This window comes from Nicotiana tabacum, chromosome 12 (genome assembly GCF_000715075.1).
Source record: "Nicotiana tabacum cultivar K326 chromosome 12, ASM71507v2, whole genome shotgun sequence".
Lineage (NCBI taxonomy): Eukaryota > Viridiplantae > Streptophyta > Magnoliopsida > Solanales > Solanaceae > Nicotiana > Nicotiana tabacum.
Window position 1 is genome coordinate 99945282 of NC_134091.1, and position 72089 is coordinate 100017370.

Consider the following 72089-nt stretch of genomic DNA (forward strand, 5'->3'; position numbering starts at 1 on the left):
TCTTGGCATAGCTATAAATAGTGAGCTAAGTTACCATTGTAAAGGACACGAATTTTCTCGCAAGAACGTATACTATATTCTATACGAAGCCTATACAATTTTACTTTCTTGCTTTTTGATCTCATCATTGCTGTGTTCGGAAACCGTATTCACGGAACCACCATCTTTGATATTTCATCTACATTCTAAGGCTAAGTATCGTGTATTTCTTCGATTATTATATTATTTCAGGATCAAATTAGTTCAATTGTCTAGAAATCACGTATAAATTCAATGGCACCATTTTACGGGTAAATAGAGGCCTTTCATCTCTCAAGTCTGACACGGGCGCATTCACATTTTTCACAGTTCGTGTGTGGTGGGATAACAATCGATGAAATTTGAATAATTCATGGGAGAGTATATTTTAAATTTTCTTTAGAGGCAAAGAGAATACATAAAACAAATTTCAACGTACCTAAGTTTTAATAGATAAAATTACTTGATATTTGTACGTGTTGGTGGTAAAAACTTATCTGTATTGGTTGTTTAAACCAAATTAATATATGCATTCCTTATATTTGCACACAGGGGCGTATCTAGCCTTATGATAATGGGTTCATTTGAACCCGATACTTATGGTACAGAACATAATTTATATGTAAAAATTTATTAATATTGCAACAAATTGTAACTATGAATCCATAACTTTAAAAATATAATGGGTGCAATGCTAAAAAAACTCAAATATTGAACCCATAGAGTTTAAATTTCGGATCCGCCTCTGTTTGCACACACACACATCAGTATCACTTAATAATGATTAACTTATATTCCCTCAATCCCAACAAGAATGATAACGTTCGAATTTCGAGAGTCAAACTTTTTAAAGTTGACCGCGAGTCTTTAAATATTTAAAATAAAATTTACATATTTAAAGACTATATAAAAAGTATTATAAGTTACAATAATTAACAAGTCAAAATATTTCAGAGGCATATGAAAAAGTTGCAATAAATAACTTATTTATCTCTCAAAATCTGAAATGTATATTTTGGGGGACAAAGGGAATATATAATTTTTACTTTTGTAAATCTCTTAATCATGATAAGTTGGTATAATTTGATATAACACTCGGTGAATGTATATTTTGTGTATCCACATAACCTAACAAATTAAGATAAATTTTATCTGTGTATTTTTTACGCCAACCAATAAATATAAGACGTGTATTTGCTATACACATAGTTATTTGAATTTTTTTTCATTCCTATACACTATTTGAAAACTTATTATGAAAAATATCCATATTTTTGTATTTACCCGACCTAAACACGTTTTAGCTACAAAATATATACATTTGTTTAAACTAGAATCCTTTCTACGATAGTCTTCCTTATTTAGACGCGGGATTTTGGGATCGCTTATTATTACGACTCAATTTTTCCCTCCGTTTGGTATCGTGATGGCACCTAATCTTAAGGACTAGGTAAGCCTAACATTAATTGAAACAACATTATTTAATTAACATCTAACAAAATAAATAGAAATCTCTTACAATTCTCAAAATCGATAGTACAAGTCATAAGCTCTACAGAGTGTTTGCTAGAAAACTTCTAAATACAACTGTCCAGAAATAAGAATAAACAGTGCAAAACCAAAACTTGAAGGTGACTCCGAACCCTGCGAACGTAGCGGCAGGTTAACATTGAGTCTCCACAGCAACAGTCCACACAGCTAGTTAACGAACAAATACCTAGATCTGCACAAAACAAATGTGCAGAAGAGTAGCATGAGCACACCATAGCGGTGCCCAGTAAGTATCAAGACTAACCTCGGTGAAGTAGTGACGAGGACTAGTCAAGACACCCACTGGTCTAATAAACCGAACAAGCATAAGTATAGGGATGACAGAACATGATATCTATCTAAGGACCCTGCGATATGGCTAATGACATAGCAATTGCAATAAGGAAGGAAAACAGCAAGTAACAGCAGAACACCAGAATAAGACACAGAAGAATGAACGGAAACACAACCCAAATACGAAAATCACAATACAGTAAAGGCAAGTAGTAACTCAGCAGCTGCAATAGTTTTCACATCAGGTCTCAGCCAACAATTCCAATAAATTAGTCAAATCCTTCAAGTGTAAACTTTCACCCGTAAGTTTTTAAATTGAGGTCTTTAGAATATAATCCTTTCCAATAAAAAATTATTTTTGAAATATACTTCCTTCAAATAAATATCTTTCAAACATAATTCTTTCAAGATGAAAACCTTTCAAATATAAACTTTTCAAATAGTTAGGCTTCAAACATAGTTCTTTCAAGATAAATACTTTTCAAGTATAACCCTTTCAAATAATATCCTTCAAACATAGTTCCTTCAAGATAAATACTTTTCAAGTATAACCCCTTCAAATAAATATTCTTCAAACATAGTTCTTCAAGATAAATACTTCTCAAATATAAACTTTTGAAGTAATATCCTTCAAGTATAAGTCACCCTGTGACACCTAAGCATGGAAGATTAGCATCTCCGAACACAGATATAACCACAGAGAAAATCTACCGGGATACCGTCCCGTTGTCCCGAATTAATTATGCAGTACGGGGGGGGGAGGGGAGGGGGGGATTTCCCGGAATACTTCTATAGTCCTAAAATAAATATGCAGTGCTGGGGGATCTCTCGGAATACGTTCGTAGTCCCAAAGTAAATATGCCAGATAGGGGGATCTTCCGGAATACGTCTGTAGTCCCAATTTAAATATGCAGTGCTGGGGGTTCTCCCGGAATACGTCCGTAGTCCCAATTTAAATATGCAGCGCAAACAACAGAGATAACAACTATAACACGACAGAAACCTCGTACATTACCACAACGAGTACAAAAGCGACAATGACAGAAAGGCAAAGTACGGCGAGCAATTCAACTCAAGAATTTAAATCATAAGAACGGTAGAACTCATTCACAAGGGATAACCACAGTAAAGAATGCTAGGAACAAGGAGAACAACTTAACAAGGGAAAACAAAACAAAAATATAGCAACGATTCCACAATATTCAAGTCAACAATAAGAAGCCAACACGAGTCAAGTAGTTCCAAATAATGGCAAGTCAACTAAGATATAGGTTATCTAAGCTCCTTTTGAGATTGATCAATTACGAGGAATATTCAACAATTCAAGTAAGGATAAGCAGCGGAAGATACTCATAACTCCAATTAAGATTAAACAATTATAGGACGAGAAAATAATGATTTCAATTAAAGATAAGCAGTTATGAAAAATATAGCACGGCGATAGAAGAAGTAAAATCTTTGGTTAAGTCTAATACGGGTCAAATACACAGTAAGAGTGAATCCTAAAGCAACTATCTCTAATCAAAGCATGTAGAGGTGAAACTAGCAAATAGGAATTCAAGCGTATCAAGAACAACATCATACACGGTGAATATAAGGACATAAGAACCCTAAAAGGCCAACTTTCCACAAATAAGTTCGAGCACGCACTCGTCACCTCGCGTACACAAACTATAATCAACATAGATGACTCAAATACTAAGGGGAAAATCCACCACACAAGGTTAGGCAAGATACTTACCTCGAGTCAAGCTCAATCAATCTGTAAGAATGCCCTTTCCATGAATATCTGGCTCTGAATGGCCCAAATCTAGCCAAAAAGCAATTACAATCATAATAGACTCATCTAATTAATTAAATCAATACTTTAATAAAAATTCCGAAATTCGCCCTAAAACGTCGACAAGGGACCTCGTCTCGGAATCGGGTAAAAGTCACAAAATCCGAAAGCCTATTCACTTACGAGTCTAACCATATCAAATTTACTAAAATTCGACACCAAATGGTCCTCCAAATCCACAATCCAACTCCCAAATCCCTAGCCTCCAACTTCCAATTTTCACCTTAAATACCTACTAACTAGGTGGGAAAATACATGGGGAAGCATGATTATTGATAAAAAATAAGCACAAGGGACTTACCTCAAGAAATCTCTCGAAATTGCTCTCACAAATCGCTCTAAACCGAGTTGCAAAGTCCAAAAATGACAAAAAATTGTGAAGCCCTTCAGTTTTAACTATTGCCCAGGTATTTCCACACCTACGGGTGCGCTTGTGTGGTAAAAAGTGCGCATCTGCGCAAATCACTTATCCCATCTGCCTTCGCACCTGCGATGACCCTAGCACGTCTGCGGGCATCGCAGATACGGAATTCACCTTGCACTTACGAACCCTGGCACTCCTCCATTTTTCCGCTTCTGCGTTTGCCTCTCCGCACGTGCGATCACGCACCTGCGGTCTCTCCACCGCAGGTGCGAAAATGACAGATGCCTGAAGACTTCAGCAGCAACTCAAATCCAACTTTTGATCCGTTAAGCACTCAAAACTCACCCGAGGCCCCCGGGACCTCAACCAAACATACCAACCAATCCTAAAACACCATACGAACTTAGACGAACCCAAAAATCATATCAACTAACGCTAAAATCACGAATCACCCTCCAATTCAAACTTAAAGAACTTGAAACTTCAAATTCCTACAACCGATGCCGAAACCTATCAAATCAACCCGGAATGATATCAAATTTTGCAGGAAAGTCCCAAATAACATAACGGAGTTTTTCCAACTCTCAGAATCTTATTCCGACCCTGATATCAAAAAGTCCACTTCCGGTCCAAATCTCCAAAAATAAAATTCGACTTTTGCCATTTCAAGCCTAAATCAGCTACAGACCTCAGATTCACATTCCAGACATGCTCCTAAGTCCAAAATCACCCAACGGAGCTAACGGAACCGACAGAACTCCATTCCGGAGTCGTCTTCACATAGTTCCGACTACGGTCAAAATCCTAAGACTTAAGCTTTCGTTTTAGGGACTAAGTGTCCCAAATTGCTCTGAATCATCCGGTAACTGAATTCAACCATGCACGCAAGACAATACACATAATACGAAGCTGCTCAGGTCCTTATGCCTCCGTACAGGACTTAAATTCTCAAAACGACCGGCCGGGTCGTTACATCCTTCCCCTTTAAACAAACGTTTGTCCTCGAACGTGCTAAGAATCGCCTCAAGGTCTTCAAATCACTGAAAGTACATATCCAACATACACCCGCGGGGGACCCCACGTCATCCCAATCCACATAAGCCTAACGACACCATCCCAACTGTAATTTATCCTTTCTATCAACACCAATAAGCCTCAGAGTCAAAATTCTCACCTTCCATTTATCTTCAAAAGATCCGATTCTAAATCCATAACCGGTATCAGTCTCAACCAGCTGTAACAACTCATTCCTACACCAACAAGGAGACCACACAACAAGATACACCATACATAGGCCCATAATAATATTTTTGATCATAATAGCTGCCCGTAATCAAAACCATTACCGGTAATTACCCTTATATCCGTTAGAACCCTATTCAAACCTCCACAACACTGACAACAATGCAAGAAACACGAAGACCTCTTAACTATACACCCGAATAAACAAGTCACAACTAACACCACCGGGCATACACCCCGCAAGCTAAAACTCAAGAAGCACAGAACAAAATTGACTGAATATGAAAAGAGAAACACATAAGGAAACTACCAAACAAGCCCGACATGCACAACTCTCTATCAATACTAACCTACAAAACAATATAACAAGGAAAGAATTAAAGCATATGAACAATCACAAGGGTCCCATCCTGATATAACTTTCACCGCGTTACTCATCCCGGTTCAAACATATCAAATCATATGGAATCGCGAGGGTATCACCCTCAACTCTGAATCACAAGTCGAATACACATCATACTAATGGAAATATTCCACTAATTCAATTCTGCCAATAAAATCACAACACTTACTAAACTCTCACCCCGGTAGAGTATCAAATCACAAATCGTAACCAACTTACTCAGGAATCACATCAAACCTGCCATAATGGACAACATGAATTCACTTCTAGTCTCGTAACTTTCAATAATGAATAGAAACAAATGATAGACACGGGCTACCACTCATAGAGTCTCCCAACAGGGGTAAATACCTAAACATAATACTAAGTCATGAACTCACCCATAGGTGGGACAACAAATAGGGAAACTCCCCCCGATAAGCAGAATCGAATCAAAATACGAATGGTGCCCCTCTATAACAAATCAAAAGTATACATGTATGACATCATCTGGCGCAGTGGCCTCAAACCTACTATATGAAACACATCAACGGGTCGGGCCTTCCCCTCTTGGGCGCCCTCTACTCGCCTGAATACTCCGTTGTGACACACCTGTCCGGAGTCTAGGACAATTTCTCACCCTGTGGTTGTTATCTCCACACTCGAAGCAACCTCTATGCTAACGTGGTTGTGGTAAATGTGCGATAGGGGTACTCTGAGACCCATGAGCACCTGAAACACTGTGCGAAACCTGAAGTGCAAACCGAACTGACTGACCCACAAAACCTCTACTATATCGTACCCTGCCTCCAAAATAAGGACCTGTAGATCTCTTCGATCTACTAGGCCTCCGCACCTCCCTATCCTCTCTCTCCTGATCTCGCATGTACTCTCTCGCATGGCCCCGCATGTCCTCTATATGGCGAGCGATCCCTACCACCTGCTGAAATGAAATATCTGACTCTAACTCCCAAGCCATGCTGAACCGAATATCATGCCTGAGTCCCTCAATGAATCTACGAACATGCTCCCTAACTGTGGCGACCAAAGCAGGTGCATGCCTGGCCAAATCACTGAATCTCACGGCATACTCTGACACTGACATAGTGCCCTGGCGCAGCTGCTCAAACTCCGCGCACCATGCATCTCGAAGGGACTAGGTACAAACTCTCTCAAGAACATCTCTGAAAACTGAACCCATATAAGTGAAGCTAACTCGGCTGGGTTAACCCATCTCATATACCCCGCTCCCACTAATAAGCCGCTCCCTTAAGCTGGAGCATAGTAAAAGCAACCCCACTCGTCTCAACAATATCCATAGTGCGAAGGTTGCTATGGCACTCCTCTAGAAAATCTTGTGCACTCTCTGAAGCCAAACTGCTGAATGTAGGAGGGTTATATCTCTTGAATCTTGCAAATCTAAGCTGCTCTTCCTCGGATGTTGCTGCTCTGACCATAAGCTAAACTGGAACCACAGCCTGTGTCACCATGATACTTGGAAACCTGACCAACGTGAACTCGCTGCTCTAGAGTATGGGCGGCAGGAGTTTGGGCTCCTCCCCTGGTCTGTGAAGTAACTGGTGCAACCGAAAATATCCCCGCCTTAGCCAATATACCAAACATGCTCAGGAACGGTGCTAAAGTCTCCTGAAGTACGGGGGTAATAGCAGGCGCCTCCGGTACTTGCCCCCAACTGGAACTACTAGCGGATCCCCAATTTCTTCTTTGGTAGGTTCCCTAGCTGCGACACGTGCTCCTCATCGGCCTCTGCATCTGACCATAGCGGAATCTATTCCGGGGGTAACATCATCAAAAACCACAGCTCATGTCCTCACCATTTGTGAGAGAATGGAATGGTAAATTTCAAACTTCAAGATCAATGAACTCGCATGATAGGAATGAAGGAAGTGAAATTGTCCTAATAGTTTCGTAGCCTCTCGAAGATAAGTACAGACGTATCTGTACCAATCCGAAAGACACTACTAAACTCGCTTATGACTCGTAGCACCTTTGAACCTAGAGCTCTAATACCAATTGTCACGACCCAATTTTTCTCTCCGTTTGTGTCACGCCCCAAAAACCAAGGAGTGCGACCGGTGCTCAACCGAGTGAACCCGACCGAGCAAGCCTATTAGATTCCTTCTACCCAAACTCATTCATGAATAAAAAGAATATATGTTTTCCTTAATTAAACAATAAAGTGGTCATGTCTACAATTACCAATTTCTTACCAATTGTTTCATCATTTTTAAAGTCTCAAATGGACAAGTAATACAACCACAACATAATATAGTTTGTCTTTCCCCAACACCAATACACAACCCACACTATGTCTACAGAGCCTCTATGGATAAAGAAGAGTAAAATGATAATGTCGGCAACAAGGCCCCGACTATACCTCAAACAGAATACACAAAGAACAAAAGATACATGACCCCGGGATAAAGTGGGGCTCACCAAGTCAGCTAGGAAGAAGGTGTACTGCTATCACTGATCAATGTCTCCTGCTGTGGAACCACCTGCATCCATTTAAATATGCAGCGCCCCCGGCAAAAGGGACGTTAGTACCGTCGAATAGTACTAGTATGAAAACTAAATACCAATTTAAGAATTTAGAAATACAAGATAATTATGATAAACCAGTGCGGCAATAGAATAATATAAATAACTGTCTCAACCATAGCAAGCTTATTAAAAGCTATCAACAACATTTATAGGATTTAAGATGAGATCCTATGTAACCATCTTCACACAAAGCGGCCCCGCCGCCTCACCCGATGAATGCAGGTGGAGGTGTACGTACAATACCATAACTCTAATCAAGCGGCCCTGCCGCCTCACCCGATGAATGTAGGTGGAGGTGTACGTACAATACCATAACTCTAATTAAGTGGCCCTGCCGCCTCACCCCAATGTATGTGGATGGATATATAACCACAGTACTAAGAACTTACACAAAGCGGCTATGCCGCCTCACCCCAATGTATGCGGGTGGTGGTGCCACAACAATACCAAAACTATACACAAAGCGGTTGTACCGCCTCACCCCAATGTAAGCGGGTGGAGGTGCAGTCCCACAATATCATAATTCTTACACAAAGCGGTCATGCCGCCTCACCCCAATATATATGCGGGTGGAGGTGTATCACAATCACGATCTCTCTACCATAATCCCCACACAAAGCGGTCATGCCGCCTCACCCCAATGTATGCGGGTGGAGGTGTATCACAATCACAATCTCTACATAACTTGGCATAATACCTTTCACATAAATCACGACTAGAAATTATAACATGTGGATACGTAATCCATAGTTTGGGACACACCCTCAATTTATAATACAATATGATAAGAGCATTTGAAATACGAGTTGAACGTATATCTTCATCACAAAGCTGATTGGAATACTCGATTTATAATCAACATCTCGGAACTCATAAGGATAATGAGAATTCCAACTGTTAAAGAAGAGTTTAGCCAACATACCTCACTTGAGCTTCCTTACACTCTAAATGTTCCGAAATTCTTAGCAACTTCAATCTATTTTCGAAATATAATAAATTAAACCAAAATTAGGAAGATGATTATGGTTCTAGCTCATTTGAGCATTTTATCAAACACTAGATGTGCATTAAGGTTTCAATATCCTTTTATGGAGGATTCCATCATCCCACAACTCAACCTTTATCATTTTTAGCTCAACAATCTTTCTACACCCCTTGATAACACATGCATGTACAATAACCAACCCTCTTGCCCAGAAATTATCTTGCTTATTATCCATTTCAACACAAAATTCGAAATTGAGGGTTAGGGTCTAGAATCTTACCTCTAGGATGAAGTCCTAGTGAGTTTCCCTTCTCAATCTTCCAAAATTTGGGCAAGAATTGAAGAACAATTATTGGAGAACACCTTCTAACTCTAGGGAACCCTCTCTCACTCTAAAATGTCAGATTATCTCTCACAAATGGCCCAAAACATGTATTTAACAAAGTAGGGTTGGGTTTTAAAAACCCAAAAATGAAGCTCCGGAACAGGTTCTACGGTCGCATATGCGACCGCATAATGGTTATGCGGATCGCATGTCGGTCGTATATTGGTGTCCAAAGTTGGCCAAAACTCTGACTGTGTATGCGGTCACTATGCGATCCGCATAACTGTTATACGACCGCAGAATTACATTTTTCTGCCAAAAACTTTCCTTTTCATTCTCGTACATTGTTCAACCCAAAAAGTCCGAGCCCCGTCTCGTAAGCTCGCCGCGAAGAATTTTTATAACCCTCAAACACGTAAGCCTAGTCCGGCACCATAAAACATTATTTTCTTTGCGAATTTTACCAGGATTTACACTTAAGTACTTTGAAATTTTCCAGGGTGTTACAGTTTAGTATCGTGATGGCACCTAGTCATAGGGACTAGGTAAGCCTAACATTAATTGAAACAATATTATTTAATTAACATCTAACAAAATAAATAGAAATCTCTTACAATTCCCAAAACCGGTAGTACAAGTCATAAGCTCTACAGAGTGTTTGCTAGAAAACTTCTAAATACTGTTGTCCAGAAATAAGAAGAAACAGTGAAAAACGAAAACTTGAAGGTGACTCTGAAGCCTGCGAATGCAGCGGCAGGTTTACCTTGAGTCTCCACAGCAACAGTTCACACAGCTAGCTAACGAACAAATACCTGGATCTGCACAAAACAAAATGTGCAGAAGAGTAGCATGAGCACACCACATCGGTGCCCAGTAAGTATCAAGACTAACCTTGGTGAAGTAGTGACGGGGACTAGTCAAGACACCCACTGGTCTAATAAACCGAACAAGCATAAGTATAGGGATGACAGAACATGACATCTATCTAAGGACCCCGCGATATGGCTAATGACATAGCAATTGCAATAAGGAAGGAAAACTAACAAGTAACAGCGGAACACCGGAATAAGACATAGAAGAATGAATGGAAGCAAAACCCAAATACGAAAATCACAATACAGTAAAGGCAAGTAGTAACTCAGAAAGCTGCAATAATTTTCACATCAGGTCTCAGCCAACAACCCCAATAAATTAGTCAAATCCTTCAAGTGTAAACTTTCACCCGTAAGTTTTTAAATTGAGGTCTTTAGAATATAATCCTTTTCAATAAGAAATTATTTTTGAAATATACTTCCTTCAAATAAATATCTTTCAAACATAGTTCTTTCAAGATGAAAACCTTTCAAATATAAACTTTTCAAATAGTTAGCTTTCAAACATAGTTCTTTCAAGATAAATACTTTTCAAGTATAACCCTTTCAAATAATATCCTTCAAACATAGTTCCTTCAAGATAAATACTTTTCAAGTATAACCCCTTCAAATAAATATTCTTCAAACATAGTTCTTCAAGATAAATACTTCTCAAATATAAACTTTTGAAGTAATATCCTTCAAGTATAAGTCACCATGTGACACCTAAGCATGGAAGATTAGCATCTCCGAACACAGATATAACCACAGAGAAAATCTACCGGGATACCGTCCCGTTGTCCCGAATTAATTATGCAGTACGGGGGGGGGAGGGGAGGGGGGGATTTCCCGGAATCGTCCGTAGTCCCAAAGTAAATATGCAGTGCTGGGGGATCTCCCAGAATACGTCCGTAGTCCTAATTTAAATATGCAAGACAGGGAGATCTTCCGGAATACATCCGTAGTCTCAATTTAAATATGCAGTGTTGGGGGATCTCCCGGAATACGTCCGTAGTCCCAATTTAAATATGCAGCGCAAACAACAGAGATAACAACTATAACATGACAGAAACCTCGTACATCACCACAACGAGTACAAAAGCAACAATGATAGAAAGGCAAAGTACGGCGAGCAAATCAACTCAAGAATTTAAATCACAAGAACGGTAGAACTCATTCACAAGGGATAGCCACAGTAAAGAATGCTTGGCACAAGGAGAACAATTTAACAAGGGAAAACAAAACAAAAATATAGCAACGATTCCACAATATTCAAGTCAACAATAAGAATCCAACATGAGTCAAGTAGTTCCAAATAATGGCAAGTCAACTAAGATATAAGTTATCTAAACTCCTTTTGAGGTTGAGCAATTACGAGGAATTTTCAACAATTCAAGTAAGGATAAGCAGCGGAAGATAATCATAACTCCAATTAAGTCTAAACAATTATAGGATGAGAAAATAATGATTTCAATAAAAGATAAGCAGTTATGAAAAATATAGCACGACGATAGAAGAGGTAAAATCTTTGGTTAAGTCGAATAAGGGTCAAATACACAGTAAGAGTGAATCCTAAAACAACTATCTCAAATCAAAGCATGTAGAGGTGAAACTAGCAAATAGGAATTCAAGCGTATCAAGAACAACATCATACACGGTGAATATAAGGATATAAGAACCCTAAAAGGCCAACTTTCCACAAATAAGTCCGAGCACGCACTCGTCACCTCGCGTACACAGACTATAATCAACATAGATGACTCAAATCCTAAGGGAAAAATTCCCCACACAAGGTTAGGCAAGATACTTACCTTGAGTCAAGCTCAATCAATCCGTAAGAATGCCTTTTCCATGAATATCCGGCTCTGAATGGCCCAAATCTAGCCAAAAGCAATTACATATCATAATTACAATCATAATAGACTCATCTAATTAGTTAAATCAATACTTTAACAAAAATTCTGAAATTCGCCCTAAAAAGTCAACACGGGCCCACGTCTCGAAATCGGGTAAAAGTCACAAAATTCGAAAGCCTATTCAGTCACGAGTCTAACCATATCAAATTTACTAAAATCCGACACCAAATGGTCCTCCAAATCCACAATCCAACTCCCAAATCCCTAGCCTCCAACTTTCAATTTCCACCTTAAATACACACTAACTAGGTGGAAACATACATAGGGAAGCATAATTATTGATAAAAAATAAGCACAAGGGACTTACCTCAAGAAATCTCTCAAAATTTCTCTCAAAAATCGCCCTAAACTGAGTTGCAAAGTTCAAAAATGACAAAAATCGCGAAGCCCTTCGGTTTTAACCACTACCCAGGTATTTCCGCACCTGCGGAGCTTGGGCTCGTACCTGCGGGTGCGCTTGTGTGGCAAAAAAGTGCACATCTGTGCAAATCACTTACCCCATCTGCCTTTGCACCTGCGATGACCCTAATGCATCTGCGGGCATCGCAGATGCCGAATTCACCTCGCACCTGCGACCCCTAGCACTCCTCCATTTTTCCGCTTTTGTGCTTGCCTCTCCGCACGTGCGATCACGCACCTGCGGTCTCTCCACCGTAGGTGCAAAAATGACAGATGCATGAAGACTTCAGCAGCAACTCAAATCCAACTTTTGATCCGTTAAGCACTCAAAACTCACCCGAGGCCCCCGGGACCTCAACCAAATATACCAACCCATCCTAAAACACCATACGAACTTAGACGAGCCCACAAATCACATCAACTAACGCTAAAATCACGGATCATTCTTCAATTCAAACTTAAAGAACTTGAAACTTTAAATTCCTACAACTGATGTCGAAACCTATCAAATCAACTCGGAATAACATCAAATTTTTGCAGGAAAGTCCCAAATAACATAACGGAGCTGTTCCAACTCTCGGAATCGCATTCTGACCCTGATATAAAAAATTCCACTTCCGATCCAAATCTCCAAAAAACAAATTCGACTTTCGCCATTTTAAGCCCAAATCAGCTACAGAAATCAAATTCACAGTCCAGACACGCTCCTAAGTCTAAAATCACCCAACTGAGTTAACGGAACCGACATAACTCCATTCCAGAGTTGTCTTCACATAGTTCCGACTACGGTCAAAAAATCCTAAGACTTAAGCTTCCATTTTAGAAATAAAGTGTCCCAAATTGCTTTGAATCATCCGGTAATTGAATTCAATCATGCACGTAGTCAATACACATAATACAAAGTTGCTCATGTCCTTATGCTGCTCATTGGGACTTAAATTCTCAAAACGATCGATCGGGTCGTTACACATATATTTCAATTAGAGACTTTACTAACGCAATCATCGCACCATAATCAAGACAATATATTTTTAGAATCCTTCTATTACGCAGATGTTTAGTGGTTATCTTCGCACCATAATCAAGGTAACATATCCGTAGTATCCTTCTATTCTCTGGTTTTCTCTGGTTTCCTCTGGTTTTCCATAAACAAAGTTTTTGAAGAAAATAATTGCAAAAAACTAGCTACAATTGAATTGAATTTCGCGACATAATATCAAAATTAGCGATTATGCTTCAGCTCAATGGTCGGTGGGATATCATTGGGAGATACAAAGATTTTGATGTTAACGGAATTGTATTCAATGATGATTCAAATTATAGTAAATTGAATTCCACAATTGCAGAACATCTAATGATCGATACCTCCACAAAAATTATCGAAATCAAATACACTGTCAATGAACGTTGTCCTCCAATGGAAATTCGGAGCGATATGGGAGTTCGAGTGTATATGGAGACAAAAAAAGGAAAACAAAAACTTAGGAATGTATCCTCTGTGTATAACAGTGCATGATTTTGATTTGGAATGCAGTATGTCGAATGCGAGCACAATTGCAGGTTTGCTCTATTTTTTCAGTGCTGATATTTTTTTAATTTCAAGTGTTCTACAATTTTACTACAAATTATCTACATTTTACTACATAACAAATGTAGTTCAACTGTTATGTCTCTACAAGCATTCTGTCAAATACTGAACATATGAATATACAGAGGTCTGAATTGCTATATTTTTAATTGAGTGCAAGTTCTTCTGATTATCGTAATACTAACGTGGTACAATTGTCAAGAAATTGTAACACAATTGGAGAAGTATCAGGAACAGTGAAGTTAATTGATATGCAAACATCTCCGGAAATTATGGAATATGAAAGTATCATCATAACAGAACATACGCCAAACGTAATTGAATTAGGCCAAGTTTACCAAGACAGACAAACAATTGTCAGTGCAATGAAGCATTATTCTATCATGAATAAGTTTTAATTTAGGGTGAAAAGGTCTAGTGCAAGAAGGTAGGAATATTTTATTTGTCAAATTCATGTTGTGTATAAGTTGTAATTTTTTTATATATAAATTATTTAAGACAAGTGTTTGTGCATAAACAGCCTCGTATTTTCTAGCTACAATTTGCATAACATTTTTTGAATTATCTTTATTCTGTAGCTACTGCCTCGTATGTGTTGGGGACAATTGTACATGACACTTCAAGTCCACCATCATAAATGAATCAGCATTGTTCAAGGTTCAAAAATTCAACAGCTTGTACACATGCTCTTTGATGGACAACACATACATACAACGCAAACCTACTGCCATGGTAGTTGGCAGCATGGTGATGCCAAAACATATGGATCCTAAGACAATATACACACCAAAAGACATACAAACTGACATGTTGTCGGATCATGGTGTGAACTTAACATACATACAACCTTGGAGAGCAAAGAAAAAGGTTTTGGAATTTTTGAGAGGTCATCCTGCTAATTCCTACAGTCACTTGCCGAGTTATTTGTATATTCTGGAGAAGACTTATCCGGGTTCAGTAGTGAAATTGCAGAAGATTGAAGGTGATTGTTTCTTGTATGCATTTGTTGCACTTAATACGTCCATCAAGACTTGGGAGCATTGTAGGCCAGTTGTAGTAGTTGATGGCATATAGGGGAATACTGCTAACAACTAGCACAATGGATGCAGCAGGTAATGTAGATTAATTGTAAAAATATTGTTATAAAGTTATTTTTGAAACTGTATTTTTTATATTCTCAAGTTTTATTACAGAAATAGAATTTCTTTTTGCCACTTATGTGATAGGTAGCATATTAACACTAGCATACGCCGTTGTTGATTCAGAAAATGACACATCATGGAGGTGGTTTTTTGAGCAATTCAAACATGCATATGGTGAAAACCCAAATATGTGTGTTGTTTCGGATCGAAATGAGAGTATCTTGAAGGCAACATCTACTTTTTATACTGGCATGCCACATTATGCTTGCATGTGGCATATTTGGACAAATGTAAGGTCAAAATTCAAGAAGGGTCATCTAAAGTTAAGTGAATTTTACTTTGCTACGGAACGATCATACACGCTTGATGAATTTAATGAAAGAATGTCAAAGATTGAAGAGATCGACACACGTGTTAAAGCATACCTATATGATATTGGCTATCACATATGGTCTCGGGTACATGCTACGGTGAACAGAACGTGGACGATGATATCAAACATTGTAGAGTCATTAAATGTGGTAACCAAAGATGCAAGAGAGTTGCCCCGTAGTAGAACTATTAGGGTACATGAGGACTCTTCTTGAACATTAGACTAATGAAAAGTTATAGAATGTAAAGGGTACGTTCACATACCTTGAGAAAAAATACAATAAAGAGTTGGAGGACAACAGGACATTATCGCAGAAGATGAGAGTAAGCTATAGCCAATAACATCACATCATTGATTCCATCAAACTAAATATATACTATTAATTGTAGAAATATTATTGTATAATTGTAGTTATTTTGTTTTGTATCTGTTGCTGACAACTTGTTGTGTGTTTTTAATGAAATTGTAGGTGAGGGATTCAAGAGATTACATTCATACTGTGATACATGGTGTAAGGTGCTTCATTGTTTGCCTTCAAAACAAGAGATGTAATTGTGGACAATTCCAACTTGATGAACTTCCTTGTGCACATGCTTTGGCGGCTTTGAGGCACAGGAACGAGTCTTATAAAAACTATTATTCCCCTTATTACACGAGGGAGAGCCTTCTGCAGACTTATGAAATACTAGTAGACCTGTTGCCTGACGAAAGCAAATGAAATGTGCCACAACATATAGCTGAAGAAGTTATACAACCACTTACCGGAAAAAGGCAGCCAGGGAGACCTCAAAAACAAAGATACAAACCATATGATGAGGTAAATGCAAAAAAGTACAAGGTTTCATGTGGCAACTGCAGACTAAAAGGGCATAACAAAGATCTTGTAGGAATGCTCCCAAAAGGAAAGAAAAATTGATACAGTTTAAAAAGGTTTTTTACTAAGTATTGTTGATGATAATCTGTCCTTTAAGACATATGAAGTTGTATTTGTTCTGTTCTGGAGAATTATAGTTGTGGTGTAATTATGTTGCTAATTTAAATAAAGATTGTCTCCTATAATGAATATTTGCTAAACAGATTTCAACTCTTAATGCAATTGGTTTGTAGTTGTTTTGTTCAAATACTAGGTTTATTTATTACTTTCAGCCTTTCCTAACAACACTGCTAAATTGAATAGATTATGTATTTTTGTAAAGTAGTTGTAGACATAATTGTAGTTATGTTGTAAAGAAATTATATAGTACCAATATCAAGATCAAGTACTAACAACTTTTAACCAAAAAAAAGGCATAGAAGTTTTCTATTCTATGTCGTAGAATTCTAGACAAAATAACAAAACAAAGGGTAAAACAACTGTAGCACAAATCTGCTACAAATAAATTGCAGCTGACTCCTTCTTAATAAATAATTTGTCTACAACTTTACTACAATCCAGCTACCTCTAAACACTTTAACTATAATTATTCTACTGAAAAGGGCAACTAATTCTTCTATTTTCAGACTTGTGTTCTCTCGTTCACAGCCGGTGCACCTTTTCCTCTTGCTAATCTGTCAATCACCTCACTTTCACTAATTGCACCAAGCTCTTGTTTTTTCCTAGAATAATCCCAAAGGAGCGCTCCATAGCGTTGACGGTGTTGATCAATATCAAAAAGGTCTTCCTTTGAAATCGATAGCTCTCCAATGCTGACATATTCTACAAATGCCGCCACGTATACACCACAGTCACTGAAAAAAATAATAGGGGAAAAGATTTAGCATTCAATGTAAAATACAATTGGTTAAATAGATAGAAGGAAAGCAGCACATACAATGATCTTTATTTTTGCTGGGGTATCTCACCGACCAACCACTGAATGTCAAGAGGGTCAGTAACACCTTTTTCAATGTATGCCTTTGTGTTCTTGTAGTTTATGTCTGGATGCTTGCCATAGAAGCCGGTGCATGACAAGTAGAAGGGGGGTCATAATAGCAAACTTGTCGACAACAAATTCAACAAGTTTGTGATTTCGTGAATCGACCATAGAATCATAAACATATAGAACCCTATCGGTGATGTCTAACACAACCAACAACTAATGAAATTTCTCCACAATGTTTATGGGAATAATTATAAAATCAACTTTGTCCCATACAACATTTGCAAGTAATCGGTACCCCAACATGTATTTTTCTATGACATCCTAGGGTTTGACAACAGCAAGTTTCTTATCGGCAAGAGCATTAATGTACCTCTCATAAATTTGTTCAATTCTAGTTTTGAACATACAGTCAGTAGTTGTAAACCATATTTTGTTTTCAAGACCATACTTTCCTCTCTTCCTCAAATAGTATAAAATAACATCAATGTGCTGCAAAAAAAAACATATTCATTATTTCTCAATGCTTCATACAATTTAACTATAATTTTCAAATAAGAAATCTACATATTTCTAAAATAACAGAATAATACAGCTAATCATTAAATTCTGCCAGGGTATGTGTATACCGTGTTGTTGAGTACTTGCCTGGGATATGCCAAAGTATAAAACCAGTCCTTTTTATCAACTTTCTCCACTCCAATATCAAACCACAGCTTGAGTTGGTTATCTTTTAAAGTGTAAGGCGCCTTCCTCCTATTTAAAGACATAGCAAGTACAATTATTATGTAGTTTCAGTTGAAAATCCATAAATTGTATGCACTCGATAATATGAAAAAATTGTATAATCTAACCTTTTTGAAATCGTGTTGGTACCTAGATATAACCACTTATTGAATTCTTCCAACAAGTCAGGATCAACATCGTCGCCAATAACCCCAGTAAATAGATGATTGATATTGAAAATTGGAGGAGGTCCAACAGAAGTGCTTCCCCCAAAACTGAAATAAGGGAGAAAGGGGGATCTGGCATGCTTTCCAGGAACCCTTGTTTTTCCCTGATGCACAGGGGTTGTTTCATCTTCATTTACCTTGCCGAACTTAACAATCTGTGAGAAGTTCTCTGGAAGCTCAAAATCATCAAGTGTTACTGCCCTTTTCTAGACCTGGAGTCATTGTTCGAATCACCTACATTGATGTAGTCGGCTGGTTCACCTACAAAATTTAAAATAAAAGAACAACATTGTATGTTGGTTGCATTAGTTTTTTTGGGAAAACTGAAACTTATATGAAAGCTATTTTTTTTTTCACAATTATATTGTAACATATAATACCACTGAAGTCTTCATTGCAATCGTCTCCTTGTTGTATAACATTTGCTTGTTGAATGGGAGATTGCAAAGGCATAGTCTCATTCTCCTCATTTAAATGCTCTCCTTGTATGCCAAGTTTTGCATCCTGTTTTGGAGAGTCCACATGTATAGTTTTCTTCTCTATTACAATAAATGTGTACAACTTAATAAAATTGTAGATCATTTGTAATAAACAGAAACAACACTGTAGATAAATTATAGTTTAATTGTAGTTAATTTGTTGAAATATTGTCTTGTAGCTCATATGTAATATGTACTGTGAAATATATAGATAAAATGTACTAAATCATACCTGCAGTTTCTTTCTCCAATGCCCCTTGAAATTGGGAAGATAAGTCAACACCTACCGGAACATTCTCCTCATTTTGAATATCAGATATGTGTCATGTATCTAAGACAACAATTGGAAATATAATGTAGATTATTTTTTGGTAATTTAGGCTATATGTAGATATAATGTAGATATACCTGTAAATATAATGTAGATTATTTGTCATCAAATTGTGTTAAAATACATGTTTTACTGCTGCTACCCAACACTGGTTTAGCACTACTGCCCGGATTCTATTGTTTTTTTTTTCTTTGTAATTCTCATCATTTTTCGTAGAACTACCATTAAACTGCATTGGAAATTTGTTAGGCTATGTACTTTATGAATGCTAATATAAACATAAACATGGTAAAAATTATTGTCCAAAATGAATATATTTTGAATAAAATCTTAGCATCAATGTTTGTATCATGTTGACTTTTTATTGCCTGTAACACAGACTTGATGGAATCATTGAGTAGCAGTCGGATGTTACTTAGTTCTTGAAAAACCTAAAGAACAAAAAAATATTATAATGTATCTGACAATTAAATGCTTACATATATATATATATAAAGAAGACTAAAAATCAAGAATTAGGTATACCTCTTTCTTAAACAATCCAAGGTCTAAACCGACCTACGTATTAAAATAAGAAGAGTTAAAGAAATAATTTGCATAACATAAATTAAAGAAACCAGCTAGGATTATCTTAAGAGGTTACCTTATCAACATCTTTTCTTAATTTTTTTAATTGTTTCACAATATCTTTCTTTCCATCTATTCCCATTTCCTGCTTAATCTATCGGATGCTCGGCCTTTGTTTCATCTTCTTCAAGGATGTATTCAACTTTGTCTGGCAAACTCATTCTTAAAAGTTTTTCTGGGACTTCAAGCATGTTGGTGAACTGAGTGAAAACAAATGTGAGGGGCTAGTCATAAAGATATAGAAAACAAAATGTGAAACTCGAACCCAGTGAGAGAAGCTCTGGAGAAAATAGGAGATTTATAGGCGACTAGAGACAGAAACCTTCTCATGGATGCGTCGGCCGTCGGCCAGCCTGTTTTAACGGCTGGTCAGCCTACTCCCAATCCCATAACACCTTCTAATCCTATTCCCCAGCCTTTAGATTACTCAAAAATCCTTAAACCTAATGCACTGAATGCTACCATGTATACGTCGACGTCCAGTTCAAAAGCTGTCGAGCCAATTCCCATGAAACCTGTTACTTACCTTCATGGGCAGTCATTGATCAAGTGGACTGAAGCATAAGTGGAAAGAATGAACATTATTGAGGGACTGCAATATGCAGTACTTGGAAAATTTTCATATGGTTGGCCAGACTTGCAAGAGATACGTCGCATTCTTCCTGCTCAATGTAGTATAAAAAGTGAGTGTAATATTGGTTTACTTAGAGATCATTATGTGTTAATCAGGTTAACATTGCTTGAGGACTATGCTAATCTTACTTCCAAAGGTGCATATTATTTAAAAGCTAAGGATGGTTATGAATACCAAATGCGACCTTTAATCTATGATACTAAGTTTAAACATGGTGAAGAGACTCCTAAGGTAATGGCATGGATTTCTTTTCCAAATTTGCTGCCTACTTTATTTATGAAGGAATGTTTGTTCTCATTGGCATCAGTTGTGGGTGTCCCATTACACTTAGATATGGCTATTGTAAATAAGACGAGGCTAAGTTGTGCAAGGGTTAAGGTCCAGGTGGATCTATTAGATGAGCTGCCCAAAAGAGTGAGAATAGATATCAAAGATGAAGATAATGGTACTGTTAGAACTGAATGGGTGAAGGTCCAATATGACTATATACCAAAGTACTGTAAGGAGTGCAAGCTGCAAGGTCATGATGAGGAAACATGTTGGAGGTTGCATCCAAAATTATTTGTGAAAGTTGATAGAGAGAAACAAGCTCCTACTGCTAAGGGTACAGATTAGAACTCTCAGAAGAATCCAATTATGATCCTATCTAGTGGGAAAGTGGTTGGGAATGTTGGAGAACAATGGAAAGAAGTTAGGGATAATCGAGTGAGGAATTGTACAAAGCAACCTATGGTGCAAGGACCAACTGGAAAAGAAATATTTCCAGTTAGTGCTAGTAAATCTCAACAAGGTCAAGGTACCTCAGGGATGTAGATGGTTCCAACTACTGCTACTCCTGTTACTACTGCTCCTGCTCAACAAATTCAGACAACAAATAAGTTTGTTGCATTAGAGAATGATGAAGATGAGACAGATGAGAATAATCAACTAGTATTAGTGAATACCAACAATGTTCAGAACAGTCCAAATCCTATTTCTAAGGAAACTGGGAGAAGTTTAAACCCTGCAGCACCTACGTTTACTCCTAGTTCAACAGGGATTCAGGCAGCTAATGAGGCTACTGTTACAAAGGAAGGCAATCATGATGTGGAGAAGGGACAGGAAACAGTGAAAGAAACCATAGCTCAATGGGTTAGTAAAACTTTTGCAGCCAACAATGTCACTACGAATCAATCATGCCAAGAAATACCATCACATGAAACTGATTCTGAGGTACTAGCTGAGCAGGAAATGTTGAAGCAAAAAATCAACTTTTCAGGTGGAAGGTTATGGTGTGATCAGACAGAGGAGGATTCAAATGAAGGAGATTTATCTGAAGGATATGAGGAGGAAGATAATGCTACATTGAAAACTGATGATGAGCCACAAGGTGAAGAAATCAGTGTGAATGGAAAGACTAACAAGGATGATGTACATGCAGATGAGAAGATTACAAAAATGAATGGTACTTTAATTAAGGTGGAAGGTTCAAACTCTTCTATACATAAAATACCAATGAATGAATCAATTGATCCTGAAGATCCTAGTGGAGGTGAGAAGCAGCAAATTGCAAATAAGAAGAACAAAAATCCAACTCAGGAGAAGTTGGAACTGATAGGGCATAATGAAGTTATTACAAGTCCAAATGTTGCTGAATAAATGATCAAAGAAACTACAACCAGATCTGCAACAAAAACTTTGATTCCTAAGCCAAATAAGAATCAGATTGTGGCACTTTAACAGTAGAAAGAAATGGAGGACAATTCTGGAGGTAAGGGAAGAGATTTAGATGCGGAATCAACATATCAAAATTTCAGGAATGTTGCTAGACAAGGGGATTTATCACCTAGACACATGGAGAAAGGTATAGAAAAAGGAGACAAATCAGCTGCTACAGGCAGAAAAAAGCAGGTCAATGAGGTTCCTAGTGTGCAGCCACCTGGGGTCCAAACAAGGAGAACTATTCATCAATTAGAGATGAATGCTCTTATATGGAATATTAGATAAGTTAATACTCAAGAAGCTTTTGAAAGGCTCGTCACAATGCAAAGGAAATATCATTTTCATTTTATTAGGATCATGGAACCAATGCAACAGTCAAAGAAATTAGAGAAGTACAGAAGGCAAATTGGAGTTGCACAGGCAATTGTGAATACCTCTAATGAGATTTGAGCTTTTATTAATAAAAGATTTGATGTAACAGTAGTGATTGATATGGTGCAGAATTTAACTTTAAAGTTATATGATACTGAAGATCACAAAGAGTTCATTCTTACCCTTGTTTATGCTAAGTGTGATCACATTGAAAGAATTGAGCTTTGGGATTCTTTGTATTATTTGGCTCGAGATATGACTACACCATGGCTAGTGGGGGTGATTTCAATGTTATTTGGGATAAAGAAGAGAAATTTGGAGGGCTGCCAATTTTACTAAATAAAGTAGATAACTTCGGGCACTGTATGAACACTTGTAATCTTACTGATATGGGCTTTAAAGGAAGTATATATACTTGGTGGAATGGGAGAGCTGAAGAAGATTGCATTTTCAAGAGATTAGATCGAGTGTTTGCAAACATGGAGCTACAACAATTATGGCTAGGATTGGAGATCACTCATTTGTCTAAGATTGGGTCAGACCATTGTCCTTTGTTACTTACATATAATTCAGATTCAGTACCAATTAAGAAGAGCTTCAGATTTCTTAAGTTCTGGACAGAACATGAGTCGTATAAGGCAGTGGTGAAGGAGAATTGGCAAGCAGATTTTCATGCAGATCCATTCATTCTTTTCAACCACAAGATTAAGAGATTGAAGAAGGCATTATCCACATAGAGTAGGGCAACATTTGGTGATATTTTTCAGAAGATAGATAGACTGGAGGAAGTGGCTAAAGTGCATGAATCACAGTTTGAACTAAATCCTACGCTGCAAAATAGGGAGAGGCTTCAAAAGGTCCAGGTAGAGTTGATCAAATATCTAACATTAGAGGAGAAGTTCTGGAAACAGAAATCTGGAATGACATAGTTCAATGATGGAGATAGAAATACCAAGTTCTTTCATGCACACGTAAATGGGAAGAGAAAGAGATTACAATTGAAAAGAATCCAAAACAGTTATGGTGACTGGATTGAAGATAAGGAAGTAGTGGCTGATGAGGCTGTGAAGTTTTTTCAAGCACAGTTTCATGAAGATGTAGTTCCTTCAGAATTTGGAATCATTGATCATGTACCTTACATGGTGGATATGGAGCAGAATCAAGAACTATTGAGGTAGCCTACTAGAGAAGAGGTGAAGCATGCACTGTAAGGGCTAAATGGTGACAATGCTGGAGGGCCAGATGGATTCAATGGTAGCTTCTTTCACTCTTGCTGGGACATTGTTGGAGATGATAGACTTTCATGGATATTTCTGACCAAAATGTTGAGGAAGATGGGCTTCTGAGAGGTTTATTAGCTGGGTGTTTGGAATTATATCAAACAATTGGTACTCAGTGCTTATCAATGGGAAACCACATGGATTTTTCAAGTCTACAAGAGGAGTTAAGCAGGGAGATCCTCTATCTCCTGCACTTTTCATCTTAGCAGCTGAGGCAATATCAAGAGGATTGAATGCTCTCCATTTGAATCTATACTTTTGTGGATTTGATTTGCCAAAGTGGAGTCCTAAGATCAATCATTTGGCATATGCAGATGACACGATAATATTCTCTTCTTCATGTGCAATTTCATTAAGATTAATCATGGAAGTTTTGAAAGATTATGAAGCAGCATCAGGTCAGTTAATTAACAAAACCAAATCTGTCGTGTATATACATCATCTCACAAATGAAGAAGTAGGGAGGAAGGTGGAAAGGGTTACTGGGATTACTAGGCAGAATTTTCCATTCACTTACTTGGGATGTCCAATCTTTTATGCTAGAAGAAATATGAAATTTTATCAAGGACTCATGAACAAGGTGTTGAATAAAATGCAATCATGGAAGGGCAAGCTTTTATCTATAGGAGGCAGGGCAGTATTGATATCACATGTATTACAAAGCATGCCTATTCACCTATTGTCAGCAGTCAATGCACCAGCATTTGTGATCAACAAACTTCATAAACTCATGGCAGGAGTTTTTTGGAGTAATTCGATTGAGGGTGGAAGCAGACACTGGGATTCTTGGGACACATTATGTTTTCCACAAGAAGAAGGGGGAATAGGATTTAGATCACTCCATGATGTGTCTAAATTATTATTTTACAAGCTATGGTGGAATTTTCGTACTAAACCATCCTTATGGAGCTCATTCATGAGCCAAAAATATTACAAGAAGATGAATTCTATTGTAGTTCCTTGGAGAAAAAATGGTTCTCATGTTTGGAGAAAAATGATAGAATGCAGGGATCATATTGAGCATCAAATAGCATGGCAACCAAAGATGGGATCCTCCTTGTTTTGGTTTGAGAATTGGACTAGATTGGGGGGCCTCTATTTCATCACTCCACCAGATTTCTTCTGCGATGAATCTGTCCAGAATGTTTGGAAAGTAGTGCGAAGTAGAGCATGGGATGATCATAAGTTAAAGATGTTGCTTCCTGAAGATTTGGCTAATCATATTATTCAGAACATAAAGCATCATGTTGATAATATGGTACTGGACAAGCCATATTGGATGCTCGAAACAAGGGGAGAGTTTAGTGTTAAATCTACATGGGAATATGTCAGGAAGAGGAAGGAACCCTGCAATGCATATAGGATGATTTGGGTGAAGGGACTGCCTTTCAAAGTGTCATTCTTTATGTGAAAAGTGTGGAAGAATAAGCTGCCCTTAGATGATTTTTTCAAAAGGCTGGGATATTTAATGGCTTCTAAGTGTTGGTGTTGTGCGAAATCTCAGGAGGAAACACTACCACACTTGTTTTTCAAGTCATATGCTGCCAGGAAAGTGTGGTACTATTTTCTCTCATGTGCAGGAAAGATTGACTTTGCACCAAGCTGTGGTGAAGTGTTGGATAGCACAAGTGATTCCAAGACTACAACCAATAATACAGGCTCTACCATCGATCATTGTGTGGGAATTATGGAAAATGAGAAGCTGCTACAAATATAAAGATGCATTATCAGTGAATAGGGTCATCTATCAGGTATCAACCACTCTTCAATATCTAGTAAAGGTCAGAAAGCCTAGCCTTCAAAATGTCCCACATAAATGGCAAGACTTGATTCATATGATGGAGCAATATACTCCTAAACTGAAGTACACGAAGGTACTGTGGGAGTTTCCTGAGCATGGATGAATAAAAGTCAACACAAATGAAGCATTAAGGGACAATCCAGGTAGGAGTTCTTTTGGCTATGTGTTGGGGAATGAAGAAGGAAATGTTGTGTATGCATGTGGCAAGGAAATACCAGAAGGCACAAACATAGAAGTTGGGGTGAGAGCCATCTTAGAAGCATTGAAATACTGTGTGGAGCATGACTATATTCTTATTGATTTGCATACTGATTCAATGCTTGTTAAGAATGTAATTCAAGGGGAATGGAGTACACCATGGTCTGTGGTTGTGTATGTTGAGGAGATAAGGGAGCTGATGGGTAGATGTCATTTGAAAATATCACATACACTCAGAGAAGGTAACCAATTGGCAGATCACATTGCCAACTATGCTCTGGATAATGGACCTATGGAATGCATCAGTTTTGGAGAGTCGGATGTCAAAGGGAGAAGAATTGTCAATAGTGATAAGTTGCAATGCCCATATTTAAGAGTAAAGGTTTCAAGGAGTTAGGAGGAGAGGAGGAAAGGGTTAGCAGGAGAAGGGAAAAGTCTGGGAACATACTCGATCATCATGCTCAACTCATTATGGAGGAGAGTATGGTGACCATAACTTTTGCTAGCGTAGTTTTCTTTTTTGCAGGAAACACTACTGTAACCATGCCTTATTCCTTGAATAACTCTCATTTGGTAGTATTAGTACTATGTACTTATTCCAATGAAAGGGAAGCAGGGGTAGGCACAAGCATGGCATTGGTGATGCTTAGGAGACAGCTGAGTGATTACGACATTATGGGAGAACTTTGGCATGAGAATTTTCATGTCCACTGTTCTACTGTGTTAAAAATAGTAATCAACTCAGCAATTGCTTACAAAATACAAGTTGACAAGGTTAGAATCAAACACAAGAAACAAACACTGCCCAGATTTCCATGGACGGGGCAGTGTATTTCGAAGGACTTCACAAGGAACATAAGCTAGACAACATGTAGTTGCTCTACACCTACAACATTAGTGATATGCAAGGAAGAGGTTTCAGGAGGAGATTCACACATAGGCCCAGGAATCGAGCTGCAATTCTGGACACAAGAGGTCATGTTCACAACACTGCCCAATTTTATATAGGCGAGGCACTGCTTTTCAAAGGCATATATGGGCTACAAGAGATGGACAACAAGGAGTTGCTTAGCATCAACAACACCTACAACACACATGGGGATATTCACATTCAAAGGCAGGGATCATGAACAAAATCTGGGCTCAAAATGACATAGCCACCATGCACATTAAGTACTGGACACTTGAAAAAATACAATATTTGGCTACAGATCTGGGTATCTCAAATATTTGCAGGTACTCAACACATGAGAATGTATTCTTCCATGCAAAGGATATAATCACCACAAGGTCTAAAATCACTAACAAGCAGGGCCAATATGGCAAACACACAAGAATCATTGCAAATTATGGCCATTTTTTACTTTAGCCACTTTTTAGTACATAATGTGATATCAATTTTGAGAACATCACTCAAGATTGATAATAAGGAGTATGTAATTTTATTACGTAGGCAACTGCACTACTTAGACTCATTGACATTATATTTTATTTTTTTTTAGATATATATAAAAATCAGCCCTAGGCACCTCGCCTAGTGAATTTATTTAAAAAAAGAAAAATAATATATATAAAATGTGTAGATAATTTGTATTATATTGTCTGTCCAGAAGTAAAAAATATTTACCTTGATCCACGATGGTTTGATCATTCTCTCTTCTAATGCAGATATCCATATCTTGTCCTTACTAGTTGTCCAGTTAAGTAAGCGGGGGATCAAATTACCATTGTAGCTATATCGATATTGACTGTAGAGCAATACTCATACAACCAGATTTGCATAGCGAGTGGAAAATCTCGAATGAGATAAAAATGCACAGAAGGGTTGAGCTTGTGCCTAACGGACTGAAGCAATTGTGTATAAGTTTCGATTCCCCATGCGAAATTCGCATACTGCCCCGAGTCTACCAAGTAGAACCTAAAATGGTCTATCAAACCATTATCTTTCTCTGAAAGACAGAGGAAGAATTCTATCAGATAAAGAATACACAACTTGACTACATCCTCATCATTCACCCAACTACGGCTGGTTATAATTTGTTTCAAGTATGACTTCTCAACTTTTTCCTTGTTCGAAAAATAGCTCCTCGTTGTTTTACGGTCATACTTAGTTGTGTAACCAAAATTTGTTACTTCTGTAAAAAAAATCTAAGGCTAGTGATAAGGGCAAACTCCCTCAACCCAAAGTTCAGCCTCTCACCCTTTATCTCTGCTGTAAAAAATCAGAATCAGATGCGTTCAATTCATACTTCATGAGAAGGTGAATTGCCTAATTTTGGATACATATTTTGGGCAGGGAAAGAAAATGGCCAAAACATGTCTTTTTAAACAACTTTAACCCATTTTCAGACAATAACACCTTATTTGGCTAGGAACAACAGGGTCGGATAATGTCTGGAACCTAGTGATGCCATAATGAACATCATGTGGTACAAAAATTGTTCGATTCTGCACCAAAAGAAACAATAAGTTAATAAAACTTGTTTGAAGACCAAAAAATAAAATAAATACAATTATACTACAATTTAGCTACAATCAGAAAGACATTAATACATTGCATACAAGTAAGTTACAAAATTAGTAAACATATATAACAACTGACTACATTGAAGCTACAAATACACTGATAAAATTATGTTTAGAGCAAGAAATTAGAAAGTAACAACTAGACATAATATATACAATTTGTTTACAGAAAATAAAACTAACATCTACAAATAGAGCAAATAATAACCAATAAAACCAACTAAATCATGTAGTACATTCCCTAACAAAATAATTTCGAATACTATACAAGAAATCTATATTTTTTTAGGAAATGTAGAAAAGTTGATAACCAACAACAAATATACACAATGTAGACAAAATTTCTACAAATAAAAAATATATATATATGTATAGTCATGAGAATGAGAACAGGTTTTGTAACTTAAAAAAAATAAAATTGTAACTACTAAAATTTTACCTTCTCCAGTGACTGTTGGGGTATAGTTTTAGGTAATTTTTGAATCTTCTTCTTTTTTGAAGGTTTGACAGTAGGAGAAACTTTGATTCTTTTTTTTGCAGGTTTCGGGATAACTTCTTCTTCGACGAAATCATCATCACGAGCAATTTTTTTGCCCTTCCGCTTTGCTGATTTGCAGATGTCGAAGCTTCACCAGCATCCCTGTCATGCTTGAGTTTTGTTCGAGCTTCTGCCCTAGCTTCATGAGGGAAAAGCTTGGACTTTGTCTCTGAATTTTGCATGTGCCGATTTCACTACTTTTTTGAGTGAATCTTGTGAGAAAACACCTAAATCAAAAGTAGAAATATCACCAATATTAGCTTTTTTAGGGCTATTCTTCGGAACTACTTTCTTCTTCATTGTAAGGGAAGGAAAATTTTAAGCTGCTACTATTTTCGTAGGATTTAGAGCGAGAATTCAGAAAGATTGAGAGAGATTATAAAAGATTTTTGAACAAAAATGGAAGAGAGCCTTAATGGAGGGAGATAGTACAAAATCGTGGGAATTATGGACAGAGAAATATGGGGGGAGTGGAATATGTACGTTAGAGAGATTATATGAGTTAATTGATTTCTCATTAAATTCCTAAAATGTATTCCTTCCGTTTCAATTTAGATGAGGTAGTTTGACTTGGCACAAAGTTTAAGAAAGAAAAGAAAGACTTTAAAAATATGTGGTCTCAACTGCTTAAGGGGTAAAAGCTTTGTGGGGCCATGATACTTGTGTGGCTATAAAAGTTTCTCACTAAGGGTAAAGTGAGTAGAATGAAAAGTTTAAAGTTAAATTGTTTCCAAATATAGAAATGTGTCATTCTTTTTTTGAACGGACTAATAAGGAAAGTGTGTCATCTAAATCGAAACGGAGGGAGTATATAATTGATAAATTATATATGCTTATGTAATTGAATTGAAACTTGAGTGGAGGTAATAAAGTTTCAAATATTGTATAGAAAGGTAAAAATCTACCGTTATTTCTTAGTCATGATTATTTATATATATATATATATATATATATATATATATATATATATATATTAAATTTAACAGTTAAAATTAAATTATTTAGTTTGATATAAATATGAAAAACGTATAAAAAGACCAGTTGTTGTTGTAACTCAAAATCCAAAAAAGAAAAACTATAAAATTGCTCTTCGGAGTTTGGCCTAAAAGCAAATGTCAGAAACCCAACCAAACAGCTCAGATCCGATTCACCTTTGACTCTCTCTCCTGTCCCTTTTCTTCTCCTCCATACATATATATCTGCAAAAAAGTCAGCTCTTCCATTCCATTCCCCTTTTCCTTATTTCTCACACTCTCATCTCTCAAAACTTCTCTATTTTTTCTAACACCCAAATTTTATACGAACTCCGGCTTACTTTTTTATATACATAGTGTGTGTGTGTTGTGGATCTTAGTGGAATTTGATTTATGCAAACAAGACGGCACTTGATAACGGGAGGCGGCGGTGATCTGCTTCTCGGTAGACGGTAAGCCGGCACCTTGTTCTTTTCTTTTTTGTTGTTAAATATAGAGCAAATAATTAATACTGTTGTCTTTCTGTAGCCACTAATTAGTGCCTTCCAAAAGTTTCTTTTTTCTCTTCTTCTCTTTCCATTTATTAGCACTGTTTTAAATGCACGTAGCCTTCCTACAGTTGTAAATCAGTATATAGCTGATTTTTGTTTTTGTGGAAATATATATTTACATTAATTTTCACTAGAAAAGTGGTGAATACACATTGTCAAACAAAAAAAGTTAACCGAATTTGGAACGTGCACTAAAGTCTAAACCATGTAATTTACTAGTTAAATAATAAAGAAAGATAAAATTACATACTGATAGTATAAAATTCATTTAGTGCTTTTCTATATATGCTATATGTACAAGCACAGTACACATGTACCTGTACAGAGTGCACAGATGACAAGTGAATATTAATTGCATTAAGAGAGAGAAAGAGATTTTTTTACCATTTTGGGTTTGTTGATTTAATACTGCTATCTTCCTCCTTTTCCTTTTTGCTCCTCTTACTTCAAATTACACTCTTTTCTTTCACATTCATTTTGTTTCTTATTTGCCTATGTTGATTGAATTTAAATGGCATGACTTTTTGCCATTTCATCAGGCCAAGAATTCATTAGTTGGTATATCTCTCTCTCTCTAAATATTTGTACATTTTTTCTCTCTATTTATGTGAATTTGTTTGTCTGTGTTGATGCAGAAGGGGGTCTCAGATTTTGGGATTTATCTGTTGATTTAGCTTGCCTTTTGCAGTTAGTATTCCATGGCTATGATTGCATTTTCTTAGTGTTGTCTTTGTTTTTCTCTTTGCTCTTCATTTCTGAAATTTTAAGCTGTATTTACTATTTAGTGTTCTAAGTTTGTTTAGCTTTTCCGAGATTTATATATCAGTAGAAAATATAATAAATTTCTAGAATTTTTATTTTTTTTCATCTTGATTAGTATTAGCCTGAAATGAGTTTATATGAAATTATTAGTGAAAATTCATATAGCTGGCCGTAACTTATTTGGGATTAAAGGTGTTTTGATACTTTGTTATGAAACCCAAACCCAAACCCAAATATTATCGTATGATTAAAGAATTTAAAATATAAAAATTTACCCTTTTAATTATGGTTTTATAAGATTGTGAATTTTATTGGGATCTGAGAAGAACCTGCCAGAATGTATAAATCTGGACAAGGCCTTTTTCATTATTTTTCTAATTTTTTAGTTATCCTTTTGAGGGGGTGAATTAAAATATTAATAAGGGATTAGATCCAGTTAGAAGTGAGTGGTAATTTACTATGTTACTTGGACTCTTCAAAAATATTGTTGGGTGCATGTCGGATCCTCCAAATTTAGTGTATTTTTGGAGGATCCGACACGGGTATGGGATCACTTTTGGAGAGTCCGAGTAACATAGGTAATTTGTATTCCCTCCGTTCCAATTTAGGTGAATCTATTTGACTGGACACGGAGTTTAAGAAAAAATGAAGACTTTTAGAATTTGTGGTCCTAAACAAATCAAAAAGGGGCCCAGAGTATTTGTGTGGTTATAAAAACTTCTTATTAAGGGTAAAATTGTAAGTTTAAGCTAAATTGTTACCAAATTTTGAAATTGGTCATTCTTTTTGGAACGGATCAAAAAGGAAATAGGTTCACATAAACTGGAATAGTGGAAGTATTAGATAGCTAAAGGACAAAATAAATGGTGGGGATTGGTCATTGACTTAGGAAATGGGCTTGTATTTTAGCCGTTTAAGCAATGTACAAAATTTTCAAAGTTGAAATGACCAATTCTTGTCCTTTTCTTTATCTACTATGGACAAAGTTCAGCTGCCATGTGGTTAGGCAATTTAACATAAAAAGTGACTATTTGTACAGGAGGTAAGGCAACTTGCTTTGTTTTTGTAATTTTCTTGCATGTTTGAGTGAGATCATTATGCACCTTTGGCATTTTCTTTAAAATTGTAATTTCTTTTTTAATTTTAAGTTTGTGTGAATCCTGTGCAACAGAAAATCAGCTGGTTGTTTTTCTGTAACTGAAGTTTTCTCTGATGTGTTACTGACAGTAGTCCGCCTTGCTTAATCCTTTGGTCATGGCGCGTTAAATTATTTCTATTGAACTCATGTTAGATGATCTGAACTATTTCCATTGTTCCCTCATGTTTATCGTGCAAAAGCCATTAGATCTATCTCCAGTGGTATCTGAAACTGGTTCACTGTCATTCTGATTCTATTTTGTTTTTGGGCTTCGCGTTGTATATGGTCAGAAACTTGTATGTTAAGTGTAAGGATAGGTGTATGATGTAGAAATAATCTAACTTTCAGAACTCCTAATTTGCTTAATAGACAAATTAAGTAGTATGAATGAAAAGACAACTGGTGCTGCAGAGTGGAATGGTTATAGACTGTAGAGGATTCATATAGCAGTCCGTACTTAGTTTGGGAATGAGGCAGCGTTAGATTGTTTGCATTCTTGGCCACTGTTCTCTCGTTATTACTACTAGATGGTTTGGCATGTTATGCTATATTGTTTCCGGCTACTTTTTTTGGGTCGAATATGTTGCTAAAATTATCCTTGTCAAGGAATTTGCAAGTATTCACAGCCAGTTCCTCCTAAACATATTTTGGAAAGTCTGTTGACATAGCTTTCTGAGTCATATATATCTACCTCAGACGTTGATGTTTGCTTCACTGCTTGTGAGAATTCTCCAGACTCGTCCAACTGATGTAATCTATGAATTTTCTGCTGCTGCTAAGAATGCATCTTTCGTAGGTCTTAAGCTCGCCGATGGCTTTTTTTCTACTTTTAATACAATAAGGAGTGAATTAATCTGATACATCCTGTTTCTGGTTATCTTTGCCTTACTGCCCATTGAATTTGTTCAAATACTTATCTATTTATGGGATGCTTTACGTCTTAATGTTATATTGTCAGATTGCACCTAAACAGGACTCAATAGAACGTATTATCACTCAACTTGGTTCTTGCATTGAGAAGTTAAATCGCCTGTGGACATTGATCGTCTGTTTGTATTCCATGTATTTGAATGCGACGACAGTGTCTTAACACGCTGAAGAGAAGGCCACCATGAAGGAAAATCTGGACGAGATATTAAATCACTCAAATGGTTACAATGAGTCTAAGTCTTTAGTCTTTCCAACAAAAGATCTGCTTGATTCAAATGGTTATCACGGCGGTAAAGACTCTTTGGAAAGTGAAACAAAAGAGAGGAACGAATTCTGGAAACATCAGGAACTTAATGGCTCTGTATTTTTTGAAGATATTTCAAGAAGTAACAAACATGAAACTACTTGCAAGAGAAATGGAAATCCTTTTGCATGTGACACAGAAGATAGAGATCATGCCTGGAGTATTCCAGAATTTGAGGGCTCGATGATTGTTGACGTTGATGATAAAGAAAATGGAGCCATAGTCTCTAATGCACCATTTACCTCTGCTTCAGAGTTGTTTGGTATAGACACTCATTTATATATCGATAAGGGTGTCGTGGAATGCAAATTGCCTGAATCGACAATTTGCTACAAAGAAAGTAACTATAACATTATGAAAGACATATGCATAGATGAGGGATGCATAGATGAGGGTGTACCTCTAGTGGATAAAATTGTAACTGAAAGCAAGAAAGATGATCAGCCCAACTCGTCTGTTTCTCTAGCTGCTGACGAACACCGCCCTAGCTATACAAGGGGAAATATTGACAGTGAATTGCTCTCAACAGGTGAGTATAAAACTTCATCAGTTGAAGATACCGACAAAATTGCTTTGGCTCATCATACAACTACAGAAGATGAGGACACTCAGTCGCTTGTTCCAAGTGGTTTAAAACCCTCCTCAGAAGATAATATCAGCAAAGGTGCTGATAAGGATTCTTGTCTAGAGGATGTGATGAAGATTTTTGGATCAAAATGTACTACAATGGAAAAAGCCATTAACACATCAGAAAAAGAATCCGGCATTCAGAATTCTAAAGAATCTAACTCTGATGCTGATCAATCAGCACAGCAGCCTGATCAGGTTTGTTTATGTTATTTTTACAAAGTCGCCTATATTTTGATGTCATGTGGTTGATAAGTCTATGTGCATGTTTTTTGACACATTCCTTTGGCCAAACTTGATTACAAGTGCAGTTCCTTGAACTGCAGATGCCTTCTGGCGTAGCAACTGTCAACAGCGAAAATGCAGTCTCGGCACCTGATGAAACAAGCAACAATGGGCCATGTAGCAACGTCTTTTCCAATAGCAAGTCGGAAGCTGGAGCTATTACTTGTGACCAAAGCTCTACTGAGTCAACTTTAAGTAGCAGTGTGGAAAATATCGCCAAAAACTTGCCTGAAAAATCCCTTAAATTAGAGGCCATCTCCAGTCACAAGGATGGGAGTTCTGATGGCATTTCAGCTGGTAGTCAAATTCATTTTACCAACTGTGTGGACAGGAGCGATAGCAGTGTTCATGGACAATCTCTTGACCCCAAAAATATGGCTAATCTCGAGGATAAAACCTCTGATAATCTCCCCCTCGGTACGCATGGTCATTTTGCAGATGGAGAGGCAAGTTTTTCTGCAGGAGGACCTGCATCTGGTCTGATCACTTACTCAGGACCTATATCACATTCGGGCAGCGTCTCTCTTCGGTCAGATAGCAGTACAACCAGTGCTAGATCCTTTGCCTTCCCAGTGTAATCTTCTGCTACTTCTTATGCTAATATTTTTTTCCCATTATCTTCCAGTTGCTGCAAGTATGTGATTAACATTTTACTTGTGTTGGTATTTGCAGCTTACAGAATGAATGGAACAGTAGTCCAGTAAGAATGGCAAAGGCAGAAAGAAGGCGGAAACAGGGGGGTTGGAGGCAGAGCCTTCTCTGTTGTAGATTCTAAGTCCTTTTATTTCTTTTAATAGGGTTGTTAGTTCAAAAATATACATCACTTATAATCCGAAATCATGATCCATTGAGTATTTGTAATTATAAATGTTGATATTCTCTTAGGAATATGTCAGCGGTGGTAGGTTTAGATGGCTCTTTGAGTTTGTTTTCGCTAAGAGCGGAGGCTGTGAAATGTAAAACCTCACATTTTTGTTTTCCTTACTTTATATGATCCTTCTATAATACAATCATTTAGCAGTGAAACTCATATTACCTTAAACTTGCTTACTGTATGCTCCTTTGCGAGTCTATTCTAAGGATGTGTAATGAAGATTTCTCCATTCTTAAGCAAAGGTCTCGAGTGTGGAGAACATCTTAATAAGGAGAACTTTACTCCCTTAGTGGGCCTACTCGATATGAATTTATTTAAAGAAATTATTACCTAGCTATAATATAATAGAAATTTATTTATCTATTTTCTCTATGTTTTGTAGTTTTTAATAAGTATCTAAGTTTTTCTTACAAATTATATACATTGCTCCTTAAAAGACACTCACCTCATAATTAATGCCTTCAATTAAGGGATTCAATTATATCATTTCCTTTTTTTTTTCCCTCCTCTTCTCTCTCCTTTCTTTTTTTAACATCAAAATCTCTTAATCTGCTCAGAATCTCCATATTCTCAATTCACAAATTATATACATTGCTCCTTGAAAGGCATGTGTTTTCTGCAGGCTTTGATTGTCGTATTAGAAGTAAGCAAAGAAATTTTGAAGGACAACTCAAATTTTTTCCCAATAAAACCAATGGATTACGGGTGTTTCCTTGTAATATAAATAGGGACAAAATCTGCAAATGGGAACATAAGTTATAATGCATCAATGGCAGCCAAATGGGGTATTGTGGATTGGTTATTTCACAAAGGATCCACACCACTAATCAAAGTGTTCACCCAATCAAGTGTTGATTTGGTTGATTACCATAATTCTGTTGTTTTTCAAGCTCTACATTGTGATAATAATTACCTTCGAATCTCCATCTTCTCTCTTTTCACCATTGCCGACAACTTTATATTATTAAAAAATCATCAATTGCATTGTTCTTTTGCTGGGAGACTGGACAACACTCAAAATGAAGAAATATTCAGGAATTGTATGATAACTATATCATAATTATATTTGAATTGTATCAGATACATCAATGCCTAAAACATAATTGTATCATACTTGTATCATAATTGTATCTTACTTGTATCTGGTACAGTAATACCCAAAATAATACCTGATACAATACTAACAAATTACTATACAATTATCATATATTTGTGATACAAACTGTGAAATTCGTCATGAACTCACAACTGCTCGTAACAATATACAATTATCATACATTTGTAATATAATTCATGCAACAATTATGATACATATACAATTATAAATGTAGGGGGTTATTGGAAATGGGGATGGGTGTCGTGTAACTGACAGACTAAAATTAAGGGATCTTGAATTTTTTTCTTTTTTATGCTTTTGTATATAACTTGTAAATATAGATATACAAAGTAATTTATAAGGAACCCAAATAAAGGTGGTAAATAGATTTCTATTATAATATAGCTAGGTTAAAAAGGAAATTTTACCTCCTATAGCAAAGTATTACACCTTATTTATTATAAATCAAAATCATTTTAAAATATTATTATCTATAGCTACCTTTTATATTTTATAGCAAAATAAGTATTTATTGTATACACTACCGTTGAGGCGTGAAATACACTATTTATGTTTTTTCTCTCTCTTTCTTTCAGTTAACACACGTTCTCTCTCAAATCACAGCAAGATTTTTCTTCTTTCTCTCTCCGCGATCTTTCTCTCACACATCAAGATTGTAGGAACAAATTTCTCAGAATTGATCCTCAACGTTTTTGCTCCAAAAGTTCGTGGTAATTGGTAAAGCTTTTGGCTGGTTCACGCCAAATTACTCTGCATTTCTTCTTTTACTCTTCACTATTTTTTTTAAAATTTTCGACATCGATAGGTTTTGAGGAAGAAATTTCAAATTTCATCTTCAATGGCTGATTCAACAACTCTGAAGAGGGTTATACGAGGTATGCCCACTAAAGCACTCAATTTTGATCGTCGGCGTCATCATCCACTATTGGCTCATCCTCTTAGGCGAACAGATCTAGTCATGGCTATGCCGGAGAAGATTTGAGGGCCGGATTTTGTTCGTCTCCATTTTTAGCTTTAATATAACGTATACAGTATTTTGCTTGGCCAGAAAAAGCCATCTCCGGTGAACTTTCTTCTCTTCTTTGTTATTTTAGTCACATACAATGATACAAATACATTATATTCTGTACAAATATACTCAAATACATTATATTTTTGTATAAATACATTATATTTTTTCGCCTGTATTTATGTATTTTGAAGGTCTGTATTTTTTTAATACATCCGAATATCACTGTGTTTTGTATTTTTTTTTGTTTGAATACAGTCGAATTGAATACGATGAATTGAATACAATGTATAATAGTGAATAATGAATATCTGTGAATTGAATACAATGTATACAATCGAATTGAATAGAACAGTGTACATCCTATTTCTTGATTACCTCACTGTATCTATAAATACAATCGCACTAATACATGGAATACAATACAGTAGCAGCGAAATGTATGTAGCATTGATTTTGTTGAGTTAAATTAGGAGTGTTACATGCTAATTGATCGTCTTTCCGTTATTAAACAGCTGGACTCACCCATTTTTAGACGAATTCTGCTATTGTATTCATGAATACAGTAGCACGAATACAGCGAAACAGTTGCACAGTTGGACTCCCCTATTACTGTATTCATGAATACAGTAGCGTGAATAAAGTCGCGTAGCAGCAAAATTTATGTAGAATTGATTTTGTTGAGTTAAATTAGGAGAGATACACACTAATTGATTCTTTTTTCGTTATTAAACAACTGGATTCCCCTATTTTTAGGCGAATTCTGCTACTGTATTCATGAATACAGTAGCATGAATATAGTGGCGCGAATATAGCGAATACAATCGCGTAGCAGCGAAATTTATGTCGAATTGATTTTGTTGAGTTAAATTAGGAGTGATACACGCCAATTGATTCTCTTTCCGTTATTAAACAGCTGGACTCCCCTATTTTTTAGGTGAATTCCGCTACTGTATTCATGAATACAGTAGCGCAAATACAGCGAATACAGTCGCACAACTGGACTTCCCTATTTTTTAGGCGAATTTTGCTACTGTATTTATGAATATAGTAGCGCAAATACAGTCGCATAACAACTAAATAGTAACTATAGGAAGTAATTATATATATGGTAGCCGTAGAAAGTTAATAAACGCTGAACAATAGTGATTTATGAAAAATATCTTTTTAAAACTCAATTGTTTTTTGCAAACATGAGTTTGGTAACTATCCAACCCGTCGAACTACACCAATAACATAATAATCCTTTACAAGAAATTAAATTCATTTTAATAGGTCTACCCGAGCTAGGACTGGAAGGATAAGACTTTGTGGGCCTACCTTCCTTTTAAGTGTTATAAATTTCAAACAGAATGACACTTTCATGTTAAAGTTTCTTCATTAGCCACTGTACCATAACATGGAAATCACCATAAGAATCATCACCTCACTTTTCATTTTTATCTCATTCATTCATGTTATCTCCATTCTTTTCTGTTCAACAGTTAGTTAATTTATCATCTTCTGTCTCTCTTATTGTTTGTTTTTCTCCTTTTAATTTTGGGGTTTTCCTTCTTTCCTTACTCATATTTCGTATGGACTTTATTACTCAGTATCGGTCCATCTGAACTCAATACTTTTGACGCGGAGCATAAATTTATATATAAAAACGTGAATTGCAATAAATAGTAGGCATGAACCCATAATTTTAAACTAAGCATTTAACCTTCTAATTCTTAGATTCGCCTCTGCTTCAGCCCAATAGAGGGCTTGCCGTTATTTCTTTATTTGTTTTTTTTTTCTTCCTAAACAATTTAATATATTTACCAAATTATTACATGAATTATAATCATTTCTATCAATCAAGAATAAGAAGGTAAAATGCTATGGAGAGCAAAAATAGATTCAGTCCCAACTAGCAACGCAAAACAAGCTTCGGTGCAAGACATAGTGAATGGAGCTCATGTTTGTGCATTGCTGTTATAGTAATTGATATCGTGCAGCAGATACCAATGTCATGAAAATACGCTTTTTGCTTGTACAATGTGGAAATTAACTGTTGTACGTAATGCATGGAATATGTACATTTAAGTTAAATCAAGCTCCATCCCCGTTCCCACCACCAAGTGGTGTCGTAAGATCATCAGAATCTCTCCATCCTTAACCAGATGTCTCGGGTTTCAGCCCTGAGAATGGATACAGGACACTATACCTCTTTTAGTGGCCTTATCAGTAATCTTCTCTAAAGATTAATCAACATTATGTTCTCATGAGAAACCTCTTGTCTAATTTGTATATAACTCTTACATTGAAAAGTAATTCGTGAAGTACCTTTAACTAATAAGCTTCCCATTGATACAATTATAGTACATATATATGCTTTCATGTATCATCTATTATTAAATTCTAGTGTTATATTATATTATTATGTATTAAAATCTTAGGTACGCGGTTTAAGTTGTTTAAATTTTAGGTCGGTAATCCCCTGACAGCTTCCTCCAAAAATATTACCAACACATTCTAAAAATCCGTTAGTAATTTGCTTTTTTCTTTGCTGTTGCGTGTTTGTTGTTATAATCGATGCCAAGTAGCAAATACACTTTATATCAATGCGTTTACTCTTTGTACAATATTGTGGAAATTAACTGTTGTAAAAGATTTTCTTTATCAGTTATTTTTCTAAAGGTTAATGAATATTTTGTTCTCACGAGACCTCGTGTCTAATTTTGCATACAATTCTCTCGTAAAAAATAAGTTTTTAAGTACCTTAACTAACCAACGAATCTTCCCACTGTACATGATCATACATGCTTTCATGTAATTAATCATCATCTTTTACAAACTTTTAGCGTCATATTGCTTTTGTGTGATATGAGTTATGGGTTCAACCAAACCGGCAGTTTGACTCAAACCCAATACAGATGTTAAGAAATGTACAAATACTACATTTCGAACCCATTAACTCAAATGCTTTGTTCATCAGGATTTGGATGAAAGATATACTCAAGAATCAAAATGAGAAATCATTTCCTTGTTTAGGTCTACTGACTTATAGACTGTAGAAAACATGGAAAACTAGTCATATTGGTATAGATGGTGAAGCCGAAAAAGAGATTTACAGCATAACATAAATAACTGCATACTCTTTTACATATCAATTATTAACCTCTGACAAATCAGAATATCGCGAGGTTAAGAAGCAGGCGCAAGATGATATCACCCAGAAAAAAAGAAAAAAGAAAAAACAAACATTAAAAATGAAAAAAGGAAGAGATATCAAAAGGACGCATTGCTATAAACATGACTCAAGCGAATGGGATATACATATCGACTTTCTTTTGAACCATAAGATGACACAAAAAACTAAGTTGATTTAGCTGGATATGACCATGCTATTATCATATCTATATCTTCAGCCTCTTTTGAGCTTGGTCCAAATCTTCATCATTGCTTGCCTCCCGGAAATGATCCATATGTTGATTACTAGAGGGTGGAGGATTCTCGTTATCCTAGAGTTAAATGCAAATGAATTGGTAAGTGTACAGTGTGGAGTAGGTGGATCGCCAAAGAATTAATCTAAGATGCTCATGCGCCTCAAGGAAGACGCTAGGTAAGTGATTGAACATTATCATGGTTCATGGATGCAGTGCGCTGTCTCAAACATAATTTGCTTCTCATTTCAGAAAAGTCGGAAAAGATTTATACCTTCGCAATTGATGGTCCTGAAGTCATCCCTCTGTCTGCCCGCTTCCCAAAATTAATTTGCACAGAGATAGTGGCCTGAGAAAGATCAAGACCGGTATTCTCCAATGCTTGTGTCAATGAATTTAGTAACCTGATTAAACCAAATCAATGACCAGTGATCAATACAAATATCATGTTGACATCAACAAACGAATTACCCATAGATGTTGTGATAAAGACATCCAACTTGACAAGATTACCAAGACACGCTAATCTGGAGATATCACAAAAAAAGTCTCATAAGAACGTCGGATTTAGCATAAGCAGCCATTGATAATACAATTCTGACTACACCCTTTACATGCATATGAAAGTTGAAATGCCAAAAAATATGTCGTAAATGAGGTTAATAAAAATATTTACTGCTTACTTGAGACTTCATTTTCCGCTGCAGCTTTCCTGGGTTCATTTTCTCAACAAAAAAGATGAGAATGAACCATACTTTTGGCTATACGCTAAATTCAAGATATGCCATAGTTTGAACATCTAACGCCATGAAACACAAAAAGAAAGGACAGACAAAACTTATTGAATTGGTTGAAGTTAACATGCAGCATGGAACGCATATGCTCACAACTGAAGAGGAATTATGATGAAGATAAGGTCCAAATACTCAAATAATTGGCCCCCAGGATAGAATAACTTGCCTACTGGTTTGTGCTTTGCTAAATGAAGTACTAATATTTACAAGTTTGTAAAAATGCCCAGATGAGTGATGAAAATTGGACAAGCTTAATATATGAAAAGACATCCAGAAAAAACTGAAGATATTGACATGCTTCGTCATCCAAGAGCATGCTACAATGGAATGCTATCCAGAAAAACAGCATGTGCCACATTAAAGAACAAGAAATAAAGATTACTAACAAAGGAAGAGAGTCAAAAGTAAGCAAATAAGATATGGAGAGACCACATTTTGATTGAGTCTGTAAAGTCCCAACTTTAAAAAACTAAGATAATTACATACCCCTGCGAGTAAGGACTTGAAATGCTGATTGTGCCTCCATCTATTGTCAGATCCTCGTGATGATTCAGAGCATCAATTGTGTTGGGACATTGATCAGACACTGGTCTAGGTTGCGAGTCTGAGAAGGCACTATTATTTGGCACGGCCACCTGCATACCTGCCTGAAGCGGCATATGTGTTGCAATTGCCTTGTTAGCTAGATCGTTATGTTGATCCATTGCTTTAATTGATACATCTCTGATAGGATGAGATTCAATCAGATTCTGCTGATTTGGTTGCACTGTCGAAGTAACAGTTGCAGGATTCTCATCAAACCCTCCCAGATATGTTGATTCTGGGCCACTACCATTCTTCAAGGCTTGTGGGTGAGCTGGTAAATTTTGCATGCGCCAATGACTGTTTCTCTAAACCATTTAAAAAGGAAATTTTAACTTAGTACCAAATGGAAGCTGCTTCCTCATAAACTATAATATATTCAGTCATCCAACTGTTACTACCTCTTAGAACGAGATGAAACACATGTTTAGGTAGTTAAAAGCACAGTCTAAGTTGCACCTACGGACTAATCATAGCCAAATCGCATTTATCAGAAAAATAATTGCCCAAACTGAACTTCTGGGCTTGAACTTTAGAGAAAGGAAGACAAAATGGAACAAGAGGGACCTATTATAATCTTACAGGAGTAAAGACGCAACAAAAATAAACAATCAAGCCAAAACCAATCTTATTGAAGCGCAGTAAGCCATAAAATTGGGAAATGACAGAAAAACTAGGCTGTGGAAAGAGATGTGGCTGGAAAAGAGCACATTCATGGAGTTATATCCCCTGATTTGCATCACATTGCTGTAAATACTGAAATACAATTCAAATCCCAGCGGGGACAAAAACATTAGGTGATTTCTTCCAATCTGTCCAAGCCTAGGTGGACAGAGTTAACTGGTAACTGTGTTGGTGGGAGATTGCAGGCATCAGTGGAATTAGCCGAGGCGCGAGCTGGCCCGGACATCATGGTTATCAAAAAAAAATACTGAAATACAATTGCCGAAAGCAGGAGTGGCAACAGTTGGAATATACGGTTTAGAAGAAATTTTTCAAGACATGGGAGATTGAATATACAGTGCAACAGATGCTAAATATGTGAAAGCTTCGCAGAATCCCCCAACCATCTAATTTCGCAATGCGTGACTATCTCGCATATCTGGCACATGCTACTCAATTTATTTGGTGTACAATTTGTTATGCCAAGAACCCTGAAGGAGACAGTAAAATGCTGGGAAGGGCATATTATGGAGGAAGGCACTACGGAAGAGAGTTCCAGTATCGAACAGTATAGTTAGAAAGGAAATACAGGTGATTTGAAGGAAAGAACCTGTAAATATTTGTTTGAAATATAGGCGTGTAAACTCACTTAGTTTTTGCGGTAGAGTGAATGATGTATACGATTCTGACAGCATCTAAAGCTGCTAGATTTTATGCACCTGTAACTGGCAACATTCAGAACATTATAGAGCTTTTTGAGTACCCACTAGGTGCTTTTATTTCATGAAATATACTTACCTTATCAAAAATCCATAAATCAGGCTCATGTAAATAACAAAGCAAAAACTGATCTTATTCAAGCGCAAAGCCAGAAAATCAGAAGCAACTGCAGCCATCCCCACATTCACAGAAAAAGCAGTGTAAAGATACTCAAAAACAATGGAACAAAATGAAATCTTAGACATGCACTACTAATGGGTATTATCTGTACACAAATATAATGTGGATTATTGTGGAACACGTGCACATAGATGTCCATGTGAGGTTGGTGTGTTTGATTTTTTGGGTACGTGTATGTGTTCGTGCATTCGTGTGTATCTGAGAGAGAGAGAGAGAGAGAGAGAGAGAGAGAGAGAGAGAGAGAGTATCAGGCAGAAATGTTAATTGATGTGGACACTAGAGACAAGGGTCACGGCTTTCGGTGTCTCTTACCATCTGCCTTTCTTTCCCCATGTTTGGCCCAACTCGAACAATTTGCATTGTCGGTGCAAGTATGCCGCACTCTAACGAAAAACACTAAGCTTACATGTGGCTTTTTGAAAGTGTAGCAATATGGATTGCTGTGCGTTATTCAGTAAGTTTATGTTGTTTAGTGTATTGGATTAGATGGCAATATAAGTGGAAGTACTTCCACATTAGTTTCCACTTTGTAAAATTGACTATCACGCAAACTGCATCTTACCATATATTAACCCGAAGGATGAGTGTCCTCTGTTGGAAGAATCAATCTTTCTTACAGCTGAGAGCTAGAGAATGCAATTCAAAGTTGACAACCAAAAACCTTAACAAGAAAATTGATACAACATATCATTAGCTACAGGAATTTACCCATGGCATAAGTTTTGTAGGCTCTGAGCTCCAAGGTTGATATGATCCTTCATGCTTTTGTACCTTCTCCTGTAAGTACTGTACGTATTGAATTACCTGCATACAAACATCAACAGTCACAAAGAGATCAAAACTTTCCAAAATAGAAATTAAACAAAGGAAAAGGTAAACTGGTTTTCTACTAATAAAATGTACCTCCAACAAGAATGATGCAGTATCCCGCTTTTGATCTGTATGGGGTATCAGATCTCTCAATATCTGAAATCTAGACAACACAAACACAAGCTTTTGTAAAACGCCAAAATTGTGTTCACGCATTTTTTTACATAATCTTTATTTGTTTTTTGAGAAAGACTTTGACCACATATCTTCAAATTTATAAGAGTGATACACCCAGCAAATGCTTCATTTTTAAGTGAAACTGAGTACAAAAAGAGACCCCCTACTTAATAAACCCCCGCCACTCCAAATAGACCAAAATAATTAATTTAAAGACCTCAATGGACTAAATTATGAGGCATGTTTTAAGAGGCTTTTCCTCAGATTTAATAATTACTTTATTTTGAGTGGCTTGGCCAGTTATTAAAAAGATTTACTTCTCCAGAGAAATAGAGTAAGTAACTTGACTCAGCAAGTTACATTTAGTAGCCCTTGTAATAATTCTGGAGGAATAGGAAAGTAAACATCCTGTAAGTATATTCTACATAATTAATGGAGTTCATCAGTTACCAAATTTTGAAAAAGTAAACCAACAAAAAGCCAATAACTATTAAAGCTTCCATGTAATGATACTTGCAAAATCTGTTTACAGATTCATTCTTTTAAAAAAAAATTACATTTCTATGAAGTTTTCAACTTCCTTTGTTTGACAATGACATAAATGAATATCGAGCCTTTGCAGCTCAAAATAATATTGTGTAACAATAGACAACTTGGGAAAAGTTGGACATTCGAATCACAACGGAGAAATAAAGATTGTGCTGAAATAGTCACTTTACATTTACACTGTTTTGTAAATCAGAAGGTGCTTTCTTTTCTTTTGATAAGTAAATCAGAAGGTGCAGATATACTGTCACAAATCCATTTGGAGTTGAAAACAACATATTTCGGAATTTCATACAAAGCATTGACAACTAGCTTTTAGACACAACTAGATTTTGAACTATGCAAATACTGAGACATTTTAATGGGGTGCGGCCCTTTCCCGGACCCTGCGTGAATGCGGGATGCTTCGTGCACTGGTCTGCCCTTTTTTTTTTAATCTCAAGTAAGTTGAATACTGCACTGCATATCACTCTCTGAACTTAGAGCTTACATTAATTTTCTTGCTTAAGCCTCCCAAATACTTATTTTACTATATAATTCTTTTCCTGAAACTCAACCAGCAGCTCCTCTTGGCTTAAAGTAATTGACTTAATCAATCTATGCCTTAATTCCACAATTCCAGACATGTTGGGTTGGTAACTAAATCCTCTATAATCATTCCGGTGCTTTTAGGCCCATCTCATCACAAAACTAAAGTTGTCCTGGAAGTAATTAACTAAGAAAAACTTAAGCTAGTTATTGAGGAAAACGACTTCTGCTTATCTCTTTACACAAGTCAATATCCAGCTGGTTGCAACATCTTATAAATACTTTACATTTACACTATCTTGTTCCATGTATCACGGCTTTTATAGACAGTAACTGTATTAAATGAAGAAATCTAAAAAACAAGACCTAAAAATCTCACAAACAAACCTTTAGTGTACATCCAGATTCCAGACAAATCCAAAACTTCAATTACCCGAAAAAGCGAAACAGAATATATGGACAAACCTCTCGTTGATCTTGCTCCTTCGACGCTGCTCTGTGACTGAATGCTTGGACCTTATTGCACTTGCCTTATCATTATTCTTCCCATCTGTTGCATCCATCCATAATAATATAACCACAAAAACAAAAAGAAAAATCAGGAATTTTCTTTACATCTCAATTCCAGTTCAACTCATAACAACAACAACAACAACAACAACAACAACTATGCCTTAGTACCTAACAAGTTGGGGTCGTCTATATGAATCCTCACTGACCACAATCCAGTTCAACTCATAACAACAACTATGCCACAGTACCAAACGAGTTGGGGTCAGCTATATGAATCCTCACTAACTACAATCCAGTTCACATCGTAACAACAACACTATGCTTCAATATCAACCAAGTTGGTTTGGGGGGACAGGGGTCGGCTATATGAATCCTTACTAACCACAATCAAGTTCAGCTCATATCCTTCTTTAAAAAAATCAACTTTTCATCTACAAAAATTACGAGAAAAAGAAAACTTACAGACCTTTAGTATTGCTACTAGAAGGTGGAGTGGCATCTTTCTTTAAACCAATCTCATCTTCCTCCTCTTCTTCCTCTTCTTGATGACCTTTCACCCCTTTCATTATTTTCTCCACAGATTTATCTATCAAACTCCAATTCTCTGCACACACAAAAAAACAAAGACAAAAATGAAGACACCCAGCGATACCAAGAAATAGAGATCTGTAATAGCTCAATCCAATAAAAAGATCTATACAACAAAAGGGGGGAAAATAATGGTTCAAATGAAAGTAGAGAAGAAAGATTACAGCTTTTGTTCTGGGAAATTTGAGTTCTTGAGAAATTCGGTTTTGGGTCTGTGAGATTTAGGGTCGATAGTGAGGGAAAAAACCGTAGCAATTACTTCTAGTGCGGGTTCTTGATTGTGGTGGTTAAAAGTCGAAATTTCGCTTTTTGGTATGAGAGTCATTTTTATTCTTTTTAACTTTGTCAATTGTTGAATTATTATTATTGTGTTTGGCTTTACCTAAATTGTTGGGTGTCATGACTCATGTGACTTATTTTAATTTCATTCATATGCATTTGATGGTTCACAACCTAAAAAGTAGGCAACTTAGTATGATGGGGCTTTTCTTTGTCACATTTTGTTCTATTCACTTCTCTTCTTTTGCTTTTCTTTTTTCTTTTTTTCCCTTAGTTTATGACTCTACTGTAATAACTCAATATTTTTTTTCTTAATATACTTATTAGTTATGAGATTAGTGAATTAATTTTTATTTATAGCTATTGGGTCAAATATTAAGTTAGTGGGAGAAAATATATTATAATATATAAAAATTGTGTATTAAATAAGTGAATAGTTGCCCCATTTTATAATTACACATGTTAATTAGCAAGTTAGTAATTTTAAGAAAATTTTACCTCCTATAGCAGAACTTTACACCCTATTTATTATAAATAAAAACCCTTTTAAAATATTATTTTGTATAGCTACCTTTTAGTTTTTATAGCAAAATATGTATTTATGGTCACTTCCTACCGCTAAGTCATTAAATATGTTGTCTAATATTTTTCTCTCTCATTCTTTCAGTTTATTCTCTCCCAAAATCACGCATAGTATCTTATTTCTCTCTCCACGATCTCTCTCATTCTTTCCTATATGAACCAGAAAACTAGTTTCCTCTGACATGCAGTCTATAATGGCGTCAATTTCCGCTCTTTCATTATTTTTCATTATTATCTCTTTCTGCCTCACTTCGATGACCATTTTCGTCCAATCCGACGGTCATGAAACTTTCACCATTCACGTTTCCAAATCCGATAAGCCCCGTGTTTTCACCACTCACCACTAAAGTTTTGGAATTTTTGGTCGGTTAAAGCTTCTTCTTTTTCTCTTCAATATTTTTTTAAAAAATATTCACCATTGTTAGGTTTTCTGCAGAATACCCACTAAAGCACTCAATTTCGAAGGGTCATCTTTCGATTTGCAAATCACTCAAGAGTAACCTATATTTGCAGGTTCATCAGCAACTATTGAAGCCGAAAGGAGAATAAAAATACGCAATGACCCTAATTGTAGATGTATTTATATGTATTCGAGTCCGCATGTATTTATTTTTAGTTTCTACAGTGATTTTCTCTTCTTGTATTTAAATGTATTTATATGTATTCAATAAGGCATACACTGATTTTTATTTTATACAGTAATTTTTTACTGTTGTATTTAGATGTATTTATATATATTTGAGTTCTTACAACAACATTTTTAAATACATTGTTAGTTCTATCATTTTTATGTTATTCATCAATTAGTTATGCATTCAATCTAACTGTATTCATCTGTATTTTCAACCTAACTGTATCCATCTGTATTTAAAACAACAATACAGTGAAACACAGTAAAATACTCTTAATACAAATAGAAAATCAATGAATACAACCAATGAAATATACTCAATAAAGCAGTAATACCATATATTAGGAATAAATAAAATATTGTGAATACAAAAATAAACTTGAATACATTGAACATAACTGTTAGATACAACAGAATACAAGAACTAGGTTTATTATGAAATATGCAGGCAGTAGGTTACTATTACAGGTTGTATCCAGCATAAATACATGATGTATTCATATATAGAAAATCGAATTTCAAAATATTTCTGTAGATACTTGTATCAGTTCCGAGCACAACCTCGAACAATGTCAGAAGAAAAAAAAAACTTGAACTGTATCAAAAAAAAAAGGAGACTGAAACTCTGAAGAATGCTCTATTTTTTGTATTTAGCGTCTAATAAATTTTCTCATTAATTGGATTGATAATATTGTGTATTATAATTGATTTAGGTGAGTTATATTAAGAGTGTATCTCGTTAAATTAACAGTTTTTCGTTATTAAACAACTGGAGAGACCTATTATTACGTTGTATTCATGAATACATGGTATGAATACATGTGAATACAGCGGCTGACAACTAGAGTGCCCTGTTTTTTAGCCGATTTTTGCTACTGTATTCATGAATGCAGTAGCTCGAATACATCGAATACATTACCATAACAACTGAAAGGTAGTTACGGAAAGTAATTATGTATATGGTAGTTATAGGAAGTTAATAACCACTAAACAATAGTCATTTCTGAAAATTCCTCTAATTTTAAATAGTATGGATAAAAAAAGTGGGCCTTAAGCCCATACCTTATGTAGGGGAAGTGCACAATTAGCCACTAATTAGTGATGTCTTTACTATTTAGTCACTGTTTAAAATATATTTACTCTTTAGCCAGTGCTTAATAAATTTATACCCGCCTGGATGAAAATACCCATGTACTAGATATGGATGTTGTGTAAATATTAAGGACATTGTGTCCTTAACTTCATGAATGTTGTGTAAATATTAAGGACAAAGTGTCATGTATTTGCACCTTCCGTTGTTAAACTTTAGGACAACATGTCCTTAACTTCATATGTGTAGTGTAAATGTTAAGGACATGGCGTCCTTAACTTCATATGTGCAGTGTAAATGTTAATGACATAATGTCCTTAACTTGTATTTGCACTTTCTGTTGTTAAACTTTAGGACCGCATGTCCTTAACTTCATATGTGCAGTATAAATGTTAAGGACATGATGTGCAGTGTAAATATTAAGGACATAGTATCCTTAACTTTATGAGTGTTGTGTAAATATTAAGGACATGGTGTCCTTAACTTCGTGAATGATATGTAAATATTAAGGACAAAGTGTCTTGTATTTGCACATTCAGTTGTTAAACTTTATGACATCGTGTCATTAACTTCATGTGTGCAGTGTAAATATTAAGGACATGGTGTCCTTAACTTCATATGTGCAGTGTAAAAGTTAAGGACATCATGTCCTTATTATTTACACAGCACTCATGAAGAAAGGCTAAAAACATCTTTTTCTATAAATTTTAATAGAGTAGTGGCTATTTTTGCTCAGCATTTAAAATACTGGATAAAAACTAAATAGCATGTTAAAAAGTGGCTATCTCATGCTACGTTTAGGACTTGGGGGTTAGAATATATTTTACGGCTAGGTTCTTGAGAAAGAAGAGTAGCAGTAGAAAATACTGGGGGAAAGCACCGTGTCTTCGGCGTCACTGCGTTAGAAACCAGACAACTTTTATCAATCAAGGTGTAGAAATCCTTATTAAGGAATCCAAGTAACAAGGTATGTTACATATAATTCTTACCTATATAAACGTCTTCCAGGGAATTGTGGGAATTGTGATAAAGTGAATATTAGTTAACTTTTATAATAATTAGATAATGATGGGGAAGTTTGTAATAATTGCTGAATTTGTAGAATTAAATGTAAAGTTGGACGTAAAAATTGAGTATCCAGTTAACTCAAGCAAGGATTAACCAATAAGGATTTCTTTTATAGCCATGTTTTTATACACAATTTATACTTATCTTTCAGTTCCGTTTTTACAAGGAAGCACGAACTTGAATCAATAATATGTGTTATTACGAGGGTTTAGTAGCGGACTACTATTAGTTATCTCTGACCATTATTATTGCTTGGAGATGAACACAGTATATCGAGCGCACATGTTTAATAGCGAATCAAACTGTGATGTGAAAAAAAATAAATGTAACTCTAAGTTTGAATGTTAGGGATATTGAGAGTTGACTCCGACTAGCATCATTGACATCGTTAATTAATATTTTGGATAGATTGAGGTCATTCAGGCTGTTTGGTTGGTGTTTTAGGCGTTGCGAGGTTGGCGAACTTCTCATTAGCGAGGTAAGTGTTGCTTGCTTTTCAAACCCGTTTTGAAAGTATATTTTGTCTGCCTGGTCCATGTGTTGGGACGAGCATGCGCTTGGTAGAATTGGTGGTCTTTGACCAGCCGCAAATATATATTATTTTGTAAAAAAGTTAAAATTATTTAGTAAGTGATTTGTGGGGTGGGGTGATGTGGCGTAGCCTCGTGCTATAGCGTTGGGGCGATATAAATTATTTCTTCGCTGCCGTAATATATTTGAGGCATTGCGTTTGCTGTCGTGGACTCATTGGGGTATTTGGTTAATTTCCCTCGCTGCCATTTATGACAAGTCCTTAGTGTAGATGGTGGTGCTAAGATATATAGTGTTGTTGTTGAATAATTATTTGGAGGCCAAATACCTATGCGGCCCCTTAAACTTGGCTCCAGTTTTCATTTTAATACTTTAACTAAGACCAGTACCTATTGAACACTTAAACTTTATCTTACTTATACCTATTAAACATATTTTTTATAACCCTCAACAGACTTCAAAGCGTGAAGCTACTTGCCATTGACCTAACAAATGACACCAATAAGAAAAAGACAAGTCAACAGAGAAAAAGTAGAGTAAAAAATCTAGAAAGGAAAAAAGAGAAAGAGAAATGAGTTTCATTCCATCTGCTTAAACGCTGAGTATTGGGGAGAGTCTTCTATGGAATCTGATTTCTTTCAAGCTCTGCAGCAGATTGACGATATATGAGATTGGTCCATTGACTAAAAAATAAATATCTGAAGACAAAAAATAATTTGAAGTTCAGGAAAAATTTGCAGAGCTTCAAGGTCAAAAAATTCTCCATCGTCGTCTTCTTCGTCAATCTCATACTTCACCAATTTTCTTTGATCCAATTTCTGATTAATTTTAGTTATCTCATCAATTCAACCTTCTGAGTCAACTTGTTCTTCGTCTCTGAATTTTTAAATCTCCGTTTCATGTAAGGAGGGAAGGGAAAGGATCGAGGCTGGTGGTGACAGTGGTGGGTAGGGAGGAGGAAGAAGGGGAAGGGTGGAGGGTGGTGTGCGGAGAAAGAAGAGCGAAGGAAAATGGTCGCACCAATGGCGGAGGAGCGGCAATAATAGAGTTAATAAGGTGGTGATATAGTTTTTTTAGAAAAAGAATTTTTTATTTAAATAAAAAAGAAGGAAAAATATAATTTCATATCCATTCACGCGCTTAAGAGTGGTGAAATACATATTTTTTTGCCATGTCAGCTATTGTGTTTAATAGGCACAAGTAAGACAGGGTTTGAGTGTTCAATAGGTACTGACTTTAGTTAAAGTGTCAAAATAAAAACTGGAGCCAAGTTTAAGGGGCCGCATAGATATTTGACCTTATTTGGACCTTATAGAATAATTATATGGTGAAAGAATTTATGTGCATATTATTTCTGTGCTCGTTGTGTGTTTGTATTTTCTAACATTTGTTCAGAGGTATTCAGAGTGGTGGGGATCTTACTTGGTTATATTTACGTATAACTCATTCCTTACCTGCATGTCCATGCAGATACTGTTGCTGAGGACGAGGCCAGTGGCTAACGAGTTTGTTGAGTGGATTCTATTGTTGAGGTGAACCGCCGCATTCTTCGTGGAGGCCGTTATTTCAGCTCTACCTATCTTATGTCTATTATTTTTTGGGGGGTTTACATACCCGTCAGTTAAACTCTTATTACTCTATTAGATGCTTCATGGTTTTAGTATGGAATTTTGGTTAGAGACTTATTATTTGAGCACTCATTAGACTTTATTAAAAAATTATAATTTTAGTTGGATAACTATTCTGCGTTTAGTAATTTTTAATGCGTTTGGTCTTGAACGTATTTCTCTCAAGGCTTATATAAAAAGTTAAGAGTACAGGAATTGGTTCGTATGGCGAGTGATCTTAGTTGGGTGCCAGTCTAGGGGGTAGTTTGAGACGTGATATCTACTAATTAGTAATTCCCCATCTGATTGTATTACAACTTGTTTGGATGGTTGTTACCCACTATATCGTATTGTATTATTATCCCAATACAATGTTTGTTTTGATTGTTTAGTTAAAATTGATTGTATTGTATTGTTAAATTCATTGTTCTGGAACAATGAAAAATCCCATTTTTTGAAACAACTGATTTGGTGTGGTAGGATTATTCCTATTTTTTTTCCAATTATACCCTTGCTTATTATTCCACAATTCTATTTTACCATTTACTATTTTTTTTAAATTTTAACTCCAAATCTCAAATGTATAACCTACTTTGTCTTTCGTCCCTTTTCTCCCAGAACTGGTTCTGCCGTTTATATATATATTTTCCAACTCCACGGTCAGAGGTAATAGGTCCAGCCGTTTACATAACAAGAATTAGGTTCTGCCATCCTTTATCATCGTTCATAATGGAGTATACTTAATATTTTATATTTTTATATTATTATTATGATCTAATTATGAATGATTTTTAACAACTTATGTCGCTTCCAACTTCAACCTAAAATTACTAATTTTGTTAGAATTTGTATGAATTTAATTGTTTAATCTATGTTTAAGACATATTTGGTGATAAATTAGTAGAAAAGAGTTTTCTTAAATTATTTTTATACGTAATTCTTGATAAATTTAATATCTAAAATAATTGAGGGTATTTTAGTGAACTTATCAGTTAGAATAAAGTACGATACAGTCAAACCAAATAACAAAAATATAACGACTCGACCGGTCGTTTTGAGCTCTAGCGCGTCGTTCGGCGGTTTGAGGCCTTGAGTAGCTTCATTTAAGGTATTATAACTTGTACGTGTGGTCGGAATTGAACTTCAGGAAGTTCGGAGTTGATTTGGAAAGAAAATTCTAATTTCAGAAGCTTTAAGTTGGAAGAATTGGCTAAGGTTTGACTTTTGAATAAACGACCTTGGAATCGGGATTCGAAGGTTTCGATAGGTTCGTATGATGATTTCAGACTTGGGCATATGTTCGGATTGAGTATCGGATCATCCGGGAGCAATTCGGTGCTTATTATGAAAAGTTGGCATTTTTAAAAGTTTTAGAATTTCATAAGTTTGGTTTGAAGTGGATTTTTATGTTATCGATGTGCGTTTGGAGTTCGAGCCTTGGAATAGGTTCGTATCATGATTTGTGACTTGCACGTAAATTTTGGCGTCATTCCGGGATGTTTAAGTGTAATTCGGATGCGTTCGGCAAAATTTAAAGGTTGGAAAGTTGAAAGAAAGGTTTTGGCCGTCGATTCATAGTTTCGATGTTGTTTAACGTGATTCGAGGTTTCGAATAAGTTTGTATCGTGTTGTGGGATGTGTTGGTATGTTTGGACGGGGTCCCAGGGGCCTTGGGTTTGAAACGGATTGAAATGATCGAAATTTGAAATTGAGGCAAAGCTGGAGGATTCTGGTTACTGGTGCAACCGCTTATGCGGAAGCTTCACCGCAGAAGCGAGGCAGTTAACCGCAGACGTGGCTAGGAGTGAGTCGGGCAGAGGTCGCAGGTGCGAAAAAATTCCCGCACCTCCGTGATCGCAGATGCGGCCACTGGAGCGCAAAAGCGGATTTTGCTTGGGAAGGCTGGGACCGCAAATGCGGTCGAGTTCCGCAGAAGCTGAACCGCACCTGTAGATGAGGCGCCGCAGAAGCGAGGGCATAGAAGCGCTGGAGGAGCCGCAGATGCAGTAGGCGACCTGGCCGGGGTTCTCGCAGGTGCGAGATCGAAGCCGCAGAAGTGACCAGAGGACCGCATATGCGAAAGATCGCTTGGCAGTGTTATTTTAAGAACGGGATTTGGCCCATTTTCTTTCATTCTCTCTTGGTTTTGGGCAATTTTTGGAGAGCTTCAAGTGGATAATTTCATCATCTATGTCGAGGTAAGTAATTCTCACATATTGTGAGTTAAATACATGATTCATATGTGGATTAGAACATGAAAATTAGTAGAAATTTGGAATTTTGGTAGAAAACCTAGAAATTGGTATTTTTTAGAATTTGACCACGAAATTGGACATGAAAATTGGAATAAATTATATATTTGAGTTCGTATTGTTAAGGGTAATGTTTATCTTTGGAAATTTTGGGATTCCGGGCACGTGGGCCCGATGATTGATTTTATCGACTTTTCGAACGAAATTGGGAATTGTTATAAATTGATTAATTATGGGTAATAGAGTATATATTTATAGATTTGCACATTTTTTGACTAGTTTTGGATCGATGGGCATCGGTTTGAGGTGCTATAGAATCTATGGAGCCGGTTATGGAACTTCGGAGCGAGGTAAGTCTCCTGTCTAACTCTGTGAGGGGGAAACTAGCTCTAGGTGATGTATTTGATATGTGCTACTTGTTGCGGGGGCTACATACGCACGAGGTGACGAGAGTCCGTACGTAGCTAGATTCATGTTATGTCCGAGTAGACTTAGGTTCCTGCCATGCTATAACTGTACTATTTGAGTTGTCTCTTGCCTATTAAATTTCTTATTTTACGTTGCGACTTGAGACTAGACTTGATATTGTAGAGACTCGATGGGCTTTATGATTAGCCGCGAAATAATTGTACTTCTCTTACGAGCTTCTTCCGCGTTATGCGTTTTCATCAAAAGGTTTCCCTTAAAATATATAACTCACACGTCTATTCGTGAGTGGGGTCAAGGACCCGTTAAATCTTCTTATTCTAATGGGATCGGGCCATTCGCCTCGGCAGTATAATAAATACATCTATGGTTCGTGTCGTTCGACCCTCGGCAGTGCGCACATTATGATGGGATGGGGTCGTTCGCCTCGACAGGATTATGTATCACACTCTCATGGGAGCGGGCTTCGCCTCGGCAATATAATATATATATCTATGGTTCGTACCGTTCGACCTTTGCCAGTGCACATATTATGATGGGATCGGGTCGTACGCCTCGGCATTTCTATAAAATACTCCTATGAAATCGTGCGTAATCATTGACAAGGAGCTAGTATATTTGTGAGTTTTCCTGATTTGAACTATGACGACCTATCTGGTGAGGTCCATTATATATATACTCTGATTGAGGAGGTAACTACTAGTTGAGAGCTTGAGTTATTGCTGAGAGGAGAATTTTACCATGTATTTATACTTGTTACTTCGTTTATATACTCTGACTCACATCTGTTTACTTCTACTGTATCTGTCTTATTGGACCACTAGTAAGTATCGATGTCGACCCCTCGTCATAACTTCTCTTTGGTTAGGCTAGATATTTACTGGGTATGCATTGATTTACGTACTTGTGCTACACTTGCTGCACTTATTGTGTAGGTACATATATGTCTGGTGGTCCTTTGGGTGCAAAGGCGCGGCTATTGCGGGGACTTTACCGTGAGTTGTATTCCATGCTACGATCCGCAGCCTGTAGAGTCTCCATCAGCGTTATTTACATTCTCGTGTCTAATTTATATTTCAGACAAATATTGTATTTATTATACTTCTTAGTTGATGCTCATGCACTTGTGACACCAGGTTTTGGGGGTTCCTATAGATTGTTCATCATTGTAGTTTGTGTAAATATTATCATTCACCTTGTAAATTCTATTTTATACTATTCAATTAATGAAAATTTATGATTTCAAATTACTAAAATGAGTAAGTAAGTTGGTAGATCAACATTGGCTTGCCTAACGGCAGTGTTAGGCGCCATTACGACCTTTATCGGATTTTGGGTCGTGACAGCTTGGTATCAGAGTGTTAGGTTCATTTAGGTCTCACGAGTCATGAGCAAGTCTAGTAGAGTCTTGCGGATCGGTACAAAGACGTATGTACTTATCTTCGAGAGGCTACAGGGCTGTTAGGAGCACTTTCCTTCTTGATTCCTCTTCGTGCGATTTGATCCCATTGAAGCTTATGCCTTTATTTCCTTCCTACTCAATCTTATGCGACGTGGAGCGCTTGTTATCAATTGAGCATTGAGGAGTTGTAATGGTACTGCAGATGTGGTGCAGGATATTTTTCCCTGCGTACTCGAGCGAGTTGTTATCGTCGTCTTGTGGAAGGGGGCTCTGTCGTTTCATGCCCTGTATTAGTAGTTCTTATGGCTTTGAGGCTACGAACAGATCGCTATGATGTTCATGCATTATTATCGCGCGGTGTTGGTATGATGGTAGGGTGCTTGTCTATGTGACGAGGCAGTGGACGACTCGAAAGGAGGACTTCTCAGTGCATGGTTTAGGGGTTCAACATTTAAATCCAGCGGAGGAAAGACAATCGGTCTATGAATGTTCATGCTTGGGTTGATGAAGTAGCGAGACTTGATATTTTCTAGTATGGTGGAATTCTCATTTGTGATGAGGTGTCGTCGTCCTTGTTTGAACGCATTAAGGTTCGCCGGTGTTATGTTCTTCTTCGATTTGCCTTCGGGGCGGGATGTTGGGAAGTGGCGCCTAAGAAGCGGTTGTCAGAGATAGCAGTGTGTAGAGATTCCTAATCGAATTGGTATTTCTAATGTTGATGGCTCGAGAAAGATGATCTTCCAGGAGGTTTACAGTTGGTAGCAATTTATTAGTTCATGTGCTACAGAGATGGGTTTTGGTTTGAGGCAACATTTGGGAAGTGAAGGATAAGGAAGGACATGGGAGAGGTGTCTCGCGGTGGTTGAATTGCTAGCAGGTCAAGTATGAAAAGTAGATGTCGATAAGTTGCTTAAAGAAGATGGTTTAATCGAAGTGGGAGTGGTAGAGTAACATATAGATTTTGTGGTAGGATAGCCACATGCCTGGAGAAAAGTTTAGGTGCGATTTGGGGATCATGGTGGACGGTGACTAGGTCTACATATTTTAGTTGGAATGGTGGCTATTGTATTGAGGAACACTGAATATGGCAGAAACGAGTTTGCTTGAAATGAAGAGGGGTGTGAAAACTTAATTATCGTTGGGGTGCAACATGACTTTGAGTTTGGAATGTGTTGTCGCATAATGATTTCATGGTAGTTGTACCCAATGCAGCGTCGTTGGAAGATGTCGGTAAGGAATTCCACCGGTGGGTGATCTCCTGTGAGCAGATTAGCGGTTGCATGATTCTGATAAAGTTTCTGCGAAGAGTTCTACTTACTACCCGACAGAAGGTCGAATATGCGATCGCAACTGATAATTTGGATTGTTCATGAGAAGTTTAACAAGAGATTTCGAGGAATTTGGCGGGTTAAATATGCGACATCATGGTAATTGAGAAGGAGGAATCTTGGTGGGTTCTAGGTTTATGTAATTATAGCTTTAAGCTAAGTGGGGGAGCCCCACCATCTACGATTGGATCGCGTGGTTGTCTGCTTCTGTGGGTTCTGGTTATCTGTGTATTGGTGGGTTATTATGACTGAGGAATAAAAACATCAGGGGTAATTCGGGAAAAGAACTTGATGGATGTGCATTATATTTGGCTTTATTGATTTATGTTTAGGTTTTTGGGAAGACTTAGAGTTTATGCTTTTGTAGATGTGATGTACAAGGAAAAGAGTTCAGCCAATTGCTTCTTCGAGAGGGTGTTCATGTGCTAGCAGAGCGTTGGAGTTTGGTTATATTCGGGACTAGGTCAGAGTGGGTGACTCTCAACAACGGTTCTAGTGGGTCTAAGAATTAAAGTACAGTGCCTAAGGATTTCGGGTCCGTTGTGTGGTTAAGGAGTGAGTTTTCGTAGTGGATGATGAACGGGACTTGGAATATTTTATGTTATTATTGGGTATGCGGTGCAGTATTAGGGGAAATGGAGAAATAGCTTCGGATTCGCAGAAGGTCTTGCAGAATGGGCATACCAGTTGGAGATGCTATTGTGCGCTTGAGAAGGGTATGGGATGATTCATGGGTATTGGGATGATGTAGTCTCGCGATTCGGGTCACTCGCGATGAGTGCGGATTGAGTTCGTTATGTTATGAATGGAGCTATTATTATTTCTAAGACAGGTTAAGAGTAAATTTAAAGAAGTTGGGTCGGTTAGTAATGATTGAATCGGCATGATTGTGGCAATGATCAGTTCCTTCGGTGTGTGAAGTTATACATGTGGTTTGTGGTTGTATGTGCGGGCTTGACAACCACCATAACTTGATTGATTTGGGAGGTATTTGATTCAAATGGCCTTGCGGTGTAATGGATTCCGGAGGAGTCATGGCAGTTTAGATCACGACTTGAGGTTTGTATTTTCTGTGGTTTGGGAATTCAGTTGCGTGTTGCATTGACTCTTCTGAAATGAGCTAAGTGAAAAAGGTTTCTAGCCAATGAAGTGTTTATTCTACTGGTAGTTCAGGGGTTATGATGAATTCGTATATTCTCGCGTAGCGGCGTGATAGGTGCAGTGAGCAACATGGGAATTTGAAAGTTGAGGATCAAGGTTGCGGTTCGGTGTTGACAAGAATATCACGAGCTCGGATGAGCAGGGGAGAATTCAGATGTTCAGAGTAAGTTGGCATTTTCTTTAGTGTCACCTGAGAACGGCGTTGTGTGTAAGAGGCTTGGTGTATTGATTTGCGAATTCTTGATTTGCTTAACAGAATTAGAACGGTTGGTGGTATGGGTGTGCAGACTTTGCTACCTGGTGCGAAAGGTCATAGGAGAGTATCCCACAGGGAAATCTGTATACGTGTGACATGTTAGTCACTTGATTGTAAAAGATTGAAACCAAGCATGGAGATTATGGTACTATCGTTAATGTGAGAGTTTATGCTTGGAAGGCGCTTTATTCCTTTGGTTGTGAACTGTGGGAGTTGTTCCGGATTGAGACGACTTGATTATTCGCACATGTGTTGAGGTCCCGTGTAGCTTGTGGTGCTATATGAGCAGGATGGCTCTCGAGATGTAGGTCATTTATCGCGCCTTAGTTGTGCTTGGGTTTGTGGCGTATTACGCTATCCGTCTTCCCAGAGTTGTATTTTTGCACTTAGTGTGCTTGTGGACGATATTCGGTATTCCATAGTTATAAGCATTATGGCTTGATGGGTACGTCCTTATTTATTGTTATGTGTGGATCGGGTGGCACGCCGCCACAAGTACATTGTTTGGATCGGATTGCACTCCGTAACGGTATCATGTTTAGATCGGATTACACGCCGCAATGGTATCATGTGTGGATCGGGTTGCACACCGTAACAGTGAGATGTTGAGTACGGTTCCCTAAATCTATTCTTGTGTATTTTGTTGCTCATTCTCTGAGAAGGGTTCATAGCATCTGTTAGACCGTCGTATTCATTACGCGGGCTGGATAGTTCCTTTTCCAGAGTTCGTTTTTCCTTATGTATCGCATTCGAGTTTGTAGCTTGCTGGCACATTGTTGGCGTCATATGAGATTTTTGGCAGTGTTTGAGATGGCTTATTGCCTGAGTAGCTTGTACTGGGTGAGACGAGGTTATTGGACCTGGGATCCGTGCGATCAGAGTTATGAGGGTATATTAAAGAGCAAATATCGTTATTCAGTTCAAAATGAGGTAATGGTCCTTGTCAGGAGGGGAGACTCCATGATTTGTTGGTTCAGCAGGTAGTTATTAGTTTCTAAACATCTCTGTCATCGTGGCAGTATTTTGAGAGTTGGAACAGTACTTATATGCATCATGAGGCGTATTGCGAGCATCAGATTCGTGAAATTCCAGCTATAGTGGTTGGAGGATGTCATTATGGGCAACCGACTTATGTGGTGCATGGTGTGATTTCACCATAGGTGCATGATCATGTATTGGTACACTGTGTGGTGATTGATACGGTTGTCGTATGTTAGAATCGGGTCTTGTAGAGAAATACAAAGGTTGGAATTTGGTTCTAAGGCTTATTGACTAAATAGAAAAGGGGAATCTTTAGTCTGACTCGAGCTAATGTATTCAACTGGGTTGTGGTGGCACGAGTAGGTGTACGACGTGTTAAACAGTGATTTTGGACAACTCCGGAACAGTTCGTAGTACGTTCGAGGACGAACATATGTTTAAGTGGGGGAGAATGTAACGACCCAACCGGTCGTTTTGATCAAGGTAAGTAATTCTCACATATTGTGAGTTAAATACATGATTCATATGTGGATTAGAACATGAAAATTAGTAGAAATTTAGGATTTTGGTAGAAAACCTAGAAATTGTTATTTTCTAGAATTTGACCATGAAATTGGAAATGAAAATTGGAATAAATTATATATTTGAGTTCGTAATGTTAAGAGTAAAGTTTATCTTTGAAATTTTTTGAATTCCGGGCATGTGGGCCCGATGGTTGATTTTATCGACTTTTCGAACGAAGTTGGGAATTGTTATAAATTGATTAATTATGGGTAATAGAGTATATATTTATGGATTTGCACATTATTTGACTAGTTTTGGATCAACGGACATCGATTTGAGGTGCTATAGAAGCTTTGGAGCCGGTTATGAAACTTCAAAGCGAGGTAAGTCTCCTGTCTAACTCTGTGAGTGGGAAACTACCCTTAGGTGATGTATTTGATATGTGCTACTTGTTGCGGGGGCTACGTACGCACGAGGTGGCGAGTGTCCGTACGTAGCTAGATTCATGTTATGTCCGGGTAGACTTAGGTTCCCGCCATGCTATAACTGTACTATTTGAGTTGTCTCTTGCCTATTAAATTCCTTATTTTATGTTGCGACTTGAGACTAGACTTGCTATTGTAGAGACTCGACGGGCTTCATGGTTAGCCGCGAAATAATTGTACTCCTCTTATGAGCTTCTTTCGCGTTATGCGTTTTCATCGAAAGGTTTTTCTTAAAATATATAACTCACACGTCTATTCGTGAGTAGGGTCAAGGACCCGTTAAAGCTTCTTATTCTAATGGGATCGGGATGTTTGCTTCGACAGTATAATAGATACATCTATGGTTCGTGCTGTTCGACCCTCGGCAGTGCGCACATTATAATGGGATCAGGCCTTTCGCCTCGGCAGGATTATGTATCACACTCTCATGAGAACGAGCCATTCGCCTCGGCAATATAATAGATTTATCTATGGTTCGTGCCGTTCGACCCTCGACAGTGCACATATTATGATGGGATCAGGCCGTACGTCTCAGCATTTCTATAAAATATTCTTATGAAATCGTGCGTAATCATTGACAAGGAGCCAGTATATCTGTGAGTTTTCCTGATTTGAACTGTGACGACCTATCTGGTGAGGTCCATTATATATATACTCCAATTGAGGAGGTAGCTACTAGCTGAGAGCTTGAGTTATTGCTGAGAGGAGAATTTTATCACATATTTATAATTGTTATTTCGTTTATTTACTCTGACTCACATCTATTTACTTCTACTGTATCTGTCTTGTTGGACCACTGGTAAGTGTCGATGTCGACCCCTCGTCACTATTTCTCTGCGGTTAGGCTAGATACTTATTGGTTACGCGTTGATTTACGTACTCATGCTACACTTGCTGCACTTATTGTGTAGGTACATATATGTCTGGTGGTCCTTTGGGCGCAAAGGCGCAGCTATTGCGGGAACTTTACCATGAACTGCATTCCATTCTACGACGGTATTAGGCACCATCACGACTAAAATGAGTAAGTAAGTTGATAGATCAACATTGGCTTACCTGGCGGTGGTGTTAGGGGCCATCACGATCTTTAGCGGATTTTGGGTCGTGACAAAAAATATTATTTAACAACAGCAAATAATACAGTCGATCCAAATAAATGCAGCTACAACACAGTGACTTGTGGTGGTAGAACTAGGGACTGCAGGAGACGAGAGCATTGAGCTATTGGCGGGATTCGAAAACAAGAATTATCAACAGTCTTTAAAAGTTTTTGCCAAGGAAAATCTTCACTTTTCTTTATGTACGTGTATCTGATTAGTGAGCCGGAGAATATGAGACATAATTAGTTAAGTAATATCATTTGAAATCTCAAGTAAAATTTAATTTGGTTTAAGGATGAGACATAATTAGTTAAGTACTATCATTTGAAATCTCAAGTAAAATTTAATTTGGTTTAAGGAGGTCGGCAGATCATTTTGAAAGCTTATGATTCCTTATTGATGCCCTCAAGGGGTATCAATTGTGTACTTGTTATTCAATTCTATGTTGCTTGGACTCGTCCGGCTACCAGATGTTGGTGCAGATTTGGAGGTCGAATTCTTGGGCTAAGTGTATATATACCCTATTTTATGGCTACAATTGAAGTCATAACCATATTGCACAATAATTTATAAAATCTGCCCACTTCGGAACACACTTCAGAATTCGGGCTTGAAGTTTTAAATTTAAAGTTTTGTAAGATATGAAGTTCTTTTATTGCTTCAAAGTGCACAACTTCAGAATTGGATCTGAAGTTTTTCTATCGCCTCAATGCAATTTCAGAAAATCGAATTTAAAGTTCTTCTATCGCTTCAAAAGTGCAACTTCAGAATTAGATCTGAAGTTCTTCTGTCGCTTCAATGCAATTTCGAAAAATCGGAATCTGAAGTTTCTATCACTTTTATATAACTTTAAAATCAGATCTTAAGTTCGTCTATACTGCAAATACCACTTCCGACGATATAGTACAAAATTTCAAAAATGGTGGACCTAGGATTGGGTGGTGGATTGATAGTGTTTGGTGCTCCAATTTTAGCTTTGGAGATAGACCGTGGTATTTTTAGGTAATTTCACGGTGGAGATCGCGACTAGTTTTAGGTGATTTTATGGTATTTGATAGTTCAAATCTAGAGGTGAAATAGTGAGGAAGAAAGCTACAAGTGGCGATTTTACAGAAGAAGGAGAAGACGGGAGAAGCAGAAGACATTAGGGCTGTGCATAATTTGGTAAATATCGAATTACCATACCAAAATCGAAATTTTTGATATTTGGTATTTTGATATTTGGTATGGTATTTGGTTTACATTAAAAAAAATTAGTATTAGGTATGGTATTTGGTATCTTTTTTAAAAATACTGAAAAACCGATACCGTACCGAAATATATATTAGATTAATTTTAAATGTCTTGTCATCCTTGTAGCCTGCAGTTACCAGAGAGTTTAAGGAGAATGTTTCTAGTTCCATGTTCTTTAGTTAAAGCCTGTGCGCCACCTATTTTTGTCTATGTGGTTAATTGATGTTACCCCAATGATTTATGTAAACAACACTTGTGAAAAACTTAATTTGGTCACATTTGAGAAGCTTACTGGTGTCCGGTATATTACGGAGATGCAAGTTAGAGCTTTAGATCAGACATACTTACATGTTGATGAAGTTTGTAAACGTTATTCTAATCTTATGCTCTTGTTTATAGAAGTCCAATAAGATTGATTTTGCTGGCTAGTTAAGGTGTTATTCTCCCTTAAATATAACGTTCAGAAGCTGCTTTAGAACCGAATAAACCGAAGTTACCGTACCGAATAAACCGAAACCGAAAGGTAAAAGACCGAACCATACCGAATTTAATTAGGTACGGTATTAGTATAGCATTTTAAGATATTGAATACCGAAAATACTGAACCGAAACGTCTAAATACCGTACCGTAACGACCGACGAACCCCCTAGAAGACATGGAAGAAGGAGCATCTAAAATGTTCACTAAACTGGTATACTCATATTGTAAAAAAAATTATAAGTTTATCCCCTTTTGGGACAACTTCAGTCATACATGTCTGAAGTTGCAAAAGTCTTGTGTGGAATTGGAACTCATAACTGAACTTTTAGGCACTTATGGCTAAAGTTCAAGCACTTTTTTCACGAAATTTGGATCCATATGGTTGAAGTTCAGGCATTTTCAAATGAACTTCAAGCACATATGGATGAAGTTCATGGCTTTTTTTGCTTGAACTTAATAGACAAATATGGCTGAAGTTTAGCCTTTTTTTGCTTGAAATTCAACTATTTTTACTTGAAGTTTAGTTATCTTTGCTTGAACAAATTTTCGCTCAAAAATAATTTGTTCTTACTTAGGCTTGACCATAATCCTAACTTCAGACATATACTCATGGAGTTGGGGAAGAAAGGGAAGAGAATGATAAAATAAAGAATCTTCGTTAATGGGTACATCTTGCCATAATCTTGTAATTGCCGCACATAATAAACATCTAAACAGAAGAAAAGCTTACATATACAAATACATTAGAAGGAGTTTTAAAATAAAAATAAAAAGTATAATCTTGAGATTCCATGATCGATGATCGATGATCGAGACAGAAAGATAAGAAGGCTTCTTGAAGAAATTAAAGACTTGTGGAATGGAATCTGATGATTATTTGGTGGTAAACTGCAACAATAGCAGCTCCAATAAATGATGCAACCCAGAGTTCCACTATAAAGAATCAAAATAACAAATTAAATAACTAGCTTTATCATAACCTGAGTAATGGCGATGCTTTAGTGTAGAAAATATGATAAAAATGATGACAATTTTTTGAGCTGCTGCTATGAAAGGTATTCCAGTAGGGTTGTGGATTTGTCTGAAGTTTATCAAACAAAGGGCCAAAAATGCCTCTAAGGTATTGAAAATGGTTCAATTTTGCCCTCCTTTCATCTATTGGGCCATAAATGCCCTTAACGTTAGTTTTTGGGCTCGAACTTATCCCTATATCTAACAGAAGGGCCAACAATACCCCTAACGTATTGAAAATGACTCAGAAATACTTTCTGTTAACCTTTTGGTCCGCAAATGCCCCTAACGTTTGTTTTTGGGCACAATCTTACCTCTATATCTAACAGAATTAACCTGGCCAATTTTTTGACTTTAACTTCGCCATTTGGCATTTTCTTAATCCGCCACGTGTATTATTTGTATTAAATAAACCCACATGTATCTTTTAAAATATCCAATGATCCTGACCCGCTCCTATATATTTGGACGGTCGGCTAAAAATAATTACATTCACTAGTTAAATATATAAAAAATATACATTGATTATATATAAAAATATGTATATTATACATTAATATTTTAATATATATTTTACATGATATTATTTTTAGAAAAAATTATACGGTGTAGTTTTTCCTATTAATTATGATCTACAACTCAAATTGATTAAGTAAATCTGACAATGGAACGACCGTTTTTGATAATATTTTAGCTCTATCGTTATATATTAAAATACTATTAGTTCCCATTGAAAAGATCATGTGAAGTCCATTAATGTACTAAGCAGTTAGATATGTATATAATTAAAGGTTTTAAATAATTTTCTTTCCATCTGTTTCTTTGCTTCTCCTTTAGAATCATATAAATAGAACATTATCATTTTTGTGTTTGCAAATTAAAATTTATATTTGTTAAGCTTGTTAAGATTTGCAAAATTTGAAGGAAAAACTACACCGTATAATTTCTCCTAAAATTAATATCATGTAAAATATATATTAAACTATTAATGTATAATATACATATTTTTATATATAATCAATGTATATTTTTTATATATTTAACTAGCGAATGTAATTATTTTTAGCTGACAGTCCAAATATATAGGATCAGGCCAGGGTCGTTGGGTATTTTAAAAGATACAGGTGGGTTTATTTAATACAAATAATACATGTGGTGGATTAAGAAAATGCCACATGGTGAAGTTAAAGTCAAAAATTGACCAGGTTAGTTCTGTTATATATAGGGGTAAGTTTGAGCCCAAAAACAAACATTAGGGGCATTTGCAGACCAAAAGGTTAACGGGGGGAGGGGGAGGGGGTATTTCTGAGCCATTTTCAACACGTTAGGGATATTGTTGGTCCTTCTGTTAGATATAGGGGTAAGTTTGAGCCCAAAAACTAACGTTAAGGGCATTTATGGCCGAATAGGTGGAAGGAGGGCAAAATTGAGCTATTTTTAATACCTTAGGGGCATTTTTGGCCCTTTTTCGTAAATTAAATAACTTTTAAAAACCGGCTATTAGGTTAAATAGTGTGCAAATAGGATGTGGGTAAATTTTGTTAAGATTAAGGGCTATATTTTACATAAATGTCCCAAATAAGTTCCAACTTACCAACCTCTAGCCATTAATCATATACTTACCAAAACTGGCCAAGCACATATAAAAATTAAAAACCCAAATAAATAAGGTTCTTTCTCTCCAAGAATCACACGCAAAGATTTTTTTCCATATTTTAAGCGTGATTAACAACATTACATGCAAGACGGAAAGGAAATTTCATGGATGAGGCAGTAAATAAAGTGATGAAATACAAAAAATATATATACAAGTTTCCAAAAATCTAAACAGAAAGGGACCTTTTTTCAATGGGTATGGTTGAAAATCATTGAAAGATATAGATGAGTCAATATACAAATTTTGAGGAAGACTTGAGGTGATTTAGTATCAAAATTCGTAGTTAAAATCGATTTTAAAAAAATTCTTCTGCGACACATATATCAAACATGTATCACGCATGGATCACACACACAGTTATACATAGATATACATGTGATACACATTTGATACAAATATGATACATATGTGATATACAAATGATATATAGTGTGATACACGTATCATTTTTTCATGTTTCATCTTCTACTTCGAATTTTCAATTCAAACCACGTCAAACTCCGCCAAATCATCCCAAAACCGAGATTCAAGCTCCTTAATATGTACCCAATCTATTCTAATAACACTCACTCAAAAAAAAAAAGCAAAAATAGATATATTTTGCTACAAATAGCTAATTGGCTAATATTAATAATATTTTATAAATTGGCCAATTTTTATAATAAGCTACTTATAAATGGACATAATTGGTAGTTTCCCTTGATTTGGTGATTTTTGCAAATGTCCATTTTAGTCCATCATTTAGAGTTTGGTGGTTTGTCCTTAGTGGGCGGGGTAGAGGATTTAAGGGGCTTTCAGTTTTTTTTTAAGTTTGTATGTAATAATTGATGTATTGAGCCTTTAATTTTATTTAATAGAATTTTAAACTTTATTTTTAATACAATTTGCAAATATTTATTTGTAATTCAAGACTTGCAAAGTAATTTAATTTTGCAATAAAATTAAAATAAGATGATAGAGCCACAACAAAGAAAAGCACCATCATGACAACCTATGTCACGACCCAAAATCCCACCAAGTCGTGATGATACCTAACCCGACTCGCTAGGTAAGACCAATAATATAAGTCACTACTATAATGAGAAATCGTCAATATTATTAATAAAACTGCAAAAGAATCCAATACAACTATCCCAATGACTGGTAGTACAAGTCACAAGCCACTAAAATTTTGGACTTACAAAGCTAGTACGAAGATGAAATACAACTTGTGTTTGAAGTTTACATAAACAGAATTTTAAGTCATAAACCATTATGAACAAATGGTAGCTTGAATCTGGTACGTTGGTACATCCACGATGCTAGCCTCGTCATTTATAGAAGCTTAGCTCCAAGATCTGCACGCAAGGTGCAGAAGTGTAGTATGAGTACAACCGACATCATATACTCGGTAAGTATCTTGACTAACCTCAGTGAAGTAGTGGTGATATTTTAAGCCAAAAAATACTCACTTAAATTTTTCATGTGCGGATAATAAGCAAGAAACAAGAAAAGAAATATGACGAATAGTAGTAAGAGCATCAACTAGAGAACTAAAGCGCAAGTAAACAGACATGGCAAACAATATATGTGAAATATGCACAAGGATTCATATCCAAGTTCCAATATAAATACTATTGCGGCGTGCAATACCATCCTAATATCAATATAATTATCGATTCCGTGTGCAACTCGATCCCAATATCAATATAAATATTATTGTGGCATGCAACCTAATCCCAATATCAATATAAATAAAGTTATGGTGCGCAACTCGGTCCTAATATTAATATAAATACCGTTACAACACGCAACACGATCCCAATATCAGTTCATATGAAATCACCCAACAACAACCAAGCACGAAAAAATTGACAACCTAGCACAAAGAAAATAAAAATGCGAAATTCAACTAGGAAATTCAAACTCGAACAAAGTAAGATGGGCAACCCAGTATCCAAGAGCTAGTCTCTCACATATAATTTGAGAACGCTCCCACAAACCATAAACACACAAACAACCTAATAGTGACCCAATTCGACATATCATAGAAGGTAAGACATGAAATGAGTAAAGGCGTGTAGCAAGTAAAAACAGGTATCAAGTAGAAATTTAATAAGTGAGATCATGTAACAAGTAGGGGCATGTAGCAAATAAAAGTATATTGTAAGTGAAGGCATCTAACAGGTAAAAATATTTAATAAGTAAAAGCACGTAACAAATAAAGGAATGTAACATATAAAGACTAGTAACAAGTAAAGATATGAATTTGATAAGGACATGTAACATTAACAAATCAAATAAAAGCGTAGATATAATGGAAACCAACAAGGTAAGGAAACACATATGATAGTAACATACCAAATAGGAAACATAGAGATAAACTAAATAAGAAATATGGACGTAAAAGTAGTATACAAGATAGAATTATAGATGGAAACCAAGGTAGAGTACTTGTATGTGTCTAATGAACGAGTAGCCATAACGTAAAATCCAACTCCCATCCTCTCCGCATGGAAACAACCAACGTGCCAATCTCATTTCAAATCGCACGGAAATACCAATCATGCAACCTTTATTTCAATCGCACAAAAATACCCATCATGTCAAATATTACCCTAAGAGCCAATCATAGTCTCTTATTAGGAATAAAGAAACTCAAGTAGCATGAGAATATCATGTACATATATGTGTTCATGATATAAGTATTGTTACGATCGAATTACGTACATCAAGAATCCCAAAAATAGTCCATTTTATTCAATTAAGATGTAATGAGCTACAATGTGGTCTCTGGCATGGATATTTGTACTCATGTTATCATAGAAATCAAGTAAAACATCAGTCAAGAAGATCACAAAGTTCAACAAGGCACAAAGAAGCATATAATCTACCCCGAGCATGGATAACTCTTGGTACATGCATATACGCTCGTCACTTCGCATATGCATCACCCCCGACTCTAAAATAGCCTTTCCTCTAAAAAATCATCTTCGTCCGGCTCAAATATAGCCAAAAATATCTTAATAACATCGAACAACACTATAGGAATCAATTCCAAATAATAAAGTTCTAATATTTATCTAATTTTTAAAAAGACAACAAAAGTCAACCACGGGCCCACACGGTCAAAACTCGAGTCAAGGGGTAGATCCCGACTACCTATAATTCTACGAGTCTAAATATATGATTAGATTGCAAAACAAAGTCCAAATAAACTCTCAAATCCCTAATTTTTATAACATAGTCAAAACCCTCCAAAATTCTCTTTTAAATTCTATAATCTAGGTATAATAATTCATCGGAAAAAAAGATATAATATAAAAATTAATTAAAAAGCACTTACCCCAAAGTTTGTGTGAAACTCCCTCAAAAATTGCTCATCTCCAAGTCTAGGGTTTAAAATATAAAAGAATGAGCAAAAATCCCGAAATTTTAATTCTTAACCCAGCTGCAAATGTCGCATTTGCGACCAGATGTTCGCAAATGCGACCCTCACAAAAGTGACCTTAGGCTCGCAAATGCGAACCCAATGACACAGCAAATGTCAAAAATGCGACCAAAACTTCGCAAATGCGAAGTCCTCCTCCCAGACAGCCAGTCGCAAAAGTGACGCTTAACTTCGAAAATCGAACTACCCCACGGTCGCAAATGCGACTCTTGACCTCGCAAATGCGAGATCCCCCAGCTCAGCCTTCGCAAAAGAGGCAATAATATTGCAAATGCGATGGTCCCGATCATCGCAAATGCGAAGAACCAGAATCGACAACACAAAACCGTCTGAAATGATCCGAAACTACCCCGAATCACACCCGAGGCTCCCGTGACCCCGTCCAAATATATCAACAAGTTCAAATACATAATTCAAACTTATCCAAAGGTTATAAACCTCATCAATAACATCAAAACCAAGAATCACCAAATTATCATGAAACCTTCAAATTCAAGAACTTCAAATATTTAAAACCACACGTCCGATTCATACCAAATCAACTCGGAATGAAACCAAAATCCGCACACAAGTTTCAAATGATAAAATGGACCTATTCTAAGTCCTAGTAAAATAATCCGAACCCAATAGCCTCAAATTCAACTCATGGTCAAACTTTTGAAATTTCTAAATATTTAAATTGCCAACTTTTGACAAAAAGAGTTTGCTTACTCACAAGTCAAACCTTGATTAACTCTTTCAAGTTAAAGTTTCCAAATTGAGAATTACTCTTCTGAATCAATCTCTAACTCCCCATAACTCAAAAGCAATCATTCATGCAAGCCATAATACATCATATACATCTATTCAAGACCTCAAATTACCGAACGAAATGCTAATACTCAAAATAACCGGTCAGGTAGTTACGTTCTCCCCTTCTTAAACATGTGTTCATCCTCGAATGTGGCAAGAGTTATTCCAAAGCCATCAAATCAATATATAAACTCATCATATGCATATCTATGGGTGAAACCACGTCACCAATCCATATAAGTCCATTAGTCGATCCCTACTGAAGCTTCTTTCTTCAACCTTATCCTACAAGTCTTAAAACTAAATTCTAATATTCAAAATTCTCTATAAGATCTGATCATTGTATGTATACACCGTACCAAACCCCACAAGCTGCATCAAGTCATAAACATAATCCTAATATGTAACCACGCGATGTACTGCATAACTCACGCTCTCATAGTCGTAACTTCTAACCATAATAGCTGCTCATTACAAAACCCGGTACTAGTAGTATACTTCATATCATATAAAACCTCATCCCAAACCTTCGTAGCACTGTAATGAAGAAAGAAATATGTAGAAACTCATAGCCATCCGCCAAATCAACAAGTCGTGGAGTCCTTTC

The 72089-nt window shown here is 36.5% G+C and overlaps 4 protein-coding genes across 8 annotated transcripts; 3 read left to right on the forward strand and 1 right to left on the reverse strand.

The window, feature by feature from the left end:
• The first annotated feature begins 15398 nt into the window (after positions 1 to 15398).
• On the forward strand, positions 15399 to 16532 carry LOC142167294 (uncharacterized). The gene is made up of 3 exons (XM_075227458.1): positions 15399 to 15411; positions 15493 to 16007; positions 16284 to 16532. Exons 1-3 carry the CDS (start codon positions 15399 to 15401, stop codon positions 16530 to 16532), a joined length of 777 nt encoding a protein of 258 aa, XP_075083559.1.
• A 6504-nt stretch (positions 16533 to 23036) lies between these two features.
• Positions 23037 to 33628, forward strand: LOC142167295 (uncharacterized). Its single transcript, XM_075227459.1, has 9 exons — positions 23037 to 23492; positions 23538 to 23633; positions 23700 to 23944; positions 24105 to 25422; positions 25555 to 25678; positions 25977 to 26441; positions 26576 to 26823; positions 33235 to 33330; positions 33497 to 33628. Exons 1-9 carry the CDS (start codon positions 23037 to 23039, stop codon positions 33626 to 33628), a joined length of 3180 nt encoding a protein of 1059 aa, XP_075083560.1.
• LOC107785032 (uncharacterized) lies at positions 30180 to 35726 on the forward strand. Of its 5 annotated transcripts, none has more exons than XM_016606251.2 (4): positions 30180 to 30539; positions 33497 to 34597; positions 34711 to 35258; positions 35357 to 35726. In XM_016606251.2, the coding sequence occupies exons 2-4, from the start codon at positions 33650 to 33652 to the stop codon at positions 35457 to 35459; spliced, it is 1599 nt and encodes a 532-aa protein (XP_016461737.1). In that variant the 5' UTR covers positions 30180 to 30539; positions 33497 to 33649; the 3' UTR covers positions 35460 to 35726. The 5 variants fall into 5 exon arrangements, with proteins under 5 accessions (XP_016461737.1, XP_016461741.1, XP_016461739.1 ...); XM_016606255.2 differs by having other exon boundaries at positions 30181 to 30539; positions 34726 to 35258; XM_016606253.2 differs by lacking the exon at positions 30180 to 30539 and adding an exon at positions 30563 to 31196.
• Positions 35727 to 40760: 5034 nt separating this feature from the next.
• On the reverse strand, positions 40761 to 47518 carry LOC107785031 (transcription factor BIM2). Its single transcript, XM_016606250.2, has 8 exons — positions 47360 to 47518; positions 47074 to 47211; positions 46560 to 46644; positions 44937 to 45006; positions 44742 to 44837; positions 42375 to 42778; positions 41369 to 41498; positions 40761 to 41172 (listed from the first exon to the last, which is right to left on the reverse strand). Exons 2-8 carry the CDS (start codon positions 47171 to 47173, stop codon positions 41068 to 41070), a joined length of 990 nt encoding a protein of 329 aa, XP_016461736.1. The 5' UTR covers positions 47174 to 47211; positions 47360 to 47518; the 3' UTR covers positions 40761 to 41067.
• Positions 47519 to 72089: the final 24571 nt, after the last annotated feature.

Coding starts and splice junctions, on each gene's coding strand:
- LOC142167294 (XM_075227458.1), top strand. Junction 16,008..16,283: donor CCCGTAGTAGAACTATTAGG/GTACATGAGGAC, acceptor ATGAAATTGTAG/GTGAGGGATTCAAGAGATTA.
- LOC142167295 (XM_075227459.1), top strand. CDS start 23,037: ATGGCTAGTGGGGGTGATTTCAATGTTATTTGGGATAAAGAAGAGAAA. Junction 25,423..25,554: donor ATGCATATAGGATGATTTGG/GTGAAGGGACTG, acceptor GCGAAATCTCAG/GAGGAAACACTACCACACTT. Junction 26,824..33,234: donor ACAAAATACAAGTTGACAAG/GTTAGAATCAAA, acceptor TATCTACCTCAG/ACGTTGATGTTTGCTTCACT.
- LOC107785032 (XM_016606251.2), top strand. CDS start 33,650: ATGAAGGAAAATCTGGACGAGATATTAAATCACTCAAATGGTTACAAT. Junction 34,598..34,710: donor CAGCACAGCAGCCTGATCAG/GTTTGTTTATGT, acceptor TTACAAGTGCAG/TTCCTTGAACTGCAGATGCC. Junction 35,259..35,356: donor AGATCCTTTGCCTTCCCAGT/GTAATCTTCTGC, acceptor TGGTATTTGCAG/CTTACAGAATGAATGGAACA.
- LOC107785031 (XM_016606250.2), bottom strand. CDS start 47,173: ATGAAAGGGGTGAAAGGTCATCAAGAAGAGGAAGAAGAGGAGGAAGAT. Junction 46,645..47,073: donor TTCTAGTAGCAATACTAAAG/GTCTGTAAGTTT, acceptor TGGATGCAACAG/ATGGGAAGAATAATGATAAG. Junction 42,779..44,741: donor CTACAAAACTTATGCCATGG/GTAAATTCCTGT, acceptor TAAATGGTTTAG/AGAAACAGTCATTGGCGCAT.